This window comes from Herpailurus yagouaroundi, unplaced genomic scaffold, assembly GCF_014898765.1.
Source record: "Herpailurus yagouaroundi ecotype Mexico unplaced genomic scaffold, PumYag 195, whole genome shotgun sequence".
Classification (NCBI taxonomy): Eukaryota; Metazoa; Chordata; class Mammalia; order Carnivora; family Felidae; genus Herpailurus; species Herpailurus yagouaroundi.
Genome location: NW_024412426.1, coordinates 8284062 through 8349545, shown reverse-complemented (window position 1 = coordinate 8349545; position 65484 = coordinate 8284062). Strand labels below are relative to the sequence as shown.

Sequence of the window (65484 nt, the reverse complement as noted above, 5' to 3'; positions counted from 1 at the left end):
TGTGTGTGTGTGTGTGTGTGTGTGTGTGTGTGTGTGTGTGTGTGTGTCTGGCATCATCTTTAGTCATTCATCTATCAATGGACACCCAACTTGCTTCCATATCTTGACTGTTGTAAATATGATGCTGCAATGAACATAGGGGTACATAAGTCTTTTCAAATTAGTGTTTTTGTTTTCTTCACATAAATACCTAGATGTGGACTTGCTAGATTGTATGGTATTTCTATTTTTAATTTTTTAAGGAACCTCCATATTGTTTTCCACCGTGGCTGTGCCAATTTACATTCCCACCAAACAGTGCACAAGTGTTTCCTTTTCTCTGCACCCTTTCCAGTGCTTGCTATTTCTTGTCTTGTTGGTAATAGCCATTCTAACAGGAGTAAGGTAATAGTTCATTGTGGTTTTGATTTGCACTTTCTTGATGGATAATTATGTTGAACATCTTTTCACATGTCTATTGGCTATCTCTATGTCTTCTTTGGAAAAATGTCTATGCAGATCCTCTACCCATTTTTATTGGATTTTTTTATATTGAGTTGTATGAGTTCTTTATATATTTTGGGGTTTTTTGTTCTTTATATATTTTGAATGTTAACCCTTTCTTAGATACATCATTTTCAAATATCTTCTCTCATTCACTACACTGCCTTCTCATTTTGTTGATGGTTTCTGTCATTGTGTGATTTTTTTTTTTTTTTAGCTTTATGTAGTTCCACTTGTTTACTTTTGCTTTTGTCTTCATTTCAGGTGACAGATCCCCACCCCTGAAAAAATCACTAAGACCAATGTTAAAGAGTTTACTATCTATGTTTTCTTTTAGGCATGTTATGGTTTTAGGTCTTACAATAAGTCTTTAATCCATTTTGAGTTTATTTTTGTATATGGTACAAGAAAGTAGTCTAGTTTCATTCTTTTTCATGTAGCTGTCCTGTTTTCCTAATACCACTTATTGAAGACACTGTCTTTCTCCCATTGTATATTCTTGCTTCCTTTGCTGTAGACTAATTGATCATAAAAGTGTGGGTTTATTTCTGAGCTCTCAATTATGTCCCATTTATCTACATGTCTATTTTAGTGCCAGTACCATACTGCTTTGGTTACTACAGTTTTGTAGTATAGTTTGAAATCTGAGAGCATATCTCCAGCTCTGTTCTTCTCGCTCAAGATTGCTTTGACTATTTAGGGTCTTTTGTAGTTCCATAAAAATTTTAGGATTATTTGTTCTAGTTCTATGAAAAATGTCATTGATATTTTCATAGGGGTACATTAAATCTGTAGATTTTGGAGAGTAGTATAGACATTTTAACAAGACTGACTTTTCCAATCCATCACCAGAATATATCTTTCTATTTGTTTGTTTCATCTTCAGTTTCTTTCATCAACATCTTAGAGCTTTCAGAGTGCAGGTTTTCACCTCCTTAAATTTATTCCTAGGTATCTTCTTTTTGATGCAATTGTAATTGGTCTTGTTTTCTTAATTTACCTTTTTGATAGTTCATTATTATGGTGATAGAAATGCAACAGATTTCTATATATTCATTTTGTATCCTGCAACTTTACTGAGTTCATTTATTTGTTCTAATAGCTTTTGGTTGTCAGCTTTAGGATTTTCTATGTATAATATCATGTCATCTGCAAATAGTGAGTTTTGCTTCTACCTTTCCAATTTAAATGACTTTTATTTCTTTTTCTTGCCTAATTTCTGTGGCTAGGATTTCCAAAATTATGTTGAATAAAGGTGACAAAAGTGGACATCCTTGTCTTGTTTCTAATCTTAGAAGAAAAGTTTTCAGCTTTTCACCATTAAGTGTAACATTAATGGTGGGTTTGTCATATATGACCTTTATCATGTTGAGGTACACTCCTTCTATATACACTCTGTTGAGAGTTTTATCATACATGGTTGTTGAATTCTGTCAAATGCTTTTTGTGCATCTATTGATATGATTGTATGATTTTTATCCTTCATTGTGTTAATGTAGCATATCACATTAATTGATTTATGGATATTGAACTATCCTCACATCCCTGGAATTAATCCCACTTGATCATGGTGTATGATCTTTTTAATGTATTGTTGAATCCAGCTTATTAATATTTTGTTGAATTTTTTTGCATCTATGTTCATCAAGAATATTGACCTGTAATTTTGTCTATTATACTTTCTTAGCATAAGTTATTTATTTTAGGTTAAATAGATCTTTGTTTCCATGTTACTCTATGAAGAGTAGATGTCCCACTATCTGGACAAGTTATGAGAACAAAAATTCTACTTTTAACTTAAAGCAAAAGGAATCATCCAGAAGGTGCTTTTACTGTGGCCACAGTTACTCATCATCATCAAAGTTACCAAAGCTATCAAAGCCATGATTTTTTAAAACATATACCATCTGGGGGACCTGTATGGCTCAGTCGGTTAAGCGTCTGACTCTCGATTTTGGCTCAGGTCATGATCTCACAGTCAATGCACATGGGGCTCTGTGCTGGGCATGAAGCCTGTCTAAGACTCTCTTTCTCCCTTTCTGTCTATCCCTCCTTCTCTCTCTCTCTCTCTCTCTCTCTCTCTCTCTCTCTCTCTCTCTCTTTTGCCTCTCTCTCTCTCAAAAATAATATATGTATACACACACACACACACACACACACACACACACACACACACACTATCTAACAAGCCCAACTGATGATACTTCACTGAGCAACATGGAGCAATCAGAAGATAATTCCACAAACTCTCATAACCATATCTGCCCACATACCACATAGTTATCTTCCCAAATAATGCTATGGATAAAATCCAGCCTGCATCCATCTAAAGTCAACCCCTCCTAGGGGCACCTGGGTGGCTCAGTAGTTTGAGCGACTGACTTCAGTTCAGGTCATGACCTTACAATTCGTGAGTTTGAGCCCCACATCAGGCTCGCTGCTGTCAGCCTGTCAGTGCACAGCCCACTTCTGACGCTCTGTCCCCCTCTCTCTGCCCCTCTCTTGCTTGCACTCTCTCAAAAACAAATAAACATTTAAAAATACATTAAAGTCAACCCCTCCTTCTTGACACAAGTTCTTATCTCTCCCACTCAAGGACAGTACTTTCTCTTCTATATAATCAATTTTCCACTCTCTATTGGACTATTCCCATCAACATACAAGCATAGTGTTATTCTCTCATCCTAGGAAAAAACGCTTCCTTCTCCAGCTATTACCCCATTTCTTTGCTCCTCTCTGCAGAAAACTCTTCAAAAGAGTTGTCTATATTCATTGCCCCAGTACTCCTCTTCCCAATATTTCTCACATCAACTTCAATCAAACATTTCTCTTCACAGATTTTGTTAAAGTCACCAATAATCTCCACATTGCTAAACCCAATGATCAATTCTTCTTGTCATACTTGGTGTGGTAATCAACTTCCAAAATGACTCCCACCCTCTGGTACTCATGCTCTTGTGTCATCTCTCCCCAAGAACATCCAGAGGTGATGGTATAACACTTCTAAAGTTAGGTTACAGAAGACCATTACTACCCTCTCAGGTGCTCTTTTACACTCTCTCTATTTCTCTTGGATCACATGAGAAGAAGCTGCTACTATGTCATGAGGCCACTCAGACAGCCTATGGAAGAGCCCAAATAGTGAGGAACTGAGATATCTGGACAACAGCCAATGAGGAACTGAGGACTTCCAAAAACTACAAGAATTTGGAGTAGGATTCCCCAGCCCCAGTCTAGACTTGAGATGACAGAAGCCTCAGCTGAGAGCTTGACCACAACCTTGTAAGAGATCTTGAGTCAGAGGCACCCAATTTAGCCACTCCCAGATTCCTGACCCTCAGAAACTCTGTGATACAGTAAATGTTTATTATTTTAAGCTACTAAGTTTTGTAGTGATTTGTTACACAATAGGTTACTAATATACTTGACTTGTCCCATCATTTGACACAGTTGATCACTCCTCCCTCCTTGAAACACTTTCTTAAGTTCAGCTTCCATTAAACCACCCTTGGTTTTCCTTCTACCTCACGGATCACTTCCCCTCAACTTCCTTCACTGATTCTTGTACTTCTGCCCAACTTTTTTAAGTTAAGGAGGCCCAGAGGTAGCCCTGGGTACCTTTTCTTCTATGTCTACACTCACTTTCTTGGTGACCTCATCCAGCTTCATGACTTTAATTATCACCAATTATATGCTGTCAATTCCAAAATTTGTATTTCGGCCCATTTCTCGCTCCCAAATTTCTGACTCATATAACCAATTATCTGCATGACTTTTCCACTTAGATATTTAATATTAGCACAAATTCAACCTGATCAAAAGTAAACTCCTAATTTTCCCCACCCAAACTGATTCCATATTCTTCTTTATTGATGGCATTCTCCTAGTTATTCACACTATCCTTGATTCCTATCTTTCTCTCACACCCCATATCCAATCATCAGTGAATCCTATTGATTCCACCTTCAAGAATATGAGATCCAGTTGCTTCTCACCTACCATTGCTACCATTTTGGTTCAAGCCACCATCATCTCTCACCTGGACACAGCAATAGCCTTCTAACTGGTCTCCCTGTTTCCACCCAAGCCTTTCTGCAGTCAGTTTTGGATACAGTAGCCAGTGTGCAGTGTGATTCCCTTAAATAGGCAGATATAATCATTCCTCTCTACTCAAAATCCTGCGACACATCCTCATTTTATTTAGAGTAAAAGCCAAAGCCCCCCCAACAGCCAGCAAAGCCCTACATGGTCTGGCTCTCTCTTACTCCCCTGAATTGGTCTCCTTCTATTCTCCCCTTACTCTGTTCCAGCCACACTGACCTCCATGCTGTTCTTGGAATATGCCACACACACTCCCACAGCATCTGCACTGCTCTTTCTTCTGCATGGAGTGCTCTTCCCCTAAATATCATTATGATTCACTTCCTCATCTTAAGTCTTTGCACAAATACCACCTTGTCAATGAAGCCTGTCTTGGCCGTCCTATTTAATACTGCACACTGCTCCCACCCCTAGCGGCCCCAAGCCTCCTTATCCTACCTTTATTTTTTCCACAGCACTTAGCATCTTTTAACACACTAGAAACTTTATTCATTTATATTATTGTCTATCTTCCCTTTCTAAAATTTAAACTACAAAGGGCACGTATCTTTAATTCACTGTTATGTCCTAAGCCCTTAAGATGGTGCCTGACATATAGATGACACACACACACACAAAAAAACCTTGTTGAATGAATGAATTTATACCTACTATCTATAATTATTATTAAAGCCTCAGAATTTTTTATTACCCACATTTTAGAGATGAGGACACTGAGGAAAAGGGAATTAACATTTCTCAGTCTTACTATGTGCCAGACACTATACATACATTATCTTATTTATTCTGCCTATTTTTCAAGGCCCAGAGAAGTTAGGTAGCTGTCTAAAGTCACACAAGTGGTGAGGAGTCAATTCCTGATGTGAATTCAAGCCCCTGAGGATACCATTCTTTCAGTAAACACTCCCCATACCCTAGACTGGTCAGGGATCAAAAGTCACATGAAACAACTGTCTTTGGCCCAGAGAATCCACCATATCACAGTCCATGGCATCCCTTAAGGGTCCTGTCTGAAGGCCAACAGTCAATCTCTACCTTACTTTTTGTCTCCAGGTTCAGGCACCAGTCCCACCTGTAACACATGGTGACTGACAGAGACACAAACAGCTCCAGCCCCTCAAACCCACAAACCTGGGAAGAGGTTCTTGGTATTCACTTTTCAAAAGTTGTCAACATTTTTTTCAAACATTTGAAATATCAGGGCTTTCAAAGCCTTTAAGGCCAGATGAATACACACTGGCCCACAACTTCTTAATGCCTCCACCAAAAAAGAGCACTAGCCCTTTATCAGTCCAATCCTCAAAGACGTGAAGACAGCATAAAATCAGTGAAGTCACTCACAACCAATGGTAATAAGAATTAAGGCTGTACTGGCTCTTTCAACATGCCAGACCTTCCTGAATGCTTACATACATTACACTTCTTATAATCTTCACAAAAACACTCTAAGGGGGTTACTATTATTAACCCCATTTTATAGATGAGAAAAACTGAGGCATGGGGAGGTTTGGTAACATTCCTAAGGAACCATAATTAGTAAGAAATAGAGCCAGAATTTGAGCCCAAACAGCCTACCCCCACAGCCTGTATTTAACAGATACACCACACTTCAGCATGAAAGCGAGCGGAATATGTAAACAACACCTGCAGCTGTTGAAGCCTCCAGCACTCCACAGAGCAAATCCATTCATGCTCACAGACAACACCTAGAATGGAAGCAAACTGACATATCTTCTAATAGAGCTATCTACATTTAACTCCCTTATCATTTCACAAACCCCATCCTTACCTTTCTAAAGAACCAGCCCTCCATCTTCCACTACATCAGTCATTTACTATTCATTGATAAACATGACATTTCAAAATTGCCACCATCACCTACCTATATCTTCAAGCTATCCTTTCTCAGTCTGCTCCCCATTTCAGTCCCTCTCATGACCGGTTTTGTTTTCTGCCAGCTACCCATTAATTAAGGGAAGCTTTCTTTCGCTCCAAGAGCCACAATTTCATATTTGCTTCCAGTGATGGTACTGCTCTGTCTTATTCCTAAAGCACTCCCTTTCAGGAGGCTCATTAATCATTGATCACACATATTTCCACTTGCCTAGCTTTTCCTTCTTTTTTAAACACTGACTGCTTGAGTTTTAGGATTGCATAAATTGCCATTCAGTGGATGTTGGTCGGTCATCCACTCTGTCGCTGACTATAGTGGTGACATCTCTGAAATCTCTCTTTTTGGAAAAGCTATGATTTTACCAAGAAATGAAAGCAATTTTAAACCTTTTAAGATGTCTAAAGAGAGAGTGATCCCTGTGGGCTAGAGGAATCAGAAGGATGGAGGAGGATTGAGATGTTCTTAAAGAATAGAAAGGATAGGAAGGTCAGATTTGGCCAAAAGGAAGCTTATATGCAAAGGTAAAAAGGTTGAAGTTAGTAAGGCTTAGTCAAGTATCAGAAAACAGATTTCCAGTGGCAAGGCACCTGGGTGGCTCAGTCAGTTAAGCGCCTGACTCTTAATTTCAGCTCCGGTCATGATCTCACGGGCTCATGAGATTGAGCCCCACGTGGGGCTCAGTACTGACAGCACAGAGCTTGCTTGGGACTCTCGCCCTCTCTCTCTGCCCCTCCCCACACTCGCCTGTTTTCTCTCTCTCTCTCCCTTTCTCTCTCTCTCTCTCTTTCAAATAAATAAACATTTTAAAAGATTTTCCCTGTAGAGAAAAATGGGAGGTAAGATCAGAAGATCAGATCATCTTAATGTCGAATGAAAAGACACTGAGATTGTATTCTGGAAGCACCAAACTGCCTGGGCTTTACACCTTCTGTGCTCACCTGCCATGTAATTTTCTTAAGAAAAATATTCTGTGCCTATCATCCTAGGGTCAACAAGAGGCTCTCCTTCATTTACCCAGCACTTGGCCCAGGATAGATCTGTCTCTCCACCACACACACACACACACACACACACACACACACACACACACACACCTGTAATTATTAACCAGATTCCTGGGCTATGGCACTTTCTGACAGACAATTTCAGCAGCTTTCTGTTCCACCTAGGAGTCAAACCCAGTCTGCATATATTATTCAACCAGAGCCTTGAAGACATTCCATAAGCCAAGAATTTACTGCACTCTATTTTCCAGACACAGTTCACTACAGGACTGCCTTGGCCCCTAGCCCCACATGCGTCCCGACCCCTACAAGGTGTTTCAGAATACCAGGGGGAGCTTGGTCCACCTATGACTCATCCCTGAGACACAGGGTCTCCAGGTCCGGGGTCTCCTCAGTTTTCATATACATGGTGAGTCCTAAGCTGAGCTGGTTTTCACAAAGAACACCCCAGGATACAACTCACAATCCCTAGAGTGGGTTTCTGAACCCAGGCTACTGGGCCTCATCTCTAGACTTCTGGACCCTGCCAGAGAGCATTCCTGGGGCTGTGTGGTTATGACTCCTGCCATGGGCTGAGTTTGTCCCGCTCTGGTTCATATGATGAAGTCCTATCTCTCAATGTGACTACACTGGGAGATAGGGTCATTAGGAAGTAATTAAGGTGTCAGAAAGGATGAGATCATAAAGTAGAGTGCTGGTCTGATAGGATTAGTTATCTTTTAAGAAAAGACACCAGAGAGCTCTTGCTCTCTTTCTCTCTCTCCCTCTCTTTCTGCCATGTGAGGCCACAGCAAGAAGGTGGCTGTCTGCAAGCCAGGAAGAGAGCTCTCACCAGACACCAATTCTGCCAGCACTTTCATCTTAGACTTCCAGCTCCAGAACTGTGAGAAGTACATGTATGTTGTTTAAGCCACCCAGCCTAAGGTGTTTTGTCACGGCAGCCCAAGCTAAGACAACTCCTATTTCCAGAGTCACACCCAAGTTACAGACCTGGGGCTGCAAACACCCAGTCCTAATATAGTAATGCTGGAAATACAGCATACCAGATATCTTTATACAATTTCCCTTTTGCTTATTTTCATTGAAGACTCCACATGTCTCAAACTTTTCTGGATCTCCATCTCTGTCCTCCACCTCTATCTCTGGAAATATCACCACCCTCCTCATTCAAATCCATTGGTGCCCCCTGTGACTGTCCCTGGACTGATTCACTCATCCGTGCTAATGCAATAGCTAGTAAGTTCTTCCTCCCAAGTAAGGGGATGTTAAGAGTCTACCAAAGGCAACACTATATATGCCCGAAAATAAAAACATCTTACATTTTACCTGGTAATTTCAGGTGCTTGACAAGCTAATGGTTCCTTAGGAAACCCCAAAGCACAGCCCACAGAACCTTGCCCTAAAAATCTAAAGGTGATCACCCAATAGGGGGATGGGCAATCAGATCATTAGGAATGTCTTGGTTTTTCCAGCTCCTCTCATGGGGTTCTCTAGTGGCTCCTTCCCCAGCTTGGAAAGAGAAAGGCCAGACTTTACAAACAGCAACACAAGTCACCCAGAGTTTCCCAGATACCTCTGGCAGCCAGGACTGAGCAAGAAAGGGTGTCAGTAACCACCCTGATATGTACTGGTGGGCCACAAATGACTGGCCATCACAGCTGCCAGCTTGTTAGCCCCTGTGGCCAGCCCTTATCCCACCCCATGTGCATACCAGACCTCAGATTGGGTAGGAATAAATTGACCCTGCTCTGTAATCCTGACCTTGCCTTCCTCCACTTCTCTCTATAAATAGACAGATTGCCCTTTGAAGCAGATCAGTGCCAGCCCCCAGGCACACACATCCAACCTCCCCCATCCCCAGTGCCTAGCCCCTAGCCTCCAACCCTACCTAAGCACAGGGAGTCAGGGTGAGTGGGGAAGCTGCCTCAAAGAGAAGACAATGAGGAGTCTTGTGGAAACCATCCCTGATGACATAGTTGGGGTATTTTTTTTTTCATTTTGGTAATATTGACATACATAAAATTCACCACTTAAAAGTATACAATTCAACAGCATTAAGCATATTCACAATGTTGTGCAACCATCACCAAGTTACAGAACTTTCTCATTACTTCAGAGGAAACTCTACTCATTAAGCAGGCTTTTGCCAATCCCCCTGCCCCAGCTCCTGCAACCACTAATCTGCTTTCGGTCTCTACAGATTTGCCTATTTTGGGTGTTTCATATAAACAGAATCATACAGTATGTGTCCTTTTGCCTTTAGTTTCTATGATGATGTTTTGAATCTGTCTTTATGCGTGTCTGATAGACCCAAACGTCAGCCTTAGACAACCTTGGGAAACATGGCCCACCTGCCTCTAGACATAGAAGGTCGGCACCCCTCAGCCTAAGCACCCAGTCAAGGTCCTGTGAAGCTTCAAGAGATATAAATCAAAGGTGAAGGCACAGCTTGCCCAAATGAAAGTCTTCAGCTTAAAGGAAATAACAGAAAGGCAAAGGAAAGGCCCAGGACAGGCAAGGAAGGCTTCATGGAAGGAGCAGCACTGCTCTGTCCTGGAAAAATGGTCAGGACCACAGGGACAGCATTTAACCCCAACATGTGCATGCTCCCAAAACTCTACCTCCACCTCTGACTTTGCCCCTTAACTTCTGATTTGTGCATCCAGCTACCCACACGGCATCTCCACTTGGATGCCTGATAGGTGTCTCCAAATTAACACTTTTGACTTCCCTGCTCTTTACATTCTTACAAATCTGCTTTTCCATCATTGTCTCTTGTCTCAGTAAATGGCACCGCTGTTCACCCAGGTGCTCAAGTCAAAAACCTTGGGAATCATCCTTGACTTCCCTCTTTCTTTCCTTAACACCCCACATTCAATCCATCAGCAAACTTACTGGCTCCATCTTCAAATATATCTAGAATCTTGACCATTTCTCAACAACAGCATCAATGCTAAGCTGCAACAAGCCACCATCATCTCTCACCTACACTACTGCAACAGCCTCCCAACCCACCTCTTGGCTTCCACCCCTGTCCCACTAAAGGCTATTACTTACAAACAATTAGCATGATTCTTTCATAATGTATTGTTCAAAACTTTCCAATGACTTCTCATCACATTTAGAATAAAATCTGTAACTTCAGCCATCACCTGCAAGCCCACCATGATTGGTTGCTAATTGCTTCCTTTATTGCTATCCCTCTTCCTTTATTCACTGTACTTTAGCTACACTGTCCTCCTTGCTCTTCCTGGAACATCTCCTGCCTCAGGGCCTTTGCACTTGCTGTCTTCTCTGACTAAAACGCTCTTCCCCATGATACCTGGCTTGCTCCTCTATTCAGATCTTTTTCATGTCACTTCCACAGAACAGAAATACCTTCTAAAACTTAAACACCCCCTTTCATTGTGTTTTATTTCTTTACAGTGTTTTATTTTTCCAAGAACTAATAATTAACTTGGCAAAATAATGTATACACATATACACACATAAATGTTATTTTCACAAAATTGATCATTACTTGGTAACAAATATACACAATATGTACATACACACATATAGATGTATGTACCTTCCCCATTAGACTATAAACTCCATGAGGGCAACTCGTTTACCTTATTCACCACCGAATCTTCAATGTATACAATAGTGTCTGGCATATAATAGAAACTTATTCAATACTTTTAGCAAAAAAATGAACACGAATGAGTGTAAATTGGGTATGACGGGGCCACAAAGAGAGCATTTGTGCTATAAGAAGAAGTCAGGGAGTGGGAGGAAACAGACCTCTTCTTCAAACTCCTTACCTTAAGGTGATAAAGGTCTTCATTACCTGGCCCCTCCCATATTTCTGACCTCACACATTTCATCACATCCAATCCATGGTGCCCTGGTCACTTGCCCAGCCCCCATACACTCTGCACACAAGACTGCTGCTTCCTGTTTCCCAGACAGCCAGGCTCTTGTACTCCTCTACATTTTATACTGCTCCCTCTGTTTTCATTTCCCTTCACACTTTTGTTCTCCTGCCATTGCCTGCTCACCTTCCAAGCTTGGCCTGGGATGTGAACAGCCTTCCTAACAGCCCCAGGAAGAGCTGGCTGCTACCCCTGCTCTGCCCCCACCCATGGTACACAGAGTTCTAATAGCACATATCACACTGCATTATAATGACCTGTTTACAGGTTTACCTCCCTTATTAGACAGTGAGCCCAAGGGAAGGGATCCCATTTTTACATTTACATTAATATCCTGCTTTACATTTAAATGTCTCTTCCTTTGCACAGAACTTGGTTATTACCAGGTATCTCAATCCTTGATGAATAAATGATTCAACCAATTAACCAAACTAGAATTCCTCTTAAGTTCACCAATCTTTGCTAATGGCATCCCTCTGTCTAAACCAATTATGACTCTCAGAAAGCCACAGAATTGTCACTGGTGTTAAAAGTGAAGTAAATCTTCAGACACTTTCTATGTGTATTTCAGGGCTTAGTATGAGTATTTCACAGCTCCCTCATACCTAACTGAATAAACTCATGAACAGCCTTTAAGGTCTTCCATAATCTGGCCTCAACCTGCCTTTTTTTGACTTAACCCCTACCTAACACCCATCACGGTCTTTACATTCCAACAAACCAAAGTTCTCGTCTTTCCCAAAATGTACACTTTCCAATATCTCTGCTTTTCCATTGGTTGAGAATCTTCTTTCTTCTCTCCCATCACTGCTTTTGAGATTCTACTCAACTTCAACACTATTTATTCGTTCATGCCACAGGTATTCACTAAGTGTGTACTACGTCTGGCATCATTCTGCTGGAGACATTTATAACAGTTCACGCAGCTGAATGGGACACATAAGTCCCCTTCCTTCATGGGGCTTTCCTTTCAAGTGAATATCTACACACTGCTTTCACAGAGTTTATAATCTAGTGGGGAAGAAAAATGTATGGGTTGGGGGTGGGGCTGAGAGGAGTGGGTGTGTTTGCCAAGCAATGACTAACTATATAAAAAAGAATGTTGATTAAGCTGTGTAGTGAAATAGAATGTGATAGGAAAGGGGCACTCCTCAGCTTGGGTGGTCATAGAGGGCCTTCCTGTGGAGGTGATATTTGAGCACAGACCTGAATGAACTCAGGAAAGACAACTAATAAATAGCAAACAAATAAATAAGTTTGATTATGATAAGCACCACAACAAAATGCCAGGGTGATATCACAGAGTAGTCATCTGTAAGGTGAGGGAAGCTACTTTAAATGGGGTGGCACCTGGGTGGCTCAGTTGGTTGAGCATCTGACTTTGGTTCAGGTCATCATCTCATGAGTCATGGGTTCAAGCCCCGCGTCAGGCTCTGTGCTGACAGCTCAGAGCCTGGAGCCTGTTTCGGATTCTGTGTCTCCCTCTCTCTCTCCCCTCCCCTGTTCTCTCTCTCTCTAAAAAATAAATAAACTTTAAATAAATAAATAAATAAATAAATAAATAAATAAATAAAGTGGTCAGGTAAGGCCCTCTGGGGAGATACCATTTGAGCTAAGACTGAAGGATGCAAAGAAGGAGCCAACCATGAAAGTGACCAAGGGATGCCTATTCCAGAAAGAGAGAACATTACCCAAAGGAGTACAGAAAGAAGAGCCTGGGATACTCCAGGACCAGAAAGGAGACTGGCAGAGCAGGCCTGCTAGGAGGAAAACAGGTTGGTACAAGGCAAGGATGGACAGGTGGTCAGGAGCAGATCAGGTGAGGCCCTGCAGGCAATGGCAGAGAGCTGGGAGTATGCCAGTCTTCACCTACTTTCTGTCAATCTATTTCTACCATTCAGCCTTTCTCAAGGTGTCTTGATAATGGAAGACTAGTATACAGGAAGAAGAGAGAGGCCGGAGTATCCCCCTCTTCTTGGTTTCAATTGGCATTTTACAACAATGGTGGCATCTCCTTTGTCCTTGCAGCTTCCCACAAGACATCCCCTTCCTCTAAGGTCACAGCTCCCGGCAGGCAGGATGCATCATTGTTGAGCAGCTTCTAGGTTCTGGGGTTTGGGTCCTACCAATCTAGAGTTAGAAGCGGTTTCCTGCTCTGGTTGCCTCCCATCCTCTATTTCATCTATGCAACAAAATCTTATATTAATATTCCTTGTTTGAAATATCTAAAATTGTTCTCTTCCCCAAGGAGCAGGTGGCAGCAGCTTGTGTAGCCATGGCCAGGATTAAGGCTCAATACCTTCATAGCAAGAAGAGGGAGCTGCAGCTAGAAAACCTGAACTGTCCCAGCTGTGTGTCACCAAAGTGACAGGCCACACAGCTTCCTTCCAAACTCTCCAAGATCTGAGTTGTTAGCAAATCTATTGCCCATGTTCTCACTGTCATTAACCAGACTCAGAAAGGGAACCTCAGGAAATTGTACAAGGGAAAGAAGTACAAGCCCCTGGGGCACCTGGCTAGTTCAGTCAGTTAAGCATCCAATTCTTGGTTTTGGCTCAGGTCATGATCTCACAGTTTGGCTCAGGCTTGAGACCCACATCAGGATATGCACTGACAGCAAGGGGCCTGCTTGGGATCTGTCTCCCTCTCTCTCTGTTGCCCCCACACACACTTTCTCTCTCTCTCTCTCCCTCCCTCCCTCCCTCTCTCTCTCTCAAAAGTAAAGAAACATTAGAAGAAGAAGAAGAAGAAGAAGAAGAAGAAGAAGAAGAAGAAGAAGAAGAAGAAAAAGCCCCTGGATCTGCAGCCCAGGAAGACATATGCCAGGTGCTGCCAGCTGACCAAGCACAAAGAGAACCTGAAGACCAAGAAGCAGCAGTAGGAGGAGAGGCTGTTCCCACTGCAGGAATATGTGGTCAAGGTCTGAACACTGACATCAATAAAATGCAAACTGGAAAAAAAACAAACCTGTGAAAAAATATTTCACTGACTAATATAAGAAGCCACATAGGTTTTGTGAGCAGAGGAGTGCCAGGATCTTGAATTACCTTTTGGGGAGATTACTCTGGCTGCTGCCAAAAAACTGTTGATAGGCTAGGAAAATGAGCAGAATTTTAAGCCACCTAGAAAGTTCTTTCAACAGTCCCAGCAACAGGTGGTTGTGTCCAGGGTTTCAGTGGTGACAGTGAATACAGTGAAATGGATAGAATAAAGTTCTATGCTGGAGACAGATGCTAAGCAAACCAGCAACAGATTGGATGTCAGAGAAGAGGAAAAAGAGAAGCATCAGTAATGACTCCTCTGGAATTTTGGTTTGACCACCTGGGTGGAAAGTATAGAGATGGAAAGATAAGGGCAGGGGAAGTTTGGAGGTCAAACAGCATGTCAAATTATCTCCTGCTTCATGAAGCTTCTAGTTATCCTCTCAGTAGGAAGCAATTTCTCCCTCCCTTGTAAAAACAGCATAGTGGAATAATATAATTATATAGCTACATGTCCATCTGACTTACTTCCCTTGCTAGATTGTAATTTGTTGTAGCTCACCATATCTTGTTCATCTTTGTGACTTCCACAGGACCTAGGGCTCTCTCAGACGTGGAGCCACAGGGCCAAGCACTGAGCTGGCAGCCTAAGAGAATCACCTCTAAGCCAGAGACACCAAGTTCTAATCTCTTATTATACAAAAGGGTATGGCTTTCAGCAACCACTTTGAGCCCGTTATATCTTTCCCCAACTCATAAATTAAACGCATTCCCCTGTTGAAGGGTAGCTGTCACTGACCTTCATGCCCATATAGCTTTTCTGAAGGAATAGAGCACATGACTATTCTTTCCAGCAGGAAGGACACACAGAGACTCAACAAATAGCTACTAAACTGAATCAAACTGGCACCACCAAACACCACGAACAGCATGGCTTCTTTTAAAAGCTCTCTCAACTTTCTCCAGTTTCCTAACCTCTCATTTCTGGCCATCCCTGAATTCACTGAAGCCAATCCCCACAGTGACATGAATGGCCGCAGGAACGCTGGATCCATAACTGATCCTCTTCCCTTGGGAAGGTGAGGCAAATCCCCTGGGCCCTTTGCTCATCTGAACAAAGAACACAACAGTCCTGCCCTGTCTCCTGCTTCTGAGAGCCATTGTAAGGAGTCGCCATCATTTATGCAGAGGGGGAGGCCTCAAGAAGGAGTCTCCTGGAGAAATGGAAAACAACAAGCGTTCTGCTTCTCACCTCTCCCATCCCAATACAGAGTCTGCCTCTCCTAATATCATCTTTCTTGTGGCTGCAGCCACTTCAGTCTCTTCCTTCAGTTCCTTCCACTGCCTCTTCATTTATTTTTTGAATTAATTGTAAGCTCTGTGCCCTCACTTGAAGTGCTCTTTAGATCCTACATGCATCCCATCTCATTTCATTCTCTCTCTGGACGCCCTCTGCTCTAAAGCAGGACTGATATCATCCCCACAGCCCAACAGCAAATATTCACCAAGTACCCACTCTGGATGAGACACTGTGCCAGACAGTGTTGATGCAAATGAGAGACATATCCTCCCACAGCTGAGTCTGTCTGAGGACACAGGACAAAAAAGTAAGATTCCCTCACTATGCAGGCAGGACCACTACTTTGGACCTCCCTGTGATACACAACTACACAAGATTTCATGCCATTTCTGCCCAGGATGCTAATTCTCCACATCTCTACATAAAGCTGATCTGTTTTTTTCTGGGTGCTTGCTCTGAGGAGAAACTAAAAACGGCCAGCCAAGAGGACTGGGGCTTGATATCCCATCCGCCAAGAAATCGTTAAAAGAACTCTGGGAGCCTAGTAGAGAAGAGAAGACTGGGCTATCATCAAATACTCAGGGGTATTCATGTGAAGGAGGGATGATGAGGCTGGGCTTATCAGGTCCCCAGAGGAAGGCCAGAAGCCAGGAGTGAAAGCTCCCATGGGCAGATTTTAGTTCAGCCCAGTGAAGTATGTTCCAATAGTCAGAAGGGCCTGAGGACAGGAGGACAGCCTCAAGTGGCAATGAGGCCCCTGTCACTGCAGGTGACAACAACCAAAGGGACACTGAGAAAATATAAGCACTGACTAAATGATATTTGCGACAGTCTGTCGTTAATTCTATGAAAATACATTCTCCAAGTGGGAACTGAGACTCTGCCAGGGCAAAATCTTCACTCCATCACTAAAATTACCATGTCCCTTATCTTCTATGTACTCTGAAAATGGGGCAACACTATCTGTACTTCCAGAGAGAGAAGAACTAGCCCTGGGCTAATCACATGAGAGAACTCAGGTGGGAGCTTCACACATCTTTGGCTCTGGTGACTGAGGGAAGCAAGAAAAGTGGTGGATCATTGATTATCCCCAAATCAATTGAAAGCATAAGAACATTTTCTTTTATGCTTCAAGCTGAAAACATAAGCGTGGAAATAAGACCCTTTCCCAATCAGTTTTAAGCTGTAAACCCCAGTGGGAAAGTGATTTGACTGTCAAGAGAAAATACAGGAATGGAAAGCAAGCCCCCTGTCACCATAAGGCTTTTAGAAGAGCAACCCAACAGTTCTTCTGGGTGGCAACAAGGCGCCATGAAGTGACATCTTGCCTTTCCATGAAGAAGCAGAGAATCCCCCTACCTCACTTCATTCACAGAATTGAAGTGTCCAAGGGGTGGACAAGTGAGAGATTCTGGCAGGACTCTGAGAGGCCATGCAGGTTGGCTTCTCAGGCAGATGTCCCCCATGCACATTCAGGGGGCTGGGATATACAAATCTAATGGGGCAGCCCATAGACCAAGCTAGTGTCTGCATCCCTGAGCTTTTTACCCATAATCAGCCCAGGAAGGAAAACAAGAGTCAATCCCGAAACAAAAAATTACTCAGTGAACAGAGGCTATGTGCCCTGCCATAGGATAAAAACAAAAGCCAAGAGTAGTCCTCAGTCTGAGAGTGTGAAGGAAGAAGGCAGACACACATAAGAACCTGTAGGAAGTTGCTATCCAATTAACTGGGAGATTTGATTGGTACCTCAGGCCTCAGTGGTTGGGAAAGGCTTCACAGGAGCAGAAGGCCACACGGCGGTGCAGCGCAGAAAACACGGGGTTGTAATTCTGGATATGATTTGAAAAGATGATTCAGATATGCACTGTCCAATAAGGTAGCTTTTAGCCACGTGTGGCCATTTAAATTTAAATAAAATAAAATAAAATAAATAAAATTCAGTTCCTTAGGCACAATAGTCCATATTTCAAGTGTGCAAAAGTTACCATGCTTAGTTGCTACCATATTGGCCATCGCAGAATCTCCACCATCACAGAAAGTTCTGTTGGACAGTTCCAATACAAATTGTCCTTACCTTCAGTGGTCCTCAAATGCCCTGAATGAATTCTGGACTCACTGCGGTGGCTTAGATGGCCGTTATGGATTGGTCCCTGCCTGGGTCTCAGGACTCATTTTTGCCACTCTGGACCCATACACCATATGCACTAGCAGTGAATAAACTTTTCCTTCTTTCTCACAAGCTCCTCCCCTGCAACAGCTAGCTGAACCATTTCCCCTGACCCTTTTGGCCAAACTAATTTCTTCTCATCCTGCTGGGTTCAATCAAAGCACCTCTTCTCTGGGGTCCCTCTAGACCCTTTAGGTGAGACAAGATTACCTGCTTTGCAATCTCAGAGAAGGCTGTGCTTTACCCATCATATCCCCACTATCAGTTGTTCACTGGTGTATCCTAAGTCTGTAGAACACTGCCTGGCTCACAGTAAGCTCTCTTTAATTATCTGTTGAATGAACAACTAAATAACTCTTTGTCAGAATTCCTTGTATCATTGTTTGTCAACCATCATAGTTTGCAATTACACAATGGCAGGGAACTTTTTTATCTCATTCATCACCTTATTTCAGTCTCTTCAATATAATAGATAATCAAAATTATTAAGGAATTATGGTAAAAGAAAGGAAGGGAAGAAAAGAGAAATGGGGGTACAAGAAAAGGAGAAAGGAGGGGAGGACAAGCGTAAGGAAAATAAAAGGAAGAGGTAGGTGAGTAAGTGATGAATGCAAAGCTTATACCTTAGGAGACAGGAAAAATGAGAATGTTATTGAGAAACAGAATAGCCGGGGAGCTAATGGCACACAGCAGTCAAGCTTTGACTGTACAATGCTGGAACAATCATTTTCCCATCACCAACTCAAGGACAAGCTTATAAAGACTCCCTGAATAGCCCCATCCTTGCCACCCCCACTCCCCAACCCACTGGAATGAGAAACAGAAGTGCAAATTAAGCTTTTTATTACAATTAGCAGCCTAACACAGGCATCACCTGTCTTGCTGAAATGTGATATTTCATCCGAGACACTCATAATCATAGCCCAATGGGGGAGACTGTGAATCAATTCACTGCCTGTTTTTCAACAGCTTTATATGAAATGATTTTTATTCTTTACACTTGCTAGTTATCCCCAAGGAATTCAAGGCAATTTACAAACTTTTAATTCTTCAGACACTCTGGGAGTGGAGGAAGTAAAAGCCTAGAATTTATAGATATGGGAGAAAAACCATGTCACAGGATTAAGTACTCAGACAGGGGAGACTCATCTGTTCCCAGATCCCACCCTTTTGAAGATGAACAGAAGGGCATTATAGTGATATTCCTAAAAGCCATCTGAGCAGAGTTTGACATGGAAATGAGGCTGGAGAGGCTGAAAGTGAGTGAGGTGTGAGGCAGTATTAACAGGTATGGGCATAATCAATGATAAAGAGGAAAGACATGAAGGTGTGAAGACAGAGGCACAGAATAGAGCTTAGAAAGGCCTGGAAGGGCCTGAGCCAGAAGCACTTGGAGTGAGGATCACCCAAGCAAAGAAGAAGAAACAGGATGCTGAAGAGAGCATATATTTAAAAAAAAAAAAAAAGCAAATCCAGAAATCATAATTTTATAGGTAAAGAAGTCAATAACAAGAGATAATAACAAGTGATTTGCCCAAGCCTACACGGTGAGCTAGGATGGAGAGGAAATCAGAACCCTGAGCAGTTTCTTCTACCCTGAGTAGGAAAAGGAGGTAGTGTTTGCCTCATGGCCTTTTGTTCATCACTTCCCTCCGAGAAAATAGGATGGGGGGCAAAACTGGGAGCTTAAGGGAGGTGAAATAAGATTAAATTGTCTATTTAGGAATGACACTAGATAATTAGGTTTGATATTAGATATTGGGTTTGTCCAGCCACAATGCTTTCCAGTTGAAGATGCATACCATATGAATTTTTAGTGTAGGTATATCAGCAGGTATCCCTCATTTTATGGAACAGATATTATATCTCAGTGTCTTAACACAGTAAATATGTATTTCTCATGCACTTTACCATGTTGTGCAGGTAGGCCAAGAACTCTGCTCAATCCAGTCACTCAGAGACCAGACTCCTTCCATTAAAAGCTGTGCTATCCAGCATGGTAGCTACTAGCCACTTGTAGCCATTTAAATTAACTAAAATTAAATAAAATTAAAAATTCAGTACCCCAGTCCTGTTAGCTGTATTTGACGTGCACAGTAAATGCATGGCTACCATATTGGATAGCAGAGCTCTAGAACATTTCATCACCACAAAAGTTCTACTGGATAGTGCTCCTCTAGACTGGATCTCTGGCATTCAGCCAGCACACAAGAAGAGAAAAAGCATAGATGATAACGCAGGAAGGGCCAGACCTAGCCAGTCATTACTTTTGCCCATATTCCACTGCCCAGGGCTCTGTTTTACATCAATACCTAACTACAAGGGAGAAGAAAGAGAAATGTAGTCAAGCTATATGCCCAGGAAGAGGAGGAAATGACCTTATTGAGTATTTACCAGTTTCTGCCACAGATATATTCTAGCAAATTCCTAAAATAAAAAATTAATTTCCCAACTGAGCTCTGTAATAAAATCAGAATAATGATCCTAAAAAGAGAATATCTCCCCATAGACTATTTTAAATTTTAAACAAGGAAGAGTTAGGATGGTGGTCAGGCTCATACTCAGAATTGTAGTTCTCTAAGGGCATTTTGCCACAGACATACTTTCCTAATTCTAGCACCCCCAAGTGCTCCATTTATTCCCTTTATTTCCTTTCTGTCCCCACCTCCACTCCTACTCCATCATTTATACCTGGCGTAGAGATACTATAATCAAAATTCACAGGGGAGGCAACAAAGAAAAGATAAACAAGTAGTACTACATCACACTAAAAAGCTTCTGCACATTAAAGAAAACCACCAACAAAATGAAAAGGCAACACACTGAATAGGAGAAAATATTTATAAATCATATATCTGATAAGGGGTTAATATAAAAATATAAAAAAAAAAAACCTCATACAACTCAAAAGGAAAAAAGAAACCACTCTAACCAAAAAATGAGCAGAGGATCTAAACAGGAATTTTTCCAAAGGAGATACACAAAATGGCCAACAGGTAAATGAAAAGGTGCTCAACCTCACTAATCATTTGGGAAATGCAAATCAAAACCACAATGAGCTATCACCTCACACCTGTTAAAATGGTTATCATTAAAATAACAAGAAATAATAAGCCTTGGCAAGCATGTGGAGAAAAGGTAACCTTTGTATGAAGTTGGTGGGAATGTAAATTGGAGTAGCCACCATGGAAAACAGAATGGAGGTTCCTCAAAATATTAAAAATATAATTACCATATGATCCAGCAACTACGCTACTGGGTATTTATCCCAATGGAATGAAATCACTCTTTTGAAAAGATATCTACACCTTCATGTTCACTGCAGCATTATTTACAATAACCAAACATGGAAATAACCCAAGTGTCCATCAACAGATGAATAAATAAATAAAATATGGACTTCTGAGCCAAGATGGTGACATAAGAAAACCCTGAACTCATCTTCTCCATAGACACACCAAATCCACACCTATATATAGAACAGTTCCTCCTGAAGAACAGAGGGCTGACTTAATAGCTTCTGTACAATGAAAGACAGACTACAGGGGCGCCTGGGTGGCGCAGTCGGTTAAGCGTCCGACTTCAGTCAGGTCACGATCTCGCGGTCCGTGAGTTCGAGCCCGGCGTCGGGCTCTGGGCTGGTGGCTCAGAGCCTGGAGCCTGTTTCCGATTCTGTGTCTCCCTCTCTCTCTGCCCCTCCCCCGTTCATGCTCTGTCTCTCTCTGTCCCAAAAATAAATAAACGTTGAAAAAAAAATTTAAAAAAAAAAAAAAAAAAAGACAGACAGACTACAGAGAGAATGGCAAAAGAGACCGAGGTAACAAAGGAAACCTTCATCCCCAACATTGCAAACTGCAGTGGGGAGGAATAGTACTAAGAGACTGTGAGTAGATTCACTTGCCCCAGGGCACAGAAAAAAAAAATGCCGCAGTTTGAATTTAAGAAACAAAACAGATGAACATAGTGAGGGGGAAACAAAAGATGCAAATCAGGAAACAGACTCTTAACTATAGAGAACAAACTGAGGGTTGTTGGAGAGGAGGTGGTCAGGGAGACCGGTTAAATAGGCGATGGGTATTAAGAAGGGTACTTGTGATGAGCACTGGGTATTGTATGTAAGTGATGAATCATTAAATTCTACACCTGAAACTAACTGGAATTTAAATATAAATATGGGGGGGGGGGGAATAAAAGAAAATAAAAGGGCAACTAAAATATAAAGGAACCAGCCCTAGAACTCTGCCAAATGTGGGGTAGCTGCTAGAACTCTCTTCAGGTTGAAGAAGTTGGTGGGAGCCACAGTTTACATTTCCCCTCTACTTTGACAGTATGGATGGGAGCAGAGACCAGCCAGCCTAGCACCTCAGTGAGCCACAGGCCTCTAGGCCACACTAACCCAATCCTCCTATCACAGTGGCCCCTGTGCAGGAAACCCCTGGTCAGTGCTCTCTACAGCTCCAGCCAGATCACCAAGATGACCCAGGCACAAAGCATTCCAGAACCACTCCTAGCTCATACCACTTCAGCTCCAGACAAGTAACAAGGACATCTTCAATACAGAGTGCCAGGACCCCTCAACCCACACCCTACTTCACATCCAGCTACCCCACCAGGACACCCCATGCACAGAGTGCCACACAACACCCTAGCCTGTACCTATGTCAGCTTCAACTGTCCTCCCAGGATATCTTCTTCATGGAGAGCCCCAGCACTCCACCAGCATGTGCCCACTTCAAGTTCAGCTGTCCTGCCAGGGAACCTTGGGGCCACCCTGGCCCATGCCCACTTCAACTCTAGTCATCCTACCAGGGCAACCACAGCATGAAGTGCCCCAGAATCCACAACCCAAGTCAGCCACAACTCCAGCCAGCCAGCCAAAATTACCAGGCACACACAGTCTGCACAGGGGTGACCATACACCAGACAATTTCTTCAAGTTTAGGAGAAGTAGCTCTTCTGTCTAATTAATAGAAACAAACACAGAAAGTCAAGCAAAATGAGACAGAAGAATGCATACCAAATGGAAAAAAAAAAAAACCACAAGACAAAACCTCGGAAAATAAGCTAAATGAAATGGAGATAACCAACTTACCTGATAAAGATTTCAAAATAATGGTCATAAAGATGCTCACTGGAGTGGAGGGAAGAGTAGATGAACATAGTGAGTACTTCAAAAAAGACAAAAAACATATACAGAAAAGAACCAATAGTAGTTGAAGGATACAAAAACTGAAATGAAAAATACACTAAAGGGACTCAACAGTAGATTAGAGGATGCAGAAACAGATCAGTGATCTGGAAAACAGGGTAATAAGAATCACCCAAGCTTAACAGCAAAAAGAAAGAAGAATAAAACAAAATAAGAATAGATTTCTTGAACATCAAGCAAACAAACATTGCATTATAGGTGTCCCAGAGGAAAAAGAAAAAGAAAAAGTGGCAAAAAAAAAAAAAAGTTCTTTGAAAAAATAATAGCTAAAAACCTCCCTAACCTGGGGAAGGGAAACAAACATCCAGATTCTGGAAGTACAGAGAGTTCCAAACAATATGAACCCAAGCAGGTCCACATCACAACGCATATTAATGAAAATGTCAAAGTTAAAGATAAAGAGAATTTTTAAAGCATCAAGAAAGAAGCAACTAGTAAACCACAAGGAAAACCCCATAAGGCTATCAGTTAGGTTTTCAGCAGAAACTTTGCAGGCCAGAAGGGAATGGCATGATATATCAAAGTGCTGAAAGGAAAAAAAAAACCTACAACTAAGAATATTCCACCTGATAAGGTTATCTATGACAACTGAAGGAGAAGTAAAGAGTTTCCCAAACAAAAGTTAAAGGAGTTTATCACCAGTAAACTGGCCTTATAGGAAGTGTGAAAGAGACTTCTTTAAGTGGAAAAGAAAAGCCTATAATTAGGAATAATAAAATTATTACACAACAAGAGGATATAACAGTTGTAAATATCTATGTACCCAATACTGGAGAACTTAAACACATAAAGCAAATACTAATAGACATAAAGGAGAAAATTGACAGTATTACAATAATAGAAGGAAACTTTAACTCACATCAATGGATACATCATTCAGACAAAAAAATCAATAAGGGAACAGTCTGTGAATATCACATTAGACAAGGTGAACTTGACAGGTATATATGGGTATATATCCCAAAACAACATAATACTAATTCATTTCAAGTGTACATGAAACAGTCACCAGGATAAATCATATGTTAGGCTGCAAAATAAATCTCACTAAATTTAAGAAAACTGAAATCATACCACACATTTTTTCCAACTACAAAGGTAGGTGGAAACAAGAAAAAAAACTGGAAAAAAACACAAGCACATGCAAGTTAAACAACATGCTACTAAGCAACCAGTGAGGCAATGAAGAAATCAAAGAGGAAAGAAAAAATACATGGAAACAAATGAAAATGAAAACAGTATAGTCCAACATCTTTGGGACACAGCAAAAGTAGTTCTAAGAGGAAAATGTGTAGTGATATAGGCCTGCCTCAAGAAACAAGAAAAATCTCAAATAAACAAGCTAACCCTACACTTCAAGGAACTAGAAAAGAACAAACAAAACCCAAAGTTAGCAGAAGGAAGCAAATAATAAATGTAAGAGCAGAAATAAATGAAATGGAGATTTAAAAAAACAATAGAAAAAAAATCAATGAAACCAAGAGCTGGTTCTTTGAAAAGATAAAATTGATAAATCTTTTATCAGACTCATCAAGAAAAAAAGAGAGAGAACCCAAATAAATAAAATCAGAAATCAAAGATGAGAAATAACCAACACCACAGAAACATAAAAGGCTACAGGAGACTACAATGAAAAATTATATGCCAACAAATTGAACAACCTAGAAGAAATGGATAAAATCGTAGAAGCATACAATCTTCCAAAACTGAATCAAGAGAAATAAAAAATATGAACAGGCCAATTGGCCTAGTAACAAAATTGAACTCATAATCAAAACTCTCCCAACAAACAACAGTTCAGGACCAGAGGGATTCATAGATAAATTCTACCAAACATTTCAAGAAGAGTTAATACCTATTCTCCTCAAACTATTCCAAAATATAGCAGAGGTAAAAAAAGCTTCCAAATAAATGCATTCTATGAGGCCAGCATTACCCTGATAGGAAAAGAAAGAAAGAAAAAAAGAAAGAAAAAAAGAAAGGAAGAAAGAAAGAAAGAAAGAAAGAAAGAAAGAAAGAAAGAAAGAAAGGAAGGGAGGGAGGGAGAGATAGAACACTACAGGCCAATATCTCTGATAAGCACATATGCAAAAATCCTCAACAAAATATTAGCAAACCACATTCAACAATAAATTAAAAGGACCATTCACCACAATCAAGTGAGATTTATTTCAGGGATGCAAAATGATTCAATATCCATAAATCAATCAATACGATACACATTAACAAAATGAAAGATAAAAATCATGTGATCATATAGATACAGAGAAAGTATTTGAGAAAAGCAATATCTGTTCATGGTAAGAACTCTCAACAAAATGGGTTTAGAGGGAACATACTTTAACATAATAAAGGCCATAAATGAGAAACTCACAGCTAACATCATATTCAGTGGTGAGAAACTGAGAGCTTTTCCTCTGAGATTAGAACAAGATATGGATGTCCATTCTCACCACTTTTATTCAACATGGTCCTGGAAGTCTTGGCCACAACCATCACACAAGAAAAAGAAATAAAAGGAATCCAAGCTGGGAAAGGATAAGTTAGACTGTCCTTATTTGTCACTATTTGCAGATGACATGATTCTACACATAGGAAACCCTAAAGACTACCAAAAAAAAACTATTAGAAGTAATTAATTTAGCCAAGCTGCAGGATATAAAACTAATATACAGAAATTTGTTGCTTTTCCATACACTAATAACAAACTATCAGGAAGAGAAATTAAGAAAACAATTCCATTTAAAATTGCATCAAAAGGAATAAAATACCTAGGAATAAGTTAACCAAGGAGGTGAAAGACCTGTACTCTTAAAACTATGAAAGACACTGAAGATAATATAAACAAATGGAAAGACCTACCATGTCCATGGATTGGAATAATCAATATTGTTAAAATGTCCATACTACCCAAAGAAATCTACAGATTCAATGCGTTCCCTATCAAAACACCAACAACAGTTTTCACAGAACTAGAAAAAATAATCCTAAAATTTCTATGGAACCACAAAAGACCACAAATTATCAAAACAATCTTGAGAAAGAAGAATGAAACTTAAGGTATCACAATCCCAGATTTCAGTATATACTACAAAGCTATAGTAATAAAGAAAAGTATGGTGCTGACAAAAATAGACATATAGATGAATGGGACAGAATACAGAACCCAGAAATAAACCTATTTGGTCAACTAATCCATAATAAAAGAGGCAAGAATATACAATGGGGAAAAGACAGTCTCTTCAATAAATGGTGCTGGGAAAACTGGATAGCTACATGCAAAAGAATGAGACTAGATCATTTTTATATACCATACACAAAAATGAACTCGAAATGGATTAAACCCCTAATTGTTAGACATGAAAACACAAAACTCCTAGAAGAAAACATAGGCAGTAATGTCTTTAACATTAGCCTTAGCAACATTTTTCTAGATATGTCTTCTAGGCAAGGGAAATACTACACCAAAATAAAAGCTTTTGCACAGGGAGGGAAACCATCAACAAATTGAAAGAGCAACCTACTAAATGGGAGATGATATTTGCTAATGATATATCTGATACTGGATTAATATCCAAAATATATAAAGAACTAATACAACTCAACACCAAAAATATGTGTGTGTGCACACACGCGTGCACATGCACACACGCACAGACACACACATATGTATATACACACATATATATGATTTAAAAATGAGCAGAGGATCTAAATAGACATTTTTTCAAAAATGGCATACAGATGGTCAATGGATACATGAAAAAGACGCTGAACATCACTAATCAACAGGGAAATGAAAATCAAAACCACAATGAGATATCACCTCACACCAGTTAGAATGTCCATCATCAAATGACAAGAAATAACAAGTGTTGGTGAGAATATGGAGAAAAGGGAATCCTTGTGCATTGTTGGTGGGAACATAAACTGGTGCAGCCACTGTGGAAAATAGAATGGAGGTTCCTCAAAAATTAAAAATAGAAATACCGTATGACCCAGTAATTCTACTACTGCCACTACTGGGTTATTTACCCAAAGAAATGAAAACACTAACTTGAAAAGATATAGGTTTATTGTAACATCATTTACAATAGTCAAGATATGGAAACCACCCCAGTGTCCATCAGTAGATGAATGGATAAAGAAGATGTGGTGCGTTCGTGTGTGTGCGCGCGCGCGCGTGTGTGTGTGTGTGTGTGTGTACACATTGGAACATTCCAATATTCCATACACATTGGAATGAGATCTTGCCATTTGCAACAACGAATGGAACTACAGGATGTTATGCTAAGTGAAATAAGTCAAACAGAGAAAGACAAATATCATATGATTTCACTTATATGTAGAATCTAAAACAAAACAAACTCATAGCTACAGAGAACAGACTCTTGGTTTCCAGAGGCAGGGAGTGGGGGGTGGGTGAAATGGAGGAAGGTGGTGTAAAAGCACAAACTTCCAGTTATAAGATAAATAAGCCTTGGGAATGCGATGGACAACATGAAGACTATAATTACCAATACCGTATTGTATATTTGAAAGTTGTTAAAAGAATAGATCTATCTTAAAAGTCTCATCTCCAGAAAAAAAAACTGTAACTATATGTGGTGACAGATAGTAATAAACTTACTGTGATAATCATTTTGCAGTATATAGATATATCAAATCATTATGTTGCACACCTAAAACTAATACAATGTTATGTGTCAATTATATCTCAGCCAGAAAAACTTTAATTAAAAAAATAAACATTCAGAAGCACCTGGGTTGCTCAGTTGGTTGAGCATCTGACTCTTAATTTTGGCTCAGGTCATGATCCCAGGGTGATGGGATCAAGCCCCATGTCAGGTTCTATGCTGAGTGTGGAGGCTGCTTGGGATTCATTCTCTCTCTCTCTCTCTCTCCCCCCCTCCCTCCCTCCCCTTCTCCCTTCCTCCCTCCCTCCCTCCTGCTTGCACTCTCTCTTTCTCTCTCGAATCAACAAACATTCACATAGGAATCTTAGTTCCCTTCTAACTTTTCTCTGTACCTACCATGTCTGAAGCTTGTATTTGAACTTGAATGGGTTCAATTCAACAACCTTCACCAGGTCCCTGCTATATGCATGAGTTATATGCAGTAAGGATCATAGGGCATAAAAAAAAGGTGAAAGACACAATCACTCAGGGAAAGTTTGAAATAATTAATAATATGTTGAGCTGAGACAAATGCCCAGAGAGATACAAAAGTGAGAGTTCAAAACAATGTGAGATGACAACAGATAAGGGAAGCAGGGAAAGACTCCCTAGAAGAGAAGACAGTATAGCATGCTTTCTGAATGCTGAGCCTGATTTCAATAGGTTGGGATGTAAGGTGAAGCTTCGAAGAAGAGAGGGAGGCAGTGCTAGCCTTTCTCTGAAGACAAGATGGCTGGTTGTGTACTTGGAAGTCAGTTTCGAGAGGAATTGCTTCCCTCAGCTTCTGTTCCATCATCTGTATCTCCTACCCTTCCCCAGGTCCCACTTTATAACACAAGAACCACCATTCCCTGCACCTGAGTACCAAGCTATGACCAAATAGGCTGGAGAGCAACAAGCAACACCAGAGCAACAAGCTGAGATAAAGGGAGGGTAGGACCATGCCCTTGAAGGAAACACCATATATGAACACACATTGGAAACTTTGAAGGACCACACTAATTTGAAAGATAATTATTGCTATGTGCTAAGGTATGTGTCCAGAGCAAAATGGGAAACATGGTAGTTGGTTAAGGAGTTCTACCGAGCAATCCTTAATACCACTTCCAACTCTAATATTTTAAGGCCCAATGGTTTTGTCACTGGCAAGATTCCTGACCTTGGTTTTTATCAAGCCCTGATCTTTCTACCTTTAATCTATCCACTCCATGGTGATCCTAGTCCAAGTCACTACCATTCCCCATCTGAACTACTGAAAGAAACTTCTCACTTGCCTCCTCCACAAGTACTTATCCACCTGCAACTTATCCATAATGACCTTTCTAAAAAAACATCATAGATTTTACCCTGAAGATAAAATCTAAACTCATTACATCCTATCAACCTAACCAAGGCTTAAACTACCTTCCTCCTCCTTTACCAACTCTAGCCACACTGGCCTCCTAAACAGTTGCTAAAACACATCAAAGTCTTTCCCATCTCTAGGTCTCTCCAGTTGTTCCTCAGCCTGGAACACTTTTCTTTTTTATCTCTACATGGCTGGCTCAACTCCAGTGTCATCATTTCAGATAACCTCTAATTACTCTATCCCAAACAGTACCCCAATTACTGCTATACAATCTGCTAGGAGTGTCCACAGACTTCTACTCTCCCCTTGCCCTATGCTGTCCTTGCAAATATCTCCTCTACCCTCCTGCCTCCAGCCTCACCTCTGTGAACATTTGCACATATTTGTGGCCACACTCACGTCTCTGCAGCTGTGGTTCCACATTCCCAACTAGCTTCTGGGTATTCCACCTATATGTCACAGTTGGGAAAACAGAATCACCATCTTTTGCAAATCATTTCCTATCCTTTATTTCTATTACTTCTACCACCATCCTTACAAGTTCCTAATCTTACAATCACATAGTCATCTTTAATCCCTTATATATAATTAATGACTAACTTTTCTGGAGCACCGTGTAGTATATAGTTTTCACACAACATCTTCTTAATCATTGAGGTTGTCATTATTATTTTTAAGAGCTCTACTGAAGTATAATTGAATAAGATATCAAACTATTACCAAAATCAAGATAATGAACATATTCATTGACCCAAATGGTTTTCTTGTGCCCCTTGGTAATCTCCCTCTCATCCTTCCCCACTTCTCCATTCTCTCCTGGAAAGCACTGTTTCCTGCCACTATACATCAGTGTGTATCTCCTAGAATGGAGATCTATAGAATCACACATTATGTACTCATTTTTGTCTGTTTTTCTACTCAGCATAATTATTTTGAGATTCACCCCATGTTATAGCTTATATCAATAGTCTGTTCCTTTTTATTACTGTGTAGTATTCCGTTGTACTGATGTAACAGTTTGTCCATTCTTTAGTTGATGTGTATTTGGGTTGTTTCCATTTTGGGGCTATTCCAAAAAAAAAGCCTCAGTGAACATTTGTGTACAAGTCATTGTATAAGCATATGCTTTTATTGTTCTTGGGTAACGGGTGAAATGCCCGTATCATATTGCAGATATATGTTTAGCTTTTTTAAAAAATTGCTAAACTGTCTTTCAGTGTGGTGTGCCATTTTGCATTCCTACCACCAACATTTAAGAGCTCCAATTCTTCCACACACCTCCCAATACTTCTTATCATCAGCATTTTTAATTTTAGTCATTCTGGTAGACATATAGTGGTGCCCCCACTGAAGTTTTAATTTGTCTTTCTCAAATGACTGATGATGCTGAGCATATTTTCATGGTTTATCTACCACCTTTTTGAATTCAGTTTGTTAAAATTTTGTTCAGAATTTTTGCAGTTATGTCCATGAGGGATAATGGTTTGTAATGTTCTTTCCTTCCGGTGTTTTTGTCTGTTTTCGGTTATCAGTGCAATGCTGGCCTTATAAAATGAGTTGGGAAGTATTCCTTCCTCTTCAATTTTCTGGGAAGAGTTTGTGTAAGTTTCCTATTTAAATGTTTGGTAGAATTCACTGGTGACATTATCTCACCCTAGAATTGTCTTTGTAGAAACGTTTTCAGCCAAAAATTAAATACATAATGCAGCTATTCAGGTTATTTGTCTCTTTCTAAGCTAGTTTTGTTAGCTTCTATCTTTCAAGGAATTTGTCAATTTGATCTAAATTGTAGAATTTACTGGTAAAAAATTGTTCATAACATTATCCTTATTCTTTTTTTAACACCTGTAAAATCTACAGTGATGTCACCTCTCCTGACACTGGTAATTGTATGTTCCCTCATTTTTTCCCTGATCAGTCTGGTAGAAGTTTATCAATTTTATTGGCCTTCTCAAAGAACTAGCTTTTGGTTTTATTAATTTTTTTCTATTTTTCTGTTTTCTAATTTATTTCTGCTCTTATTCTTTCTTTCCTACTTACTTTGGGTTTACTTTGCTCTTTCTAGTTTCTTAGGACAGAATCTGAGTCACTGATCTGAGACTTTTTTTTTCTAATATAGGTTTTTAGTGCTATAAAGTTTGTGTCTTTATATTCAGTGTATTTCCTATAGGCAGTATATATAGTTTTTTTCCAACCTGACAATCTCTGTTATTTAATTGGGGTATTTATGGATATGGTTGTATTAATCTATTATCTTTTTATCTTTCTATTTGTCCATTCTAGTAGTTCTTTCCCTCTTCTTTTTCTGCCTTATTTTGGGTAAGCTGAATATCTGTATGATTCTATTTTATTTCCATTTTATACATAGTTTACTCTATAACTCTTTGCTTTGTTATTTTCATGGTTGCTTTCATGGTTGCTTTCATGTTATTTTCATGGTTATTTCCATTTTATACATAGTTTACTCTATAACTCTTTGCTTTGTTATTTTCATGGTTATTTTCATGTATTTTCATGGTTGCTTGTTATTTTTATAGTATGCATATTTACTTTATGCAGTAAAGTGAGAGCATACTACTTCATATAGTGTAAGAACGTTATAATTGTGCATTTCTATTTTCTCTTCCTAACCCTTGTTTTGCTGCTACCCTACCTATCACTTTTATATATACTACAAATCCCACACTACACTACACTGTTACTGCTTTTGTTTAAACAGTTTACTTTCTCTTAAAGAATTTAAAGAGTTTTTAATAATAAGTATGTCTTTTCCATGTCTGAAAAATCTTCATTTTTCCTTCATATTTGAAAGATATGTTCTTTGGACATAAAATTTAGGTTGACAGGGGTATTTGTCTTTCAGTACTTCTTCCTTTAATTTGCTTGTTTTTCCAAAAGAAATCTGCTCTCATCCTTATCTTTGTCCCAACTCTGTACATATAGTGTATCCTTCCTCTGGCTGCTTTTCAGATTTTCTCTTTACTGATGGTTTTGAGCAACTTGCTTGTCATGTGACTTGGTGTAGTTTTCTTCAAGTTCCTTATGCTTGGAGTTTGTGAGCTTCTTGGAGCTGAGAGTTTATAGTTTTCAACAAATTTAGAAATTTCACCCATTATTTCTCCAAATAATTTTTTCTGTCCTCTCTCTCTCTCTCTCTCACACTCTCTTTCTCTCTCTCTCTCTCTCTCTCTTCTTCTTTGTAAACTCCAATTACATGCATATTAGGTCACTTAACGTTGTTCCACAGCTTACTAATGCTCTATTCATTCTTAAAATTCTCCCTTCATTTTTTCTTTCTTTCTTTTTTTTTCTTTCATTCTTTCTTTCTTTTTCTTTCTTTTCCTCCCTCCCTCCCTTCTTCCTTTCTTCCTTTCTTTCTTTTTTCTTTCTTTTATTCTTTCTTTCTTTTTCTTTGTTTCTTTTCCTCCCTCCCTCCCTTCTTCCTCCCTTCCTTCCTTTCTTTCTTTTATTCTTTCTTTCTTTTTCTTTGTTTCTTTTCCTCCCTCCCTCCCTCCCTTCTTCCTTTCTTTTCTTTCTTTCTTTCTTTCTTTCTTTCTTTCTTTCTTTCTTTTTCTCTCTTTCTGGATATTTTCTGTTGCTATGACTTTAAGTTCACCAAACTTTCCTTCTACAAAGTCTTACCTACCACTAGTCTCATCCAGTGTATTATCCACACATTGTAATTCTCATTTTTAAAAGTTGAATCTGGCCTTTTATATCTCCCATGTCTTAACTTTTTTAACATATGGCATACTGTTGTAATTATTTTTAATGGCCTTGTCTGCTAATTCTAACATCTGGGTCAATTCTGATTCAATGTCAGTTGACTGACTCATCTCATTACAGACTGTATCTTCTTTGCATGGCTGATCATTTTTGATTGGATAGCTGACACTGTAAATTTTATCTTACTGTATGCTAAATTTTTACCCACAAGTATTTGTGATCTTTGTTTTTGATGCAGTTTCTTGGAAACAATTCAGTCCTTTTGTGTCCTGCTTTTAACATTTGTTATGCAGAACCAGAGTAGTATCTAATCTAGAGCTCATTAATCCCAAGTGCTGAAGAAAACTCTTTTGTGTACTCCACTCAATGTCCTTGAACCTTGAGGTTTCTAGTGTGGCTATTGAGAATAGGCACTATTTCTGACTCTGTGTAAGGGCTGTTACCTCTAATCCTTTCAGGCAGTTCTTTATCCAGGCTTAGGTAGTTTTCTCACAGACAGGCACTCATAAGTACTCAGCTGAATCCTCAAAAGGGACCTAAAAATCTCTGGAGATCTATATACAACTCTCCCCTCTCTGCTACTCTGTCCTGAGAACTACAACTGACCAGACTCTCAGCTTTGTCCCCTCATTTCAGGGAGTCTGACATCTATTTGATTTTCCCTTCTCTGCAGTGTGGCCTGGAAATTTTCAAGATAATAAACTGGGACAAGCATAGAGTTCACTTCATGTAAACACGTAAGTGTAAACAAAATACACATAGTTTTTATCCTTCTTAATAATTAAGCCATTATTTGGACAGTTCAGATGATAATTAAATTTTGAACTACAGTGATGGTAATAGAAAAGCAGAATAACTACCAGAACGTGCTTAAAGACTGCTTGCTGTGAGGTTTAAGGACACTTACAATTTGGAATCTTGGGCTGGCTCTTTATTCAATTTACTCATTTGAAATATAGGTGTAATAAAAATGACAGAGATTTGGCTTCTGGCCAAGATGAAACAAAAGGGAGCATATTTAAACTACCGTTTGAAATGCTATAAATTAGACACAATATATGAAATAATGGTTTGTAAGACACAGGACATCAGGCAAAAAAAAAAAAGGACAGTAAGTAATCTTTAAGAGATGCATCTCACAGAGATGCACCATATTCTGTCAATCATTCCCCTTTTTCTGTTACTATCACCATAGTTCAAGACTTAATTATCATTTGAACTATCCAAATAATTACCTCTCAACTAAGTGATGAAAGACAAAACTATATGTGTTTTACTGTGTTTTATTTACACGTCTGTGTTGCTAGTGGCTCCTTCCACATGGTTTGGGTTCAAAACATACAGAAAAATGTACCATGCAGTGTAAAGAGAATGTAAATGCTAGAGCCAGACTGCCTCAGTGCAAATCCTAGTGACATGGTTCACCAGCTATATAACGTTGGATAAGTCATCTAATCTCACTGTGCATTCATTTTCTTGGCTAAAACAGAGAGATAATAATAGTATCAACCTCAGAGGATTGCTGTGCAAATTAAATGATTTAACCTATGTGAAATAAATATTAGCATATATTATTGACTTGAGCTGAACTGGTCTCCTTGCTTTCAGTTTCTCCTCCCTTTAATTTATCCTCCAGGAGATAGCTCTTTTGGAAGATGCTTCCTAAAATCCAAATTTCATCTACTACATCCCTGCTGTAAAACCTTCTGTGATGCCCCATGTAACCCCCAAAGTGCTCCCACTGTCTAGCCCCAGCCTTCATTTCTGAATTCATCTTACCACCACATCACCACACAAATCCTTTGCTCAAATAATATTGATCCATTTGCCAGATCCCATATACATCCTTCTCCCACCTTTGCTCACACAATCTCCTCCACCTGGAATTCCATTTTATAGCCCCCCTCCACCCAAGTCTGCCCCCAATCAAAATCCTACCCTTGAGAGTCCAACTCAAACTCCACCTTCTTATAAAGCCCATACTGATCACTTTCAAAATACAATCTCTATATCCTCTCAACACCCTTGGAAACAACTATCTATGGTTTTCACATGACTCTTATTTAATTCCTTTATTAGTACTTGTTATCAGAGACCTGGGTACCCAGTAGGTACTCAATAAATATCTACTCAGTAAACAAATAAATTTGACTCAGAAGACTCATGAGGCCATTCAAGGCAAAAGACCATACAATAAATTCTTTACTAAGACAGTTTTTCCTGGAAGAAGATGAATTCCTCATCATGCAAATGGCAGGAAGAACTATGCCCAAAACAGCCACATTATCCCTGGCAGCCTCAGGGGTACACAAGTAGCAAAGGCCACAGAACTCCAGTTTCCAGTTTCCAGGCTCTTGAATTTGTCTAATTAACAACAGCCTGAGTCAAATGTGCCAAAGGGAAGCAGAACATCCCACCAAATATAGACTCAGCCGCCATGTTCCCCTGGAAATAGAAACTGGGAGGCAGCAGAAGCTCAAGATGCAAAGGAAGATTGACATGATGTCACAGGGTGGGAACCAGCCTATTCCTGCCAGCCCTGCAGTGAGCAAGAGAGAAACCATGGATGGGAACCACTTCCCACTTCCCAAGCTCTGAGGGGCCTTCCCAAAAGGTTGGGAAAAGAGAGAACAAATAAGGCATGTCACAGGCTACCTCCCACCATGAGGTGTTCTCTGCCTCTGTCTCTCAGAGAGTGAGGGAGCAACAGAGAATTAGGATATAAAAACCCATCCTTGCAGGTTCTGTGCCCCTACCTAGCTCAGGAAGCATCAGGTAGGTCAATGCCGTCAAAGAATGCAAACTGGCACTGCCCAACCTCCTTCCCTATTTCTTGTCTCTGCTCCAGGAAAGTAAATGGCTTACCCTTCCCAGGTGAGCAATCCTAGTCAAGATTTGTTTTATTTATTTTTTTATTTTTATTTTTTAAGTAGGCTTTATGCCCAGCACAGAGCCCAATGTAAGGCCCAAACTCACAACCCTGAGATCAAGACCTGAGCTGAGATCAAGAGTCAGATACTCTACTGACTGAGCCACCCAGGCACCCCAGTCAAGGTTTATTCTAAAGCAAACAGCAACAAGAACAAAAACAAGAACAATGAATGGTATCTACACAGATGACCTCATTTGTAGGAAGTTTGCCCCAAACATCTCTAAACCCCACTCCCACTTCTCTGCCACCTAGGTTTCCACTGTACATTCTTCACATTGTCCTTTCCTGGCTGCACTCACTCAATGAGTATTTGCTGAGTGCCCTCTATGTGCCAAATTCTTGCTCTGGTGATTAAATAGAAAGAAAATGCTCACACAGTTTCTAGCCCCAGTGGAGATAGTAGTCTACACGAAGTAGACATTAAATGAATAATGGCACAGATAAGCATGTAATTACACAACATAGTAAGTTCTAAGAAAGAAAATACACAGTGTCATTGCAGCATGCAACCAGGAAACCCGGCTTCATTTGGGTTTCAGGAGAGGTCACTCAGAGGAGGCAAGAAGAATGAGAGGCTCCATGCTTGAGGCTCCATCATTTACCAGCAAGGTGAGCCAGGGCATGATGCTTAAGTTCTTTGTGCCTACTTCACAGAGCTGTTGTGAAGATCAAAATGAGTTAATTCAACACATATTATATGTACAAAGGGTTTAGAATAGTTCCTGAAAAAGAGAAGTACCACGTGTTTGCTATTGTCCTTGTGGTTGTTCTTGATCCTTCAGGAAGGAGCTCAAGTTCCTCCTCTCGGAAGACCCTCTTTGACTCCCTTTGGAAGAGTCAGACATCTCCAGAAATCTCAGCTCACATATCTATAACAGCATCTGCCATGCGCCACTCTGATTTGCTTGCCTGTGTGTGTTACCCTTGCTGTCATTTGAGGTTCTAGGAAGCCTTGACAACATCTGATATTCATCTTTGTGCTCTCAGTGCCTCTCCTGGTAACTGGCACAAGTAAGTGCTAATATTTAAGGAACAAATGAATTCCATTTAAGTTTTAAAGAGATGCCAATTAAAATATAAATACACAGACAAGACTCGTGATAGCTGCAAACCCAACTGAGATGAATATGACCCCTAACGAAACCTCTTCTGCCAGAATGGCTTTTCAGGTTTATGCTCCCAGTCTGCGTGACAAACCTACAGGAAACAACTACCTGGAAATCCACTAGGCTGTATGTTGTATGAGGGCAATGCCTGAGTCTTACATATTGTTCCATCCCCAGCACCTGACATGGTAAGCAAACTGTACACATCCTATAACTATTGGTTGAATGAAGTAACAAATGTCCATCGTATTGTTATGCGTCCCCTATATAACTCAACACCTCTGGTCTCTCCATCTTTGGTGTCTGGAAATCTTCTCCAAAGTAACTTTTTCTCTGACCTTATGAAAATGTGACACCTGGGACTAATTGTGCTTTTCTTCTTATTCTGGCTGCAGAGGAGCTCAGAGCCAAATCTGAAGTCCATTTGATGGACTTTTATAGTCCTATGAAGGCATTTATAGTGCACAGTGTGCCAGCTTTTTGTTTGACCTGAACTATGTTGTATTACTTTCCCTTCACGGTAGTCATCCTTTGGTGTCTTTTATCTTTATTACTTGATATACATAGAGGTGCAAAAATTATATTCACAACTCAGATATGTAAAAACATACCTTTCTTTTTAAAGCCAAATTCATTTTTATTTTTGAGCCCTGATTCCTTCCTTGAGTAGTATTGGGGAATGTAAGCTTGCTGTTTCAAGTTATTTTAGACTCTATTGACCTAAAAGAGTTTCTTTTAGATTATCTCAGGCTTCCAGGGGCAAAAATTGAATCAATTCAGAGTTGAATTTCCTACCAAGACTGTTTCTACTAATTAAGTGATGTTAGAGTCCCAGGAGACACTCAGGCATGTTGATGGCATTGCAGAAGGGACCAAGGTTTTCCCAGATCTTCAGTGCACTGTGACTGGTCCAGCCTGGCCCCAGGGACCTGAAACTCCTTGGCTCTTCTGGCTGTCATATTTCATGCTGGCACCAATTGCTAAGGAACTACCTCCAGGCATGAGGTCCCCATCTTTGAGGTCAATGTACTGGAACTATAGGACGACTTTCAGAAATTCATTTGAGAGAAAGTTCTGTGACTGTGGCATGTCCCAGAACACTTTAGTTAATGGGTAGAGAATTACACTCCCTCTGAGGGGAACTTTGATTGATAGTCATAGCAAGGTTTATGACACAACAGGTATTCATTTTCTCCTGTGGCCCAGTCAGACTGGGAAACAGAGACTGAAGAATGCTGCCATTAAAAAGACTTGGGAGCGAGCCAGGTAATTTCTCCAGTTTTCAGCCTCCACACTGCATTTTGTGCAAGGCTTGAATTAGTGGAAATTTCCAAGCTAGAAATACCTTAAAGTCAACTAGCTTTGAAATGTTGACATGAAACTATTCACTGGTGTGCTTGTCCTCCTGCATAATTAAGTGAGGAAATATCCCAACCTGAACTAGTGGAGTCACTTAGACAAAAGAATCCGCTCTCTTCTACAGCATGTGCTTCTTGATTACGCTTCTTTTAGCGGAGTCATCATCTTGATAAGTCAGCATCAATACAAATCCCGGTGGTAATTTAAAATGAGCCTACTGTATCCTGAGTGCTTACACACATGTTCTCCACTCCTTTAAGAATCCACAGGGAGGGTATTATGAGATCAATTCTATAGCTGTGGGACTGAGCAATCTGATTCCAAAACCCATGTGCATTCACACTGACTGCCTCTAACATATTTCCTTTCTCCCTTTGGAAAGTTGGAAACAAATTCAGTGTAAATAGAATTTTTTTAAGGTTTTCCTTTTTTTCTTGCTTTCTTTATACAAATCTTTTTTTCAAAATTAGTTCCACGGCCACTTGTCTTAATGCTGAGTGTGGGGCAAATGCCGCTACGCTCCTCACTGCCTATCCTCCACTGCTATCTGCTTTTCTCTGTCCTCACAAAACAAAAGAGGGGAAATGTCAGATGTAAATTTTGAAAAGCAATTTTACTAAAGCCCCATAAGGATGTCTGAATAGTTTCTGTCACACAACCAAACAACCTTTTTTCCCATTAAAACTGATATTCTTATTTCTGGCTAATTTTGATTTTCAACTGCTTTTATTATTTCTAATTCAGGTATCTTTAACAATTTTTTAGAGATCCTTTTGATAACAAAATTTGTACCACAGGTTCTCTGTGGAGACAGTTTTCATTTGTCACCTAGTTATAAATATCTTCATTTCGGTTATTCTGGTAGATCTGTGATGCATTTTCTCTTTGCCAACCCCTTCACATGGCTATCTATCAAAAGGACTGGTAAGGTTATTTGAAATGCTATATGAGAAATAAGGCATCATGTTCAAGGAAAGCAGAGTAAATTACAAAGAAGCTGGCATATTCATATGTGGAACTTGAGAAACTTAACAGAAGACCATGGGGGGAGAGAAGGGGAAAAATTAGTTTCAAACAGAGAGGGAGGCAAACCATAAGAGACTCTTCAATACAGAGAACAAACTGAGGGTTGATGGGGGGGTGGGCAGGAGGGGAAAATGGGTGATGGGCATTGAGGAGGGCACTTGTTGGGATGAGCACTGGATGTTGTACACAAGCTATGAACCACAGGAATCTACCCCCAAAACCAAGAGCACACTGTATACACTGTACGTTAGCTAACTTGACTTTTATATATATATACATATATATATATATATGTATATATATGTGTGTGTGTGTGTGTGTATATATATGTGTGTGTGTGTGTATATATATATACATATAGGTGTGTGTGTGTGTATACACACACACACACACACACACACACACACACACACACACACACATATATATATATATAAAACAAATAAGCTGGCATATTTCTCATGGTTCTAGAACAGAATTATATATGTTACATTGGAAAATAATGAAAAGATAAAAGCAAATTTACCATATCTTACTCATCCCTTATGAAATAATCTTTTAAGTAGTCTACTAGTTACCCTTTGCTTTTTTCACTTATAACTAAATTATAACATAATTATTAACCCAAATCAACTTCACCTGGAAAGCTTCAAGCTTCGGGGTATTTTATTATTTTTTTTCTACAACTGTGAATTCAATATGGCAAGCATCCTAAATGTTTTTCAAGATTGTGGTGCACAACAAACATGAATGTCCAGGTGACCCTGGGACAAACTAAGAAAGTAACTCCTGAGGCCTGAGATGGGAAAAAGAAAATTTAAAAGGAGAGATGAGAAGGTGCCAATTCAATTCAAAAAAGAGCTTCTTAAGCAGCACTTTGGATCAGCCACCAGGCCAAAGATCTTTGACAAATTATGAATTGTGCTAAAAATTGCCTTGATCCCAAGGAGCAGTAGTGTTCCCAAATGTAAAAGGTGCTATGACAATACTCTTTTGAATGGCAACTCTTCCAGGATGGGGGAGCAGGAGGTGCAGTGCTGTCCCAGGAAGCTGGGGTGTCCAGGGCCCAATTGGGGCCCATACCTGTAGTAGCCCCAAAGGGAGCTAATAGGATATGTTAGGCTGGGGGGAGGGAACACCTCCTTCAATACAGACACAGGATCACATGATGGAAAGAGGAGCAAGTTTGTTTTTTTGTTTGTTTGTTTTTGTTTTTTGTTTGTTTTTAACGTTTATTTATTTTTGAGACAGAGAGAGACAGAGCATGAACGGGGGAGGGGCAGAGAGAGGGCTCAAACTCACGGGCTGTGAGATCGTGACCTGAGCCGAAGTCGGACGCTTAGCCAACTGAGCCACCCGGCGCCCCGAGGAGCAAGTTTTAAAACAAGCAAGCCTCCAAGACATTGTCCTTCCACTTATAAAACACAGATGCCAGTTGAGAAGATTACAGATCATATAAGTAAGCACCTGGCACAAAACAGACCTCAAGGGACAGTTGCTACTATTATTATTAATAATGATCGATCATCTCTTTAGTTGGCTGACATAAAGGCACAGGTTTCCTCTCCCATCTTTGAAGAAAAGTCTAAAATTCAGAGAAGTGATACACGTTGCCTGGGGTCACACAGCAAACGGGTGGTGGGGTCAGGGTTCACACTGCTGCTCCTTGCATTTGCAGTCTGTGACTTAGTGCACCCATATGCAGGGGTGCTCTCTCCTTCTGCAGCAGCTCCTATGAATGCCATCCCAGCAGGCTTGGACTTGACAGGCTGGCAGCTCACCTCTCGTGTGGCCAGGGACAAAAGGGACAGATGGGGAAAGCAAAGGCAAATGACCAGATTACGCTGGAGAGGGAGGATGTAATATGTGCAAGATGTGCCAATCTTTTCCTCCAACCCTGAAACAGAAGGAGTAAGGTGGGAACAGCCATCCAGAGGATGGCTGGATCATCATGTGACAACCAGATCCTCTGGGGGCTCTGATCCTAGTTCCTTTTGACAGCCTGTCTCCAGCTCTCACCAGCCTGGGGGTGTGGAGGCGGAGGGATAAGGTAGTAACCCCAAGTTCACAGGCTCTGGCAAGCCATCCCCAGTCACAGGGGACAATCTCCAAGGAGCAAGTCACATGCGCTCACCAGCCAGTTTCCACAGAGCATCCGCCCCGGTCTTGCTCTCCCACTCTGCCCCCCTCACCCACTTCCTCACAAGGGGGTGCTCGCAAACAGGCTGGTGAGGCATTTTCTGCTAAATGTCAGGGCGCGAGGGGGTCCACAAGGGGAAGGCCCTTTCCTGCCCACCAAGGCAAATTCAAGTCCTCAAGCTCCTGCCAAGGCTCCCTTCCCAGGGCTGCCCAGATCACGTGTCCCTGCGTTTGGGGTGGGAAGGGAGAAGCGGCTGTCCCAGCCCAGCTCTTCCCTTGCTGACTTTTCAGTGCAACAACAAATCATACCCACAGGCTGCGGCCACCCCACCCCAGCTCCTCAGATTGACCCTGGTGCTTCTGAACTCCAGGTAGCTCTACAGTCTGGGATCCCCATCACAGTAGGGCTGTCCCCACCTGCCTCCACGCTCACACATGCACTATTAAACAGCTTGACCTCACCAAAGTGCAAGCTCAACGCTGCTACTCAACCATGCCAGCAGTAAATGAAACCTACCCAGGGCCACTCAGTGGGAGTGGCAAAGCTTGGCTGATAAACATATGCCAAGGCCTTTGTGCAGAGGGAAGGCCTAGGGAACCACTCATTATCCTAGCAGCCCTGTCAGCAGGAAGGAGGCCACAGGCAGGAGAGCAGGAAAGGTCTCCCGTCTGCCCCCACTGTGGCACCTGGCTTTCCCCACCACAGGCGTCAGACTCAGGCCCAAACGAATCTGAGAACAGATACTTCCCCCTCCCACACCCCACAGCCCCCTCCAGGGAAAATCTTCCCCCTGGAACCTCACTGTGCCTGTTGCTCCAACAATGCTGCTCCAGCCAGAACTCTGTCCTAGGGTACAGCGATTCACCAATGACACAGCATCATCCTGCTTTCCCTGGTCCAAATCTTCATGAGCATGCCTGCTCCCTCCTTCCACTCGACCCCCATGTCGACCCACCCTATTGCATCATCCCCCCAAGTATCACTGAGGTCCAGGCCTCCCCACCTAGCTCTTTCCCTGCCAGCCTCCACCCACCTCTGGCTCACAGCAATCCATTATATGAAATGTGTGTTGCATACGTGCCGTGGGCCAGCCGCCACTCGCCCACTCAAGATGAATCAGTGAGCAAAACAGAGAGCCTTGCCCACATGGAGCTCACATTTTCTAAGAAGGGGAGACCAGCAGCAAAAGTTGTAATAATTAGACAGGTTATAAAGTACGTTGGAAACTGGTCCGTGTTACTGAAAAAGGAAAATGCAGAGCAGGAGAAAGGGAATTAGGAGCGTGAGCTGCAAGGAGAGCACGGCGCAGGATTCAGGGGAAGGCGCAGGATGGGCGTTGGTGAGAGGCGCTCTGAACAAAAACCTGAAGGAAGTGAGGGAGTTCACCAGTCACGTCCATGGGAAGTGAAGGATCCAGGCACTGGGGAAAAGCCAGTGCAGAGGCCCCAAAGGAAAGTGCATGCCTGACCTGCCCAGCCTCTAGGCTCTGCCCCACACCCCCCATCCCCTTGAACTTTGCCACTGGATTAATCTATGCTTTCCTTGTGCCAATCACCTACTCCGGAATTTATGAGGGCTTATAGTTAACAGAGGACCCAGTCTAGACTTCTAACCCTGGTACTGACTTCCAACCCTAGCCCCAACCCCTCTGTCTACATAGTGAGCACTGCTGGCAGCCATACCTGAATTTCTCTCTCCCGCTTCTGTGCACCGCCCTCCGTTCTGCATGCCTTTTTTCCAACCCCTGGCGCCTGTGAGCCCTGCCACTGCTATGCAGAGAGCCAGAAATGCTCAGGGTCTGTGTCTCTCACCCTGCAGACAATGAGCAGGACTATAAAAGCCTTGCCTAGAGCTTGGACAAAGTCGGCCATGTCATTTATGACCCAGAATTCCCAGAGGGAGCAGGCGGAGGCTGCAACATCACCTGGAGTGTCAGCCTTGCTTGGTGTCTTCCCTGCCCTGTCCTGCTCCCCCTGGCCCCTCACTCGTTTCCCCTGGAAGCACTTCCTTGACAAATCATTTGCGTACCAGTCTTTACTGCAGGATCTGCTTCCAGAAAAATGACCTAAGACACTGTCCAAATTTAGCTTCTACCACTGCCAAACACAGATTCCCTCCTTCGTCCCTCAGCCACTCTGGCAGCACTCTCCGAATTATAGCAATAGGCATCTCACACACACTTTGGCAAGTGTTCACAAAGGGGTTGGTCTGGGTTTGGGTTTGCTCATGGTTTTCATAGATCTATTTCTTACATTCCTAATGAGATCAGGCTACCCTGAGGACAGCGATGGATCTTTTGGCTTCTTTATAACCTTCTGCACCAGACTAGGCACAAAATATGTTTTCAAGACCTACAGAATGAAACTTGAAATGAATGCATGCTTATCTGTGTCCTGTATGTAGCACAGCAACCTGGAACAGGGGCTTCAAAGAAAGGCAATGACAGGTGACCATCCACAGCACGCAGCTTTGACCCTCAGGAGACTGTGCCCCTAAGGCCTTTGGGGACCTGTAAGAGGCAGGATGTCAGAGCTGGGCTGGGATGTTTATACCCTGTCAGTCTCCCCTTCAGCCTCTTCAGTTAACCCACAATGGTGCTCCTGAGGATGCCCCAGGGTGAAGGTTCCAGCAAAGGCGCTAGGTCAGCCAGAGACAACGTATAAGGTCAAAAGATCTATCTTTCACATTTCTCCCCAACGCCCCCACCCATTTCCCTTCCTTGATGTGCATGTCTCAATCTTACTCCCAGGCTTTGCTCTCAATCCTACTGCTATAAGCACTGCTATGAGCCACTTCTGGGAGATACTTGTGTTTCAAGAGGGATGGCAACACTTTAGGTCGTCAGGGAGTCCAGAACACTAATCCCCTACAACTGCCCAACACTTTACAAAATACTTACCACGTTCACATTCCATGAGGTGCCCGTAATCCTATAAGATGGGTGAGGCAAATAGTACCATTATCCCCATCCTACAGACAAGGAAACTGAGGTCTAAAGAGGGGGAGTACCTCGTCCAAGACCACATACCTACTAAGCAGCAAAGACAAGGCTAGATAAGGAGGGTACCATGTCAGCAACAGCAACAAAGGCGAAGGCTCATTCCCATAATGAGGAAGTCTTGCTGTCAGCCACGGCAGACAGGCACACAAATGAGTCTATCCTTTTATCTCTGCACCCACTGGGAAAATACATGGGGGTCTAGGCCTCTGGGAAAAACAGAGTCAGTAAAACAGACCCAGAGTTGTGAGGTCATGATGGGGACAAAGCACCTCCCCTTTTGGTCTCTGAAGAGGAAGGGGCAGAGCTGCTGGAGAAAACATGTGGGGGCCGATTAAGGATTGTCTAACACCTACCTACTGAATGCCACATGTAACTAGTCTTCCAAACAGCCCTGTAAAGAAGGTAACAATGGCCCCACTTGACAGATGAGAAAACAAGCTCAGAGAAGGTAAGTGACGATCAAGATCACACATCCAGTGGTAACAGTCAATACGGTCTCAGCCATTTACAGAGCTCCCGCCTCACGCCAGGCACTGTGCTGAGTAACATACGCACTTAAAAATCCTAATGATCCTTAATTCATAGACTGAAGGCCGAATGCATTAAGTAATCACGTCACTGTTCACAGATGTGGATACTGAGTCTCATCAACTTGCTCAAGGCCGTGTGGTCTTTGGGTAACGGAGCCATCTTGAGGGTTTCAAGATCAAGCTGAGTCTCCTTCCCTACAACATCCTCAGATCCACAGTGGAGCAGTGGTTGGCCAGAGGCTGACTGGCGGGCACCAAGGCATGCACCTGCAGGAGGGGACAGGCAGCTGGGGAAGATACATTTGCAGGTTACAAAGCAGGACAGCAAACAGCTGCCTCCGTGGGCGGTTTCAAGGGTATTGAAAAGCCCCTTTTCATGCTGCCTCTCTCCGGAGTCAGCCCCTCACTTCTAATGGCAGTCCTCCAGTGTTCCCAGAGGGTCCTGGGAAAAGGAGTGAAGCAGGCAAATCTCCTGGCCCACAAAACTTCTGAGACCTTCTCTGCTACTTGGGGGAGAGGCCCTGTATGAAGCAAAAGGTTGGGATGCATGTGGTAGGATAATATTCTGAAATTTCCAAACCCAACTTTTCTTTTTTTTTTTTTTTAATTTTTTTTTTCAACGTTTATTTATTTTTGCGACAGAGAGAGACAGAGCATGAACAGGGGAGGGGCAGAGAGAGAGGGAGACACAGAATCGGAAACAGGCTCCAGGCTCTGAGCCATCAGCCCAGAGCCTGACGCGGGGCTCGAACTCACGGACCGCGAGATCGTGACCTGGCTGAAGTCGGACGCTTAACCGACTGCGCCACCCAGGCGCCCCCCAAACCCAACTTTTCAAACCCACCTCCATGTTTCTGTCCTTCCCGTACTGGGTCTGCCAAGACAGTCTGTGGGCGTGGCCTCAGGAAGGACAACACAGAAAAATCGCGGAGGAAGAAAAAGAGTCAGTTCCTAGCTTGTGGTTTCCAGAGTTCAGCCCTCAGGAAGAAGCAGAGAAGATTCAGTGCCCAGACGGCAGACCCAGGAGACAACACGAAGAAGTTCAGAGGTTCTCACCCCCGGGGAACGGGGAGCCATCAGTACTGAAGCAAGGAGTGGAGAAGTGTAGTGAGCCTCTAAGAAAGGGGAATGTTATGTCCTGTCCCCCCACCCATGGAGGACACTAGAACCACCCTCCTCACAGATTTAGGAGATCTGAGCACTAACGGTCCTTGCCCCCTTTACCCAGTAGAGCCCTAGAGAGGCAACAAGATCTCAGAGAAGAAATAATTGTGTGGTGTGTCCATGGAGATAGTGGGTTTCTCTCTCTCTCTCTCTCTCTCTCTCTCTCTCTCTCTCTCTCTCTCTGCAATCTTCAAAGTAGAGATAAAATTCACATCACATAATATGCACCATTTTAAAACGCACACATCTCCAGAATATCAGAACTAGAAGGCCGTTAGTGGGAGTGCAAGCCCGTGTTCCTTAGAATGGCCAACTGGACCCATTTTAGCTGGTGTCCAAGTTCCTTTCCAGCATCACCTCCCCCTTCAGCCACAATGGACTGCTTGCTCTTCCCCACATCCATGGTGCATGTTCGAACCTCTATATCTATGCCCATGCCGTTCTTTCTGTCTTCCCCTGTCAAGGCCAAGTGCAAATGTCTCTTCCTTCAATGAGTTGTTTCCTGACCTCTCAGGCAGAATTAATCCATCTCTCATTTATGCCTCTCAGCATGTTACACACTTGGCATTGTAATTTGTTTATCTGTCTCTGTCTTCTGTCCAAAGCCCCTCTGAGTCCCTCCAGCTAAAGAGCTGTATCTTATTGGACTACACATCCCATGCTTTTTAGCACAGAGCTGGTGTTCCATAAATACCTATTAAGTGAATTAATCAGGCCAACCCTCTATTATATAAATAGGGGCCCAAGGCCAAGAAACGTAAGGGACTTATCAAAGATTCTGACAGTTAATGTATGGCTGAGCCAGTGCTCGAACCCAGCACATCCAGGGTGCTTTCCAAATGAAGTTGCATCCAAATGAATACTTTCTCATTCAGTTTTGGTGTCATCCAAAATTCCTGTTGATCCCACAACTGCTTTCCTGAGTTTCTGATAAAATGATAGAAGTAAAGAGTGTTACAAGTGGGGAACATTGCTGGCATATGCATTAGACTGGCATTTGAGGAAGAGACATATGGGGGAAATGTTACAAGGACATTATGTAGTGTGCTGGGTGTACTTCTGAGGGAGGACAGTTTCTAGAAGTCTGCTTTACATTGATGTGAAATGATAGTTCATGATGAATAAATCAGCCGTAACACACAGCTCTGCAATAGCCAGATTCCCCACTCAGCAACACTCCTCCTGCAAAACAGAATATTCACATTTAACCCATTGCAAGAGAGCAGCTGTCCAGGCTTTTCTGAGTAATCTCCATGGAAGGACAAGCCTGAATGTTCCTTAGTTCATTGGATCACCAGCCTACAATAACAAAGCTCTTTCTACTATCCAAAATAAATCCCTCTGCAGCCTTGTAAACTCTCATAAGATTACACATCGAATACGATTTCACCAGATACTCTTTAAAATGTTCCTTTATACACTGGAAGAGAAATCATTACAAACCCCATTGTTACATCTTGCAGCAAAACAAAACTGAGTTGTTTCTGCACGCTTCCAAGGTCTTAGCTAAGTCAGAAATAGCTCCTGACCACCGAACAGGAGTAGTTGGTAAAACCCGCTCCAAACAAAAGAAAGGCTACTTCCACCTAGTCCCCCTCAAAATCTGAGGAGTGTTAACACTGCTCTGAAGAAGACATGGCATCCTCCACACAGACAGCGAGCCTCCATCAGACACAGTCCGGTCTGTTTCTATAGCCAGCACTCTCCCGTTCTCGTGAAAGGCATGTCAGGTCTCTCTACTCTGCCTCCCCTCCCCGTATACTCATCAGATGACCAGACCTCTGCTTTCTCACCAACAGAACTCTCCAGTAGCAAATCTCTTACTCCCTTGCATGGCAAATGTCAGTAGCCCACCACCATTTCCTCTGCCCACAATGAAAGAGCAGCAGGAAAAAAATCCCTCAGGGAGCAGACATGACCTCCCTGCGGCCCTCATTCATAACTCCAAGAGGCAGAGATTCCAGGTTTGGTGTCCAACCAGTGTGGGCCCCCCAGGCTCCCTCAGGGGCTGGGCATCTAAACACCAAATATCCACAGCATCTCGATACCAAATGTCATTCAGATGTTTGGGGGTTAATCCATATAGCTTTGAAATCTAGGAAAAACCAGATACTCTTTTATTGGCCTCAAATTGAACAGTGATGGGTTAGGCAGGGCTGAATTTCCCTGTAGAGCAGGGGGAGGTTTCCTTTGGGCAATACCTAGGCAATCCTATCCATGAATTACCATCATTGGCCTACTCCTACTGAGCTCACACAGGGTGCCTGGCAGCATCCCTTATTTCCAAACAAGAAAAATAAAAGTAAGGAAACATGAACAGAAGTCCGTCCCCACTACAGAGGCTAGTGGCCCAGGACAAGGATGCAGGCACCAGTTCGACTCACCAGGGAGCCCAAAAAGAGTCAGAATTATGCTTCTACTTCAGTTTTCTCATATGGAGGTGGGAAGAAGTAGTGGCTTTGATGTTTAGAAGTCCCCAAAGTGCCTGATAGAGGACTTCTGAGCATAGCAATGTGAGGTCACACCCATTCCCGAGGGCTGTGAGCCACGCAAGAGTGGGCTTAGCTCCATCAGCCACGGCTCCCAGAGACTTTCCCCAGCCCATCTTTCTGCTCATTGAGCTGTTGGGGTTCATCCAAGAACAAGAACAAGAGTAAAGACTCCTTTCTAACAGTGGGTGGGTGAGGAAGCAGCAGGTGGAAAGGGAGGAGGGGAACAGCTTCAATGGAAACAAATACATTTGCTGCTAAAACAGGCAAAGAGGATGCCTGGGAGAGGGCAGGTCCAATTACTGGTAAAATAATCAGAAATAAATAGTCATTTACCCAAGTACAACTTCTCCATACCCTCTAACTGAGCTTCTTTGCTGCACTGGTTATATTTAGAACCTATTTAAGCAACCACTTATTTTGTCTACTGGAGCCAAAGAATATTCTAAGGGCTCCTACCAGGGCTTGGGAGGAGGGAGGAGGAAGGGACAAGGGTGTAAAGAAGTTAGCCTTCCCCCACTTCAAGCCCCAGGACGAGGAAACTCCCAGGGTACAGCAGGAGCCCACCCTGGCAGGCACAGAGTACAGCAGAGGAGCCTGGAACAGCCTCAGAGATGGCTCTGGCTCTGAAGCTGGTGGCAGAGGGGTCTAAATAAGGCTGAGGCCTGCAGGCTCCAAGTCTCTTCTGGTAGCAAGGCCTGGTGACAGATGGTGCAGAGGCCAGGGCATGCATGTCTTCTAGGGAGGGCACGGTGCTGGGGTGGGTCCAGCCACTAAGGGACAAGGTCAGACCAGGAGTCCATCAAGCATCATCGTGTCCCAAGCACTAGGCACAAAGCCATAGGTTAAACTAGGGAAAGAGGAGATGGTGTGGATTAGATAGAGAGCAAATAGATGATATAGGAGCCACCTTCTATGAGGCCACAATCAACCTAGACACACGCATACGCACACATACACAATTGGAAAGCAACAGCCAGGGAATAGGGTGGCTACAGAGAGTCCCACCACCCTTCTCCATCCCTATGTCCTCATGCTCCACTTCTCAACAGTTCAAGGAAAGTAACTCAGCCATGACACCTCCAAGCCATCTAGGACATTCCCTATACATCCGCCCACAGGAGCAACCACATGAGTCAAGGAAGTCACATGTTGGCCATGTACCAAGACCAACCAAGCATTTTCAACGTGCCCGCTCCCACTGGCACCAGGCACCACACAGGCCTGGGGATGCAAAGGTGAGAAGACTTTCACAGCCTTGGCATTTTACAGCATTAGCAACCCTGCTCACATCCAAAGTACGCATACTTAGATAAAGACCTAAGCTTAGGATTCCTGCCCCAAATCCTCACTTTGCTTTTCCCCCAGGGCACCTTTTAAAATAACCACTTAGAGTTGAGAGAAGTTAGTGACTTCCACCCCAACTTTGTTATAAGTAACAAATGCTTGCTAGCCTGCTCTCTATCTCCTGCTCACTGGTGACCCAGGACAGAGGGCTCATTGCAGCCCCTAACCCCCTGGTTTCTGGGATCTGGAAGTAATAAATCTTGTGACATGAATTCCTTTATGTGGGTGTATTGAAACTGCACCTTTAACCAATACAATCCTGGGGGGGGGGGGGATGGTTCACTTCCCCCAAGTGAGACCTTGGATGCGAAGAGAGTTACCTACCTACCCTGGGTGGGTAACTTGTGCCTTCTCACACAGCAGGTCATAATATGCATATTCTTAATTCACACCAGCTCTAGCTTCTCAACATATCTACCTGTACCTCCTTTTGTAGGGCTCACAGGTTGGCAAGTTGTCCTAAAAGCATTATCTTAACCACAGCACAGTAGGGTTAGCTCAGGTTATCAGTCCACATCTCACCAGAAACACCTGAGAGCTCTCCCCACAATATGGATTATGTAATAGGACCCCATCCAAGGTACATCTGGTTGTGGACGTGGGAAGAGATGCCCTGTCAACATAAGGTACAAGAGGGGTTCTGCAGAAAAGGAGAGGGGGAAATAAGCCACTAAAACAACACAGCATGAAATTTTGGATCACAAAGTAGTGTGGACATTGTCTTATAAAGTGGGTCTCAGTGCCCTGATGGCTTGCCTCACAGTCCCCCATCCCTGATGTCTTCATACTTGGCAATGCCTTCTGTCAATTTAGCTTTAACCTCCTCTGTCCTCCAGCAACTGTCAAGCAGTTAGTTACTGGTCTGTAAACAAGCATTGTGGTTGGGAGCTCTCTTTTAAAGGAGGCCTTCAAGGTGGATTTAATTTCTAATCATTAGTAAAATAAGCATCATAGGATGTCCAGAGCTCCAAGTCCCCACACCATGCCTCATGTAACCCCCACCTCCACCCTGTGAGGTAGGTCTCATTATTTTTCCACACTTTTCAGATGAGGAAACTGATAGGGAAAGGGGAATAATCTTGCCTAAGGTCACCAGCTGGTGTGTGGCAGGGTCCGGATTCGAACCCAAGCAGTCAGGGCCTGGTCCAGCTTAACCACCCCATTGGGCTCTTTCCCCTAAGGACTAGTCTACTTTGTCAAGTGCACCCCTTCCTCTGTGGTTTTTCTCCCAGTGAGACTTCTCTCTCCTCATGGAGCAGGGCGCCATGAGACCCTGGTCATCTTTCTTCACACAACTGAACACACTTCCTGGGAGTCTTGCACAGAAGGTTGTAAGATCCAGAACCTCACTTGTTAACACCATTCACTAGGCTTTAGGTTAGCCATATTTATTTTTCTGTTTGGGGTTCTTCATGGACAAATCTTCCTTTCCCCCTCTTCCCTCTTCCTCTTTCCAGAAAGGAATGTGAGCTGCCCTGTCCTCCTACACCCTATCGATTAGACCCTCTCCTCCCCAGAACCCTGTGAGGCAGCCAGCGCCTTACAGCTCTTTCCGTCTCACTCTATGAAAACCTACTCTTGGGGAGGCTTCAGCCACATCTTCCCACAGCAAAGCTCTAACTATACCTGCGGCACAGCATCCCTCTAAAGAAACAGGCTGAGGGGCACCTGGGCGGCTCAAGTGCTTAAGCATCTGACTTCAGCCTACGGCATAATCTCCCCGTTCCCCGAGTTCGAGCCCTGCATCTGGCTCTGTGCTGACAGCTCAGAGCCTGGAGCCTGTTTTAGATTCTCTCTGAATCTGCCCTCTCTCCCTCTTTGCCCCTTCCCCATTCACACTCTGTCTCTCTCAAAAATAAACATAGAAAGAAAGAAAGAAAGAAAGAAAGAAAGAAAGAAAGAAAGAAAGAAAGAGAGAAAGAAAGAAAGAAAGAAAGAAAGGCTGAAATACAGACAACCCAAACCACAGGAAGGGATCTCTACTTATAACCTTTCTGACCCAGGAAGGTCTGGATTTTGATGAGGTCGATTCCCAGGGCCCCAAAACCTGTTCATTCATTCCTTCAGATCTTCTCTCAAAATTTACCTTCTCATTAAGGGCTTCCCTGAGAGCCTAATTTAAATAGCAACTCCTCCCTTTTGCTCCCTGTACTGCTGCCTGGATTTCTCCACAGCACTTATCAACATAGATACTATGGATTTCACCTATTTATTTTGTTTATGTTCTGTCTGTCTCTATGCCCAGAACATGCCTGGGACAGAGCAGATATTCAATACACATTTCACTCACTTATTCATTGAGTAAACACTGATTGAGTGCCTACTATGTGGCAAGCACATTACAGTGGACATTGGTTTAAAAAAAGAAAAGAGGGGCGCCTGGGTGGCGCAGTCGGTTGGGCGTCCGACTTCAGCCAGGTCACGATCTCGCGGTCCGTGAGTTCGAGCCCCGCGTCGGGCTCTGGGCTGATGGCTCAGAGCCTGGAGCCTGTTTCCGATTCTGTGTCTCCCTCTCTCTCTGCCCCTCCCCCGTTCATGCTCTGTCTCTCTCTGTCCCAAAAATAAATAAACGTTGAAAAAAAAAATGTTTTAAAAAGAAAAGATTACTCTTCTTTACTTACTCATCTTACAGTCTGATATGGAGATAAATATGAAATGTAAATAATAAAAAAATAAAGTAAAATTCCAATTTCTGTGTAGCAGAAGGACGAAGTCCTCCAGGGCAGTTAGACAACACTCAGGAGCTCAGGGCAGTGGCTATTTATCAAATATGTATAATAATATTTCATTGTTGACAACCCAATATAGCAGTACTGGTGCATACAAATATCAACTAATAGTCAAGGAATCTCTTCCAACTTCTTGCCTATAAATAAGGATAGCCTTTTTTCCTACAGCCTTCCAATGCCTTCCTTCCTTAGTATGGTGGCCACAAATTTGACAAATAGGACACTCCTCTATCAAAACATAGTCTCCACCCCTAGCCTTGAATCTCGATGAATGGTTTTGTGACTGCTTTCACCAACAGAATGCACTGGAAATAATACAGTGCTAGTTTCTGAGCCCCTGCCTTGAGACACTGACAATTTCTAATTCTTCTCTCATGGAATATTCAATCTGGAAATCCTGAGCTTCCACGCTGGAAGCTCAGCCACCTTTAGACAGCTTTCTTGGAGAGTCTGAGCTGAGCCTGGACTTCCAGCCATCTCCGCCAAGGTGACAGATGTGTGAGTGAAGCCTCCTTGGGTTCTCCAGGGAAGCCCCTCTGCAAACAAATACAACTAGTCACCTGAGTCAACCCTACACAGAACAGAAGAACTGCCCAGCTAAGCCCTGGCCAAATTTATGACCAACGAAACAGTGAAATATTTGTTGTTTTAAGCTACTAAGTTTGAAGGTCATTTGTCATGCAACAATATGCGACCATAACATGATGGATCTCATCTTTCCTCACTCAGTACTATTTCTAGAAGCTCTCACCTCTCCCTTGGTTTCAGTTATCATACATGGGCTGAGGATCCAATTCTGCATATACTGCCCTGCTCTGTTGCATGTGTTGAGACCAGTGTAATCCCTTCTGGAATATCCCACCAGTATCTCAGAATCTTTCCTGAAAAGTGGGCTGCACCTCTTATGTTCCTTATATAAGCAAATAAGACCATTTTCTTGCCCATAAATGAAGCCCAGGTATCAACCTCTATTCCTCCTTCTTCATTCTCCACATCTTCCAAGTCCTATCACTTCTACTCTTTTAACATTTCAAATATCTTCTCTCCTCTCCATCCCCACTGCTGAGACCTTAGTCTATCCCACCAATGTCTGTTGTCCAGATGACTACAATAGCCCCTAAACTGGAGTCCCTACTAACAAATCTTAACCCCTCCCCAAATCATCCCCCACACTAGAGCCAGAGTGATTTTTCTAAAATAATAGTAACTGAAAATCTAATCTTGTCACTCCCATGTTTAAACCTGTTCATGACCCATTGCCCTAATGCTCCATCCAAAGGACCTATGCTTGGTTCACCCCCATCTCTTTCCACCCCCATCCCTCTTCTACCACTACATTCTTGCCAGACTGCTTCTGATTTCCCAAACACATCATGCTTTCTCTCTCTCTGCAGAGTTTATTCATATGTTTTTCCCTCTATCTGGAATGTTCTCCTCTCCGTTTTACTTGACTAATGCCAAATTAGTCTTTCAGACTTTAGAATAGGCATGACTTCCTCCAGAAAGCCACCCCTGACTCTCTCAATACCAGGTTTTGTGCTCTCAGATTACCCAGCACTCAGGCCTGTAGTAGCCTACAGGCCACTCTACTATGATTGCCATTCTTAACTGTTAATCCCACTACACAAAAGCTACTTAGGGCCAAGCTTGTGGTATGACCAAGCTTGTACCAAGGCTTGTGGTATACCCACAGCCTGACCCATAGTAGACTCCCATTAAATGCTTGTGGGATATATAAATAAAGGCCTATTGCAGGACCCCAGAGAAATGATATACCACATGCCCTTCTAGGTTAGTGGAGGAAGCCATCAGTTCATCAAAAGCCAAACAGTGGCCATCTCATTAATTCCCAATATGTATAGCTGGCAATGACCTGCATTAGATAGAGCAGGAATTGGCACAGCCAATAATCAGCAGTTGTCCAGAAGCCAAGGCAGAATGATAGAAGCCCCCCTTGAAGGGGACATTCAGGGTCAATCCAAGACCCTGTCCTGCCCTCCCTCAGATCCTGGGTGGCACCAACCCATCTGTTCATCTTCCCTGGCCCACACTTAGCTCCATTCCCCAACCCAATCAGAAAGAAAGTCTTGGGGTGCCTGAGTGGCTCAGTTGGTTGAGTGTTCGACTTTTGATTTTGGCTCAAGTCATGATCCCAGGGTCATGACATCAAGCCTGCATCAAGCCCTGTGTCGGGCTCCACACTGAGCATGTGTGGAGCCTACTTGGGATTCTCTCTTTCTCCCTCTGACTCACTCCCTGGCTCATGCACTCGCTCGCTCACTCTCTCTCCCAAAAATAAAAAACAATTAAAGAGAAAGTCTTTTTTTTTTTTTTTTTAAGATTTATTTATTTTTAGGAGACAGAGCATGAGCAGTGGGGGGGGCAGAGAGAGAGGGAGACACAGAATCCAAAGCAGGTTCCAGGCTCTGAGCTGTCAGCACAGAGCCTGACACAGGGCTCAAACTCACAAACCGCAACATCATGACTTGAGCCAAAGCTGGATGCTCACCTGACTGGAGCCACCCAGATGCCCCAGAAAGTCTTATTTTAACAGGCTTACCAACCCAAGTCCTATATTGAGACAGATCAGTGACAGCAGACCTTGGCACAGTCCCCCAGGAGCTTACAGCCAAGACCCCTCACCCTCTAATCATAACCACCACCTCCACCCACAGCCCAGTGAGCAATTTAGCTGATGCCTACAAATTGCACTGCCACATCTTTGATCTATTTCTTTCCTTTCAGCACCTTAAGATGATATAGATGCTAACAAGTGGCAGAGGAGGCGGTGAAGAGGGAGACCAATGCATTAATTATTCAAATTTATTCTTGTTTAACTTCAGGAATAATAAAAAGAAATTCAATATTTCTGAAAAGACTGTCTAGGTAGGAGACCTTAACGTTTCTTTGACAGATCTAGGAAATACAGTATTCTCTTATTTACTTAATCTTGTCTCATATAATTATTTAAGTCCATAAATTCTTAAAATCTAACCATAAGTAACTCAGAACTGAAGTCAGCAAAGGACCCTGTTAATGCCAATGGAAGTCCCAACCCTCTGCCACCCTCTGCCACCCCCACTCACATGGACACCATCATTTCCCACTGCTCTGTGCCCTTTTACCCTGTGTCCTTTTACCCTGTGTCAGGAGGCTTTCTGTTAAAAACACAAAGAGTTGATAAAGCTGAAAGGCCCAGGGTTTCTGCCACCACAAACTGCTCATCCCTCCATCCTGCTGGTCAAATTCTCTCTGGGAATAACAGGATTAAGATGTAATGAAAAATTAAAATATCATAGCTGCAGATGGCCTCAAGTATTTTCACCAGTGCTTACTGGGGCTTCAACCAAGCCCCAAGAATCATCTACTCCAGAAGCTGGTATGTGGATTCTGCCTCACTCCTCCCCCCAACTCCTTTACAAGCACATCTGTGGTAGGCGGAATAATAGGCCCCAAATATGTCCACACTCTAATATTCCCAGGGCCTGTGGATGTTGCCTTATATGGCAAAAGGGACTTTGCAGATGTGATTACGGATCTTGAGATGGGTAGATATCCAGAATTATCTGGGTAGGCCCCCATGCAATGACAAGCATCCTTATAAAAAAGAGGCAAAGGGATACTGGACCCAGAAGGCAAGAAAGAAGAAAGCAATGTGACCACAGAAATAGAAATCAAGGTGATGCAACCACGGCTAAGGAATGCCAGTAGTCACCAAAGCCAGAAGAGGCAAGGAACAGATTCTTCTCTAGAGCTTCCAGAAGGAGCTTGGCCCTGACAGCACCTTGATTTTGGCTCCATGATACTGATTTATGACTTCTTCCAAAATTATAAGAGAATAAATTTCTGTTTCTTACCATACACTGAGTGCATGGTAATTGGATACAACTGCCACCAAAAAAAAAAAAAAAAGACAGATACAACATCCAAATCAGTCTTTCTCCATAGTAGAAACCCAAAGTTCTGCAGTTCCCAGGAACTTGAAGCCATATTCCTCAATCTTGAAGAGTCCAGGGTACCCGCCATGTTCCATGACATACACATGGACCCTGAACACTTTTTGTGGACCTTGGGACCTCAGCACTGGGAGTTGCCCAGGCTGAAACCCCATGCTTTGCTCACCCCTGTGTAAACCACCACCCCTTCAACCTTAACTCCGTCACTGTTCATGAGTGAGGAATCCAGACACATCAATCCTCCTCCAGTTATTCTGAAGTTCCCTGCCACTCCCTCTAGCTGGAATTCCGCTCCTCCTGCTCTCCAAGTGGCTGGCTCCTTCCTCAGATCTAAACTAAAATGATTCTTAGAGAATCCTTTCCTAACACAGCATCAAAAAGAGTTCTCCTCCTGGTTCTTCTCTGCCATCTTCCTGTTTGCTTTCTTCACAGGATTTACCACCTTTTATAATTATTTATTTGCTTTTTTTTTTTTAATTTGGGGTTACCTCCCTCCCACAATGCAGGGGTTTGCATTTGTCCTGTTCCCTCCTATATCCTCAGCACCAACACAGTGCCTGGTAAATGGTAGGCACCTAATAAATACTTGTCAAATTACTTAGTTAATCCCTTAACTGCAGACGTTAGGGATGAAAAAAATGGGGATATATGAGGCAAAGGAGGTAGGGGGGCATATCCAACCATTTCCAAGTATGAGTCATGGGGGATGGCCCTGTTGAGACAGAAGCCCAGTCTGAATGGCTAACGGTGTGTGTGCTCACTGACCCTTGCTTGTTCTGACTGTGCCTTTCTATACTTCCTCTCTCCCCTTTCCACCATCCTTCAAGGTCCTTCAGTCCCCAAGGGGTCCCCCCAAAGTCCTCTTCCAGCACCTTCAGCCTGTCTCCTACAGCCTCAGCCATGCCTGCAAAGACCCCAGCAACTTCATCCCGTGCAGAATGGGGCCACTGTGAGACCAAGGACTTACATGCTCAAGGTTGGCCTCACAGGCTCTCTGGACTGGCAGACTACCCTCTTCCCTAGCTAGATTTGTATAATTCCTAAGGCTGCGTCCACTTCCTGATTTGCCTGTTAGCCCCTGTCCTGCTCCAATCCAGATAGCTGTCCAACCACAGGACCCACGGCATCTGTACATACTCACCTCTACCTGATAAGCATGGCACCATCTAGAAACTCTTGCTGTAATATCCCCACTCATCAGATGCTCTTGGGCCCAGTTCAGAACCCCTTTGGGCACTGATGTGAAATGTTGATCACTTCCACTCAGGAACCAAGGAGTGTTTTCAGCCTGACTGATGGAAGATCAAGAGAAGAAGAATATCACATACATGAGTTTTCCAAAATTAAAATGGAGAATAGGGCCTTTGGGAAGGCTGTCTGGATAATTAAAGCATTAATTCAGCCTCTGGTTTGCCTGAGAGCAACAGGCTTCTGAGAGCTCCATTAAATCTCTCCCAATAAATACTGATGGCTCTGAGGCGGTCTTCCGGCCAGGGTGCAGAGTCATAAAAGACGCCTTCCCTCCCGGTCTCTACCTGTCATCCTTGGGGAAATATCCAGAGGTGATAAAGTCAGGGAGTTGAGGGTCTTCACTCAAAATGTCCCTCTTCAAAGTTAGGGCTGGAAGGTCTGGAAAGAACTATGCACCAGGAAACCAAGGTGGAAAAAGGTAAGTGACTTGCTTAAGGTCACACAGCTGTTGGTAAGAAAGAGTGGAGGGACGCCTGGGTGGCTCAGTCGGTTAAGCGGCCAACTTCGGCTCAGATCATGATCTCACGGTCCATGAGTTCGAGCCCCGCGTCGGGCTCTGTGCTGACAGCTCAGAGCCTGGAGCCTGTTTCAGATTCTGTGTCTCCCTCTCTCTGACCCTCCTCTGTTCATGCTCTGTCTCTCCCTGTCTCAAAAATAAATAAAACGTTAAAAAAGAAAGAAAGAAAGAAAGAAGGAAGGAAGGAAAGAAAGAAAGAAAGAAAGAAAGAAAGAAAGAAAGAAAGAAGGAAAGAAAGAAAGAAAGGAAGGAAGGAAGGAAGGAGTGGAGACCAGTATTCAAATGTCTTGCTATCAGGATAATACCTATTCCAACCTTGTTACATCACACACTTCTTGGAGCTTCATCAATAAAACCCCCACACACATGCACGCAAACACACACACACACACACACACACACACATACACGCACCCACAAGCCCGCACATGTGTGAATCCTTTCTACACAAGCTGTCTCCCCATTGTCACTCAATAACTACATGCTTTTGTTCAAGATGCTCCCTGACCTTGGAGCCCTTACACCTTCACTGCCATCCCAATTTCACCCATCCTTGAGGCCTTAGTTCAAGACCACTCTTCTCCACTGTCTTCCCTTTTAATATCCTTCATTCCCTTCTTTGAACAACTCTAGCACTTGGACGTTAGCCCTGAATTCTACCCTGTTTCATGTGGTGCAGAGCTGTTTCACCTCGTATTCTGAACCAAAACAGCAAATTTCATGCAGATTTTCTCTCAGCAGCCCCCTACCCAACCTCCCCACCCGTAGCCCAGCACACATTGAGAGCACCATCACTGTCTGCTCCTTGAAAATCAGGGATTCAAGGCCAGTCCAGGTTTTGTTGCCTTCTGCAGCCTTGGATAAGCCCCACAGTAGACCTGTGTCTCCACCCCCACCCAAACAATGGACATGTACTCAACCAAGGACCAACTTTATTCCACATTATGATGTCTCTCTGCACCTTCTAACAGCCAGCCCAGTCCTGCCACATCCTTGCTTTCTCTGCATGTCCCCCAAAGCACCCCCAGGATACTGCTGTCTAAAGAACTCCATTACAGCACATTCAACAACTGCCTTGCTTCCCTGCCCATATTCTGTGTTCTCTCTGGATCTGCCCTAGAGATGAAGAGGAGCAGTGTGGCTGGTGTGAAGAGCACTGGATGGGGAGCTCTGGGCTGGGTCCCGGGTTTTGTTCCACTCCCCACTCCTGCCTGCCTGACAGGGGTGCGCAGTGGAACAAAGGGGACCAGTGCCACATGCCCTTGTTCACTCACTGCGGGTTCTTGTCTGTTAAATGAGGGTGTTACAGGTCACTGCTGCTCCCTAAAGGTTCACTGCCCTATACTTTTTAAAGTCTTAATTAGACAGCAATGTCTCTGTGCACAAATGACAAGCAGAGCAGCTGAGAGCACAACGTAGCTTTAAAAGTCTGAGGTATGGAAGAAGAGCAGGAGGAAAATTAGCCCTTTTCCTGGAAATCTGGCTTGCCTTTCCCAGAAGAGAATGTGCAGTAAACACTAGAAGGCACGGAAACCTCTGAGGCAACAATACACCCACCTGATACACACACACTCGATCACCACCGCACACAGCTTCCCAGGAGCGTGGCAATGGTTAATTAGATCTGTGGCCCAGCAACTTGTATCAAGGCTCATCACTAAGACAGTAACAGGCAGAACTGCTATTAAACAAACCACACTGGCCCTCTAAGTCAGCTCCTCAGGCAACAGATGTTTTCTTTGACTGTAAAAGGAGGGATGAGGAGGAATGAACTAGATGTGGGGAACCTCACAGGAGGCTCAGATGCGGGGAACCCTCACAGACTTTAGGTTTGGAAGTCCCACATTATATATGACCCTTGCTTTCCTCTGGTGATTAACTGTGCCCAAATATGACCCTTCATCTCCACTAAAGGCCATCCTATCTGCCTAGACCCCAGACGATAGCTTAGTGCTGGGGCACATTAACACCCCCACCCCCAAAACAAATGACTTCAAGGAACAGCGTTGAGTCCGTTGCTACAACTGTCATGCCAACTGGTCACTTTAAAACTACAAGTCACCAGGTAGAAGGCATCTGGAGAAGATGACCCTGCCCATCTCCTTCCCATACTCCAACCCCCACAGACGTCCATATCAATGCCCAGACGTGGCAATCCCAAGGTATGATCCAGGGGTGCCTGCGTGGCTCAGTCAGTTAAGTATCCAACCCTTGATCTCGGTTCAGGTTGTGATCTCACGGTTTGTGCAATCAAGCCCCGAGTCGGGCTCTGGGCTGACAGCATGGAACCTACTTGGGATTCTCTCTCTCCCTCTCTCTCTCAGCCCCTCCCATCCCTCAAAATAAATAAATACACTTTAAAAACAAAACAAAACAAAACAAAACAAAGGCGTGATCCAGCAGAAAGTCGGCCCACCTCAATAGTGCCCAAATGTCACCTACCAGTCACCTGAGCAGGTGAGGGTACAGAGCTCAGCTCACATCCTAGCCCAGGCTGGCCCCGGATGGGCTCTCCCAGGGATTGCTTTTGTGCTCCTGACTGTAAGGGGGGCAGCCACCTCTGCACTGGCACCCTAAGGTGAACTGTCATGCAGTGTCAAGTGCCTTTTCTGTTTCCAGCTGGGATATTATTTCTTGACAAGAAGGGAAAATATTTATGATCTTAAAATACTCTGACTGGAATCCCCACAGAGCACAATAAGGGGAAAAGCCCTTTGTGGAAGGGGCCACTCCCAGCCCCACCTAACAGGCGGAGGCCCTTTTGCTGTCCGCAACTCTGTCACCAGGGAAAGCGGACACCATCATTGAGTTCAGATTGCCACTGGCCCCACAAATGACTGAAGCAAAATGAATTAAGGCCTGAGCCTGGGAAGCCCCAGAGTCACAAATGGAGGAGAATCAGGTGCAGAAGTAGGTAAAGATCCTATTACCTACCATCCCTGAACCTGTGAGTTTTTAGTATGGGGTTGGAGATGAAGGAAGGGCTCTGAATTTGGATGGGAGCCTTCTTGAAGAGGAAGCCTGTCTGTCTTACCATGCAAAAGCAAGCCACACATTATTCATGGCAAAAACACCAAACGACCATCTGGGGATGGGAGGAATGAAGAAAAAACAAAGAAGAGAAGAATTGCAAATATATTCTTATTTTATTGTTTACTCCCCATTTTGTATCTCTTCAGCTTGGGAAGATTCTGGCTTCACGAAAAATCATGCTTTACAGATAAGGAGACCAGTCCTAATAGAAATCAGGTGAGAGCTGAAATAAGCCTATGGGATGCTTCACTTCTGTGACCTTGGTGAACGTGCAGGAAGGTGGTGGCCATTCTTCAAAGACAAGGGATCCGAATAAAGGAATGTGGGAGAACAAAGATTTCCTTATTCCTAACTAAGCAATTTCCTTATTCCTAATAAAGCAATGCTAGGATTTTCCTATTAAGTGCTGTGGTCCTCCCTGATTAGCCCAGGACATTCAAGCAACAAGTATTTCTTGTGTGCCTGGCTCCATTCTCAGCAAGTCTATAAGGAACTCTGTACGCCAGGCGTAGGGCAGGCTGCCCTCAGAGTGCCCTGCCCAGGGTTTGTTTCCATAAAAGGACTTCCCTGAAGGTCCAAACAGTGGTCCTGTGACAGGTGGGGACAACCAGCACTTGCCCCGGTATGAGAGGCAACCCCTGGAGGCCTGGGGTCAAGAGGGCCCTGTCCCTGTTAGCATGCTTGGAATGCCCTTTGCATAAAGGAAATGTGGTCCCCAGAGCCTTCCGTTAAAAGCCAACAGAAGGTAAAGGCAATAACCCACACCTCAGACTGTCTGACTCTCTGTCAGGAAGTGTCCTGAGGAAAATGGATCCCTGCCCAGAGAGCTGTGAGGAGGGATTTAGGGAAGGTTAAAATAACCTGCACTAATTAGGGATAACAGGGACCTACAAGAGCACCCTACAGCAGCTATGGTTGGTGACCCCACTGTGGCCCCCTCCCTCTAACAGGGGGCTGCCTGGCATCCTGACTGATAGCAAGCAACAAACCCTACCGAGATCCCTGTCTTCCTATCGCCTGCTTTGAATGAGGTAAACAGACAATATCCAAGATTTTGTTTCAAGCACAACAAATGGCATTTTAGATGGTGGTAAGAGTTAAGGAGTAAAAATAAAGTAGGCAGATACACTGGCCTACATTTTTAGAAAAGATAACCAAGGAAGCTCTTCTAGAGAAGGTTACTTCTGAGTAAAGATCTGAAGGGTGTAGAGGATGGAACCATGGAAATATCTGAGGAAGTACATTCCAGACAAAGGGAAGAGCTATGCAGGTACCCTGAGAAAGCAGACCTAGGAGAGAGGTGAGAGACAGGAGGAGGCTGCTGGCTGGAGCAGAGGGAAGGTCAGGGAGAGCTAAGTGACGGGGTGAGGGAAGACAGGCTCATGGCCCCCACTGACCTTCAGTGACCCTCCTCCCAGTTCTCCTGACGTCCTGCCGCCCACTCCAGCCATGCAGGGGTCTCAATTACCTACCCTTCCAGGGCTCACCTACTTTGGGAAAGTCTTGGGCTTAGCCTTCCACACCCAATTGCCCGTGTGAAATGTTGGGAACACCTTGCCCTACGTGAGCGAGAGGTGTGATGAGGAGTGCTGCCTCTCACAGCCGTGGGGCGGGTGAAGCTTGCCCTCAGTGCCTCCAGCCCCTCCTCCAGTAGCACTCAGTGCCCAGGAGCCCACTCTTCCCTCTGTCAGAGCCCAAAAGTGTCAAGAGGGTCCTTGGCTAGGTAGAAGATCTGGGCTCAGCAAGCCATCAGACCTTCCCAGCCTCAGCTTGTTCACTGTAAAATGAGAACATTGCGTCCCTTACCTCTAATACCTCTTCTAGCCCTTGGTGAGCCCTACCCTGTGCCGATAAACCCCTCCTTGCCAGTGTGTTCATCTGTGTCTCCTCTCAGGACACGAGCCAACATGCTAACAGTGGCCCTAAGTCACATGGCCAGGTGCCCAAGGGAGACTCTGAAGCCAGCAGGCCAGGGTGCTTTTGTTTTAAGCCCATGACCTTCTCAGTGGCCCCTCACACCACAGGCACAGCCACCCAGACCAGCCCCTTAGTGTGTGGCCACACCAAACAATGAGGAGTAATGAAGTGATTCCATGTAGAGAGACCCTTCATCAGCCAGCGTTTTCATTGCCAAGGCTCACACCGACCGTGAGAGCCTCCAATCCCAGGGTCTGCGGACTCTCATGAAAAGGTTTTACAAGGAAATGAGCCACCAGCACTCCAAGGCAGTCATCGTCAATCAGCACGGCAGGTGACTGCTCACCCTGCAAGGCAGCTCTGCCACAGCTCCGTGCACAGAGAGCTGAGCAGCTGAGTCTGCAGTCTGTGCATCTAGGCTGAGGCAGGGGCTCCCTGCCCAGGCACCTCCATTGAAGTGGGTAATGGGGAGCTAGCTGACACTGAGACAGCCCTACTCCACTGTTGTTCACTCTAGGGTTTGGGGTGGCTCACCTTTTTCTCAGTTTATCATACCTGGGCCACCTATGGATGGCAGGTAGCAGTGGAGCCAGAGGAGGGACATAGTATAATTGCAAGAATGACCTCAGATCTGGCGAAATCCCTAGGCTGACTTGGTCAGTATGAATTGCAGGGGCAACCAGGGCTCTGCCAACAGGTTCTTTAAAAAAAATACTTCAGGTTCCCAGACAAACAGCAACCCAGAAACCTTATCACTATCAGCCCACAAAAGGCCAACCTGTATTGTGCACTCTGTGTGGTTCTTCTTCCACTTAACGACTCCTGCAGAATTCAAGCTAAACGGAAGTGGGGGTGTTAAGCAGGGTAGATACACATAATATAATTCAACTGCCCTTGCCAGATCTCTTCCTAGGACAAACAGCATTTTCAACCACTTAGACCCAGGTTTTCCCCCAGAGGCAATTTTTCAGTCCTTTTGTTTGGGAGGACACCAGAAAAGCTGAGTTCTGTTCTCCCTTCTCTTCTTTGCAGCTGCTCCGATAACATCCTTGCCTCCTCCTTAGGGACCTTCCAAGCCCTTAGGCAGAAAAGCATCTGCACTCTCAGAAGACTTCAGGGGATGACACCAAGCTCCCAGTGTTCTCTCTCCTTGAAGGTCTGCCTTAGAGCCTCAGTGGTTTATCCCAAGACAGGACTCTTGTGAAAGGAGGAGAATGAAGTGTGCCTCGGCATGGAGACAGTCCAAAAGGAAGTTTGGTGGTAGAAGAGAAAGAGCACGTGCCTGGAATGTGTGCGGGGCAGGGTGTGTATTAAATACTAATATCAAGAGGTGTCTGTTCAGAGTTTGCCTCAACAGGTGTGGTGCAACTGCTTGGGACGTAACTGTGAACAGGGCCCAGTCACTGCCCTCAAATAGCTTGCAGTTGAACAAAAAAGAAAAAGAAGGGATACCTGCAGGACAATGGAATGACCGCTAACAGAAGAGCGAGGTGAAGTCGGGGTTGGGAGCACATAGGCAGGCACCTCACCCAGTCCTGGGGGCTCAGAAGTGCTGAAAGGCTTCCTGGAGGAACAAGTATTCCAGGTGAGACTTGAAGAATGAGCCCCAGTCCCCTCATCACTCACCCGGTTGTCTGCAGTCACCTAGGTGATAGATGAAGGGTGAGGGAAGAAGCTGAAAAGAAAGAAAACAGCCCAAGGAAAAGCATGCCATCTTTTATACGACCTGAGTGACAGAGGAGCGGCTGGGAGAAACAAAGCTGGAAAGGCAGGACCCAGCCAGGCACAGGTTTGGAACAACAATGATGAATTCAGCCTGTAGCCACTGAGCAACAGTCACTGGGGAATTTTTGAGAAGAGAAGCAGCATTCCATATTTACTTTTTGGATATACTACTTGAACCATGGGGGCAAGAATACAATGAAGCCAGCCTCCTGGAGGCCAACTAGCCAGGTAGGAAGCTGGTGTCTACTTGATTTCTCCACTTAAATGCATATAAGCATCTCAAACTTGATAGAACTCAAGCAGAATTCTTTATCTCCCCTTCAAGACTGCCCCTCCAAAGTCTTCTCTTTCTCAGTAAATGGTACTAGACGCTCAAGCCAAATATCCCGGAGGCATCCTGATTGCTGTTTCCCTCATCACGAACTCTAACTATAACCAATCTATCAACAAGCC

At 43.2% G+C, this 65484-nt stretch overlaps 1 pseudogene; it reads left to right on the top strand.

The window, feature by feature from the left end:
• The first annotated feature begins 13568 nt into the window (after positions 1-13568).
• On the top strand, positions 13569-35407 carry LOC121011668 (60S ribosomal protein L35-like; annotated as a pseudogene).
• The last annotated feature ends 30077 nt before the right edge of the window (positions 35408-65484 follow it).